This window comes from Colias croceus, chromosome 11 (genome assembly GCF_905220415.1).
Source record: "Colias croceus chromosome 11, ilColCroc2.1".
NCBI classification, from domain to species: Eukaryota; Metazoa; Arthropoda; class Insecta; order Lepidoptera; family Pieridae; genus Colias; species Colias croceus.
Window position 1 is genome coordinate 1,684,441 of NC_059547.1, and position 72,089 is coordinate 1,756,529.

The 72,089-nt window shown below is 33.4% G+C and overlaps 1 protein-coding gene across 1 annotated transcript; it reads right to left on the minus strand.

Moving 5' to 3' along the window:
• Positions 1 to 13,603: 13,603 nt before the first annotated feature.
• On the minus strand, positions 13,604 to 34,243 carry LOC123695643. The gene is made up of 6 exons (XM_045641549.1): positions 34,114 to 34,243; positions 33,357 to 33,529; positions 30,266 to 30,452; positions 29,589 to 29,728; positions 22,986 to 23,205; positions 13,604 to 13,784 (listed from the first exon to the last, which is right to left on the minus strand). Exons 1-6 carry the CDS (start codon positions 34,241 to 34,243, stop codon positions 13,693 to 13,695), a joined length of 942 nt encoding a protein of 313 aa, XP_045497505.1. The 3' UTR covers positions 13,604 to 13,692.
• Positions 34,244 to 72,089: the final 37,846 nt, after the last annotated feature.

A 72,089-nucleotide genomic window follows, 5' to 3' on the forward strand; every position in this document is an offset into this window, starting at 1 on the left:
TATAATTCCTCGTATATCTGCTCGCTCTGTGTGAACTCACCTTTTTAATTAAAATTAAAAAAAAAATACAATAAATATGGAACGGAACATAGCATCTATAGCATAAATTAAGTGTGCAACCTATTTTTATAGACGACGGTATTTGTAAGTAGGTTTATTGAGTATGGTAAATAGTATATAGGAAAGTGATGAGGAGGATGAAAGGACGCATTTTGAAATGGTCACTGCTTATTAGATCCCAGAAGAGTTTTCTTCGTTTTTTAGTTCTTGATGGTTACAAAAAGTCACCAATGCGCTATGAATTATAAGCCTCGTACACAAAGAGAAAACGGGTCTTCAAGCAGCCATAATTTTGCGACTAAAGCCAAGGTCATTAGTTCAAACATGACCCATAATTATAATCTATCCCATATGAAGTTAATCGTTGTTAAAATCTATTTGAAAATTATGTTTTAATGATGATGAATAATTGTTTAGTAAGTTGAACATGGCCGCATATCCCGAGGCAACTTTATTCGGTTATAAATTCGTAACTACTAATTTAGGTTTAAACTTTACTATACTAGTGGAACGCTATTTGAAATAATAATGATTAATAGAGTAAATGAGTGTTTTGTTTATATTAAGACTGCTACCTGAATTAAATGTAATAAATAAATAAAAATAAAATGGGTTGTATATTAGTGACGGTGCATTTACCACAAAATTAAAATATCTGTAATAGTAGTATTAGAGTTTCATATGTTAGATTTGGGTATTAAACGTACGTACATGTCTAAATTTAATAAGTAAAATATAAAGACTCTTTGTCTATATTGTACATCCTCAATGTTTATAGTTTCACTGTAGAATTTCCACTTTTCTCTTCAGTAAAATTACAAGACCTACCGCCGACCGCCTCCTTGGTATAGTGGTTGACGCGTGAGCGTAGAACCGAGGGGTCCTGGGTTCGATTCCCGGTGGGTACGAAGAAAAAAAAAATGTCTCGGTCTGGTAGGACACAGAAGGCTGATAAACAGATGTATGCATAATGCATCTGACCCTTACCCCACTACGGGGATATGGGACTTCACACAAAATTACAATATCAACTCAGTAATCTATAAATATACAACGATGTAAAAGCGATATCGAAACGATTTCATTCAAAATATCCTGAATATTCCCGTCAGATTCTCATATGAAGGTACAAGACGTGCCGTCTTATCCAGTTAGCCATAAATTTAAAAATGTATGTAGATACGCCTCGGACTGTTTTACTGCTCTCCAATACCCAGAACATTTGTTAAGATTTTTATAGTATTTTCTTGTGTGATTTGAATGGAGTATTACTTATTATTGAAATGATAATATTGGTTTACAAAAATATGAAAGTTTTGTTTTATGTGTCTTTTGATTTTTATTTGTATTCACCACCTACAAACGGTCCTATACCGTCCGTACCTACGGTCAAAGAAGTTTTTCGAAATACAAGTCTTAAATAACGTAGATTTTTACACCTCCATCAATTTTTATTTTTGCGTAAAAAACTTTTTCTAATGTTCTTTCATAATATTATCACACTATCCACTAATAAAAATATATCCTATTCTATTGAATTGAATATATCATATTCTACAGGATCAACAGCTGATCAGCAACTTTTGCTGGCAAACCAGCTTGTGCTTCACTTTATAGAGTTGTAAGGGATCACCACCGCGTACGAACACTCGCCATTTGTAGAGGAACTTAATAATAGGCATAACCAACCTTTGTTACTTACCTTTTATGTATACTCTATACTAATATTATAAAGCTGAAGAGTTTGTTTGTTTGTTTGTTTGAACGCGCTAATCTCAGGAACTACTTGTCTGATTTGAAAAATTCAAGTAATCAATACTTTAGAAATGCAATACTAGCATAAATTATATTATAGCTTTCCTCGATAAACTGACTATCCAACGCAAAAAGATTAGCAATTGAGAACACAAAATCCTGAGATTAACTCGGTCTAATAAACAAACTCTACAGCATTATCATATGTATTTTACTTTCCAAATGTTACTCTACTTCAACAACGATGGTCCTTCTTGTTACAGAAATAGAAATACTTAGTATATTAAAGCACATGCAGCCAAAGCACAGCTCCTAAAGGACGCAGAATTTGTAAAATTTCATGCAATACCGATTCCACTATTGTGAATCGTCCCATTATGTTCCAACTTTATGCAGGAATCTGAATATCCGTATATATTTTTACAGAATGTGGATGAAAAGTTTAACAGAAATGTATGTCATATATATTTTGTTACCGGTTTTATTCGTTTCTTGACCAGCTCTTATGTATAGTGGTTAAGGAGTGAAAGAAAGAAGGAGTCTTGGGTTCGATTTTCATTATAGTCAAAATTAAAAAGTCATTGTCTGGTCGTAGAAGGCTGATCAGCTACTTTTCCTTACAGAAAATTAATCTGTGAAAGCTTATTTCGAAGTATAATCTATATACATACCTTGTATTATGAAGCTCAACTGTTTGGTTGTCTGTTTGCTTGAACGCGTACCTCACTACTTACTACACTAGTTACTTCACTATTAGATCTAGTCCATATAATGAGAAAGGTTATATTTCATAACGCTAATAAGAGCGGAGCAATGCGGGGCACAGAATATACTTGTTACATATATCACGGTAGCATGTATTTAAACATGCCTATCAATAATTGTAATATAAGTTAATAAAGTCATGAATATTAAAGTTTTGTTCTACGAATATAGAATAAATAAATTATTGGGTCAATATAATCTTGATAGAAGTTCGCGAAGTATTTTGGCTGTTTCTAACTCTATTGTAGCCAAAGCTGTGAATAATACGCAGAGTATGCCAGAAAACCTCTTGAGTTTATCATAGATCGCATATCTAGTAGATAATTTATTAGTTATATTGACCATATAACATACTATGAATATACAAACTCAATCTATATATATTTTATTATCTTGGTATAATTTATAGCATTTTATTTAATTTGATACAATGCTTACTAAACAAGAAATTTTTATAGAACAGAAAAAAATCATCACGATCGATCATAGGGCGGGATTCGAACCCGCGTTTTCACCTTGCCGGTGCGACGCCTGAGCAATCGAGTTTCTCCTCTTTCTTGTATATCTTACTTTGATTCACAAATAATTATAATAAATTGTCAGCTGTACCTACTTGCATAAATTAATCCTGGAATCCAAATAGTTCTTGCATGACAATTTAAACTGCTAATTGATTTTTGTGCAAAAAGATACAGTAATAATTCTTAAGTATTATTGTAATTTCATGATAAAAGGTAAATTATAAAAATTCAAATAATATTTCTTCATAAAGTTTTATAGAAAATAATGCGAATTACTTGAAAATTAAACTTAAACCAGTACACAGGCTAACTTCGAAGATTCCCTACATGTAAAGTTACCAAATATATGAGAAAACTTTTAGCTTGTTGGGAATATACAAGGCTAGTTGTAAATGGAATATGCTTTCTGCAAATGTAAGTAAAGACAATACAATCCACCCTTGTAGTTTTTTTTTATATTATGCCTATAAACTAATCTATACCTACTTAATATTATAAAGCTGAAGAGTTCGTTTGTTTGTTGGAACGCGCTAATCTCGGGAACTACTGGTCTGATTTGAAAAATTATTGGTGTTATATAGCCAATTTATCGAGGAAGGCTATAGGCATCACGCTAAGACCGACAGAGCCGGAGCGGAGCCACACGGGTAAGACCGCGTGGCACTGCTAGTTCTTAATAATATCAATTAAATTACTAAAAAGGACACCTAGGAGTTATATGAACTGTGTCTAATTGTAGTTTGCTGGCAGAGTTTATGTATACGTGTATTATAATAAATATTCACTGGTTACCTTAAATTTAAAACATAGGTACCCACTTTAATAAAGATTTTTAATAAAAGAATCGCACTAAAATCAGTTCATTCATTTTTGATCTATGAGGTGACAGACAGACACTTAGACACTTAGATACAATAGTTATAAGAACATAGTTATGCCTAATATTCATTGAAGCTTAAAAATTACCTTAATCACGAAACTGTAGAACATAATAATTATGAAATTAATCAAAACGGCATTATTAGCTACTAAATGAGGTAATCCAATTAACCTCTAATTTGTATATGAAGGTAATTATAATCTATTGTCTTTAGACACAAATAAATGGATCAGAGTTATGACTCTAACTCTACTATGTAGTAGAGTTCTGACTCTAACTCTACTATGTAGTAGAGTTCTGACTCTAACTCTACTATGTAGTAGAGTTTTGACTCTAACTCTACTATGTAGAAGAGTTTTGACTCTAACTCCACTATGTAGTAGAGTTCTGACTCTAACTCTACTATGTAGTAGAATTCTGACTCTACTATGTAGTAGAGTTCTGACTCTAACTCTACTATGTAGTAGAGTAATGTGGTAGAGTATTTGTATCTAGAGTTATGAAGCCTAAAGTACTTAGTCTTCTTAGTTAGTGAGATAGTAGTTAAACAGTTTTTCCTTGATAGTTCTTACTTTTACTGTATACCTAAATTTCAGATAATAGTGGTAATTACAAAACTATAATTGAATTTCCTGGTCTTTCTAATTTAGCAATAAAAATACATAGCATGTGAGGGCCATAGTTAATTTAAATTCGCTTTTTCATGTAGAAATCATCATTTTTTTATTCTCTTATACAAAATATAGCAATTCTCGTTAAGGTAATTGGATTGGGGATTCATTGAATGAGTTAGTATACAAAACTAATTGAATTAAGTTGCATTTGTCCTCTTAAATACAAAACCTAGATAATTATATTAAAGCTACACGACCCAAAATCCCTTTACAATGCCCCAAAAAACTGCAACTTTCATATTCTTTAGTCCTCATAACTTTTCCTTTCACAGCATTAGCATTGTTAACTCGCATAATGAAACTCATTGTTTTATTTCAATTATTTTCCCTCGAAAAATTCCGTTAAAGAAGCCAGAGGAACAAAAGAGTTGGTTCAAATTAAAACCACAGAATTATATTTATGTTTATTATTCGCCGTGACGACATTCAATGACAATTTATACATTATAATATTTCAAATAATAATTGGTGATAATGCGTGAGCGACATTCATTTCATTAAGGGCCGATTTTTCAATCCTTGGTTAAAATTTATCCGTCCAATAAAGTATTTCACGAACATTTTAAAATGTCACCTGTAAACTGTCATATACGGACAATTAGAATACATTTTTGAAATGGTAGTTTAATACGTTATTCGACGAATAAGTTTAACCAAGGATTGAAAAATCGGCCCTAAATATAGTAATTAATCTATCAATTATTCCGTGGGATTTATACAATCGAAAAAATTACATTAGTGAAACTTTAAATACAACTGGCTTATGAATGACTCCCCGTTATGTATTCGCATTTGATACACACTAGAATTTAAAATAAACAAGGATCATTTGTAGTACCGAATACATAGGCAGAGAGTCATTCTTTGGCACATAATATCTACATACAGTAACACATACATAATTATAAGTTTACATTTTACTTCATAATTTCGTTTTCACATCGAATACAACACAATATCCTAAGTACAGCTTGATTTATCATAATATTATACATGTCAAAAACTAAACAATTGCAAAAGCTCTATATATACCGCATACACAACATTAAAGTATATCAATATTAAGCTGACTACTCATGTACCTGCCGCAAGGGCAATATTGGAATTGCACCCTTAATTGCCTCCTTAATTGTGATGTGTATAGACAAGCAGGGGCAATTTTTAATTTGGCCTCTTTGGCTTTTTAATTGCTCCAACTACCGTGCAACCGAGATTGTCCCACCCATTGGTATGTGAGTAGCCCGCTTAATAAAAGCCTGTGCTAATCATAAAACCGGCTTCTCACCTACCTGCCGCAGGGGCAATATTGGAATTGTACCCTTAATTGCCTCCTTAATTGTGATGTGAATAGACAAGCAGGGGCAATTTAGATAGCAAAATTGTCCCTGCGGTAGGTGAGTTGCCCGCTTGAAGTATATTAATATCATACAGAATTCATAAAGCCTGCGCTAATAATAATAAATACAGGCAATTAATTAAAATGTCAGCCCAAACATCACCACCACGCAATACAACAAACACATGTATCACAGAACAATTTGATAGTGCTAGAAATTGACAATCAACATCAATGGGACGCCACAATAAAACATTGGTTACGAATACACTTTTGGCTTTACTGACATATGGCTTGTTAACATTTTAAACCTTTGTTACACTTACATTTCCAATATAACGCTATTTTTAATAACAATAAAAAAAGCTAATTTTAAGTTAAGGACTTTATTGTAGTGTTATAATAATAGATGCGTCCACACAAGCGTCCATCTTCGCGAAGCAAGCGCGAAGCAGCAGCGCGTAGCAGGTCAGTATGGACGTGACTCGGCTGATTAGAATGGTGGCACATCCGTTTCATCATCAGCCCATATACGTTCCCACTGCTGGGACACGGGCCTCCTATGAGGGTACAGGCCATAATCCACCACGCTGGCCAAGTGCGTGTTGGCGGATGACACATGTCGTCGAACTTTTTAATTCTTCGACATGTCGGTTTCCTCACGATGTTTTCCTTCACCGTTCGAGCAGTGGTGATGTTACAACATGCGAAGATAAATTGAAAAATCAATTTATTTCCTGCGCGCTCGCCTGGTCTCGAACCCCGGACTTATCGATTCAAAGTCCGAGGTCTCACCACTGAGCCACCACTGCTCTACACATCCGTTTGCCTCGTAGTAATTGCTTTGCGAGGCTGCTCGTTCTGTGTGGTACCACCCTTTTCAATAATGGTGTGTTCAAATTGCTTCTTAATTTGATATTTTCAATTCATTTTTGTGCTTCTATCGTTATTAAAAATAACTTTCTATTCGAAAGTTAGATTTTAGAATAGTTAACGTTGTATGGTAGGTTCTGGAACGTTTCGAAGCCACGTGTCAATATGGATTTAGCCTTAGAGATGAGACGCGTCAAATCCTTGTTAATTTGCGTTGTCATTATTTCGGTTCTCATATTGCAAAAGGTAGAGAAAATAAGGTAATTTTCTTATTTCATCGAAAATCTAAGCAAACTAAGTGTCAAAAATTTATACAATGTAAAACATCTTGAGGTACATTTCAAGTCAAGAGCATTAAGGTTACAAATTAGATACCTTATATTTCCAAAACAAAACTGAACGAATTAAGCGAATTTAAATGAAATTATACAAAACAATATCTAAAACTTTTGATAAAGATATATAACTACTAAGTATAACTATTATAATAGTAAATAGAACCAATTTCGGTAAGGAAGTGAGCTGTCAGACCCTCATTCGTTTGGAAATGATGCTTCGTACTTATCAATATTTAAGTCTCTCCTCTATTTAAATTGTTTATTATTTACGGTTTCATAACAAAACAATTTTGTTTTCACTGAGGTGTATTACCTCAGTCATGTTGCCAATATCTACATATATATCAATACATAATTAAGTTTGTCTGTTTGTCTGTATGTATATCCGGGCTAATCTCGAAAAGTACTGCATGTATTTACTTCAAATTTGGTACAGAGATAGCTTTAGACCTGAGGAAGGACATACAATGGGTTTTATCCATTGACTACGTAGGCGAAGCCACTGTCGGACAGCTAGTAGGTACTATAGAAACTGAATTAAAAAAATGAATTTTAATTAATTATATTCTGAAGCAAAATTTTACCCCATTTGTAGCGTCTCATCTCGGAACAAATAAATAAAATATTCTTTTATACAACATTTATTTTATTTATATTTACTACCTAGTCGTAATCTATTTACATATTATTTAAATACACGAAAACTTTAGAATTTGGCACATGTATAAAACACTTGATTCATATTATACCAGAATCATAATACTCTATATATTTTTAGGTAGAATTGAGCAGAATTATATGCCGAGAAGACACCGATAGGATGTTGATATCGAAAACGTTTGCATAGCCTTGCTAAAATAGATAATATCATAATAATGTTATAACAAAATAATGTTTCAATTGCCTGCATTATTCGTACTGAATTTCCATTTATCAACGTTACGAATAATTATAGAACCCTTCTTAAAAACCAAATAAATGGAAGATAAATAAACGTTACTATATTAAAAGAAAGCACGCACCCCATTTAGTTTTCGCTAGCAAAAGAAATAAACACGACAAAATTCAACATTCTATTCACATAGGTTCAAAGAAATTCTGAGAATATAAAAGTGAACCATTTCGAAGGCTTATTTCGTCGAATATATTTATGGTTTATTCAAAAAATACAGGCAAATTGTAATCGTGTAAAACTTTCGAATGAAATAAGCTGGTCGCGTAACTAACTCTTGAAATTTATGACCATTGAAACAATTCAGACCTCGGGAAGTTTTTCAATTATAACAATTTTTTCTAATCAAGATGAAGTGGCTATTAAACATTCGCAATATGTTTATGTGTCGCTTTTTTACGATGTAATTTTTATCGAGTTTATCCGCCTTATTATTATAAGGGCCGATTTTTAAATCCTTGGTTAAAATTTATCCGTCCAATAAAGTATTACACGAACATATTAAAATGTCATTTATAAACTGTCAAATAGGGATAATTACAATACATTTTTGAAATGGTAGCTTAATACGTTATTCGATGAATAAGTTTTAACCAAAGATTGAAAAATCAGCCCTTACTGGATAAAATTTAACTATGTATTTAAATCGTCAATAATATTCAATGACTTAATTTCGTAAAATGTATTTCTTTCACCTGGGATATATTCCATACGTAGGTACTTATTTTTAAGAATATCTGTATAAGACATTTCTAGGTAAAAAGATTACAAAAGAAATAAGACATTGAACATTGAAGTACCAAAACTAATATAATAATAACTATAAAAGTGTATTTCGTACCTTCACTGAACCTAATACAATAATATTAAGGCGAAGTGCCTAATAGACACAGCTAGTATTAGTGTTGTACCGTTACTTTCAATTTACCGTAACCGATAAACAAGGAACGTAAAACAACCTTTTCTTTTAATAAGCTTAAATGTTATTGCTTGTGAAATTGTAAATCAAGCTGGCTAAGTAGGGTTTGCAGTTAAAAGGACACATTTATATATTGAGATAATAATAGTATCCATAAGAATTTATACAGTCATATTTACACTAATTTTATACGTTGTTATTTGGCACGAATAGACTTATTTTATTTTATTCAAACGAACTATGAAACTGTTATAAATATTTTATACTTGTTTAAAAATATTAATTTGTTTTGATACTGCCATTACTCACACTATTGAACAGGAGCAAATAATTACTAGAAGCCCCAGACGTATCATAAATCAGTATCGAAAAAAGTTCTTACACATTTTTAAAACAGCCAAAACATTTCCTCGAAAATTTCCACGAATAAAAATAAACGCAATACGAATTTAATATAAAGAGGAAAACCAGAAACTCCTACTTACATCACCCATGGGAGTTGTGCTACGAACCTGTGCTACGAAATTTCTCGTAGCAAGCGTAAAAAATAAGTACTAGCACATGTCAGCCTCAATTTAAAAGGCTTTCCTAGATAAAAATTAAACGTCCACAAGCTATTCCCAAATCCATTTCGAAATTAGTCCGAGTATGCAAACAGACGAGCATTGAGGCAATTTATATTAAAGTGCTTGAGCATCTACGAAATTCGTAGAGGTGATGTGAAATGTCACGTTATAACAGTGATTTTGGTGTGTCGCGCTGTGATTTATCACTGTTACTTTGTTTATTATGTGAAGCAAAACTAATCGTTGTTTTGTGAAAACTTATTTGATTGAAGCTGATATTATGACATGTATAACTTTGTATTGTATTCAGTTCATAAGGACGTGAAATTATTATGATTTCGTTGTATTTATTTTATTTATAAAGTTTGTATATAACTGTAAACAATCAAGACTATACTAGAAATACTTTTTTCCAGAAATCATTATTCATTACACACTTCCATTTACTATTTTGTTACATAGTTTGAGACGTTTGAAACAATAAAATTTATATTATGTATACCTGTTACTTATAAAGTAAACTGTAACAGTTATATCGCTGTGATTTTTCACTCATTCAGTTACGTTACTAACCTTTTGTAAATTCTCTATCCATTTGAAAATTGTATTCACAGTCACGTTCATTGAATAACAATAATGATTTTACTTTTATATAATAGCTAGCTTATAACACGCGTGTTTGTTTGCGAACTGTTCGAGTTGCCGCGTTAAAACCATTTTCTTTTTAAAATTCCATTACGTGTTTTATTTCTTATACGGTATTTCGTGTTACAAGAATGTCGATGTTCTGTTTGTCTTTTACCGATATATAAGCTTTTACTATGTATTTATAAAAATACATTTAAACTTGTTTTATACATTCAAATGATAAAAGAGAGGCAGTTATTGCCAATAAATATTAGTTTTCTATGAATCAAGTGATTTATTCTACCGATGAAATACAGTAATAAAATATAAGATGCAAAAATGTATTCTATGCTTATAAACTAACATACGTGAAACACATAAAATGACTAGGCCATGGTTCAATTGAGAAATAGGAAATCAGGCCGGCACGTGTTCAAAGTTGACCAAAATACAATATGAAATATAACTTTATTTATAATCCAGTCCATTCGTTAATAATTAAGCTATTGCATAGCTTCTATCGCGGGCCTTGAGCGCGGGGACCGAATCCAGATATTGCGTAACGAAAAACCTCACGCTCCCCACTCCGACAGGCACGGAGGTGTGGCTTGAAGGCATAGCATGCAATAGCTTTACCGCAGCAGTCCCCGAGTGACACACGTCTATTAGCTACTTGAATTTAAGGTCGTATATCTTGTCTGATCATTGATATAAACGTTATATTTTTAACCGCTTTCTGGAGCCGTGTTATGACCGCAATAACCATGGTTAATAATGGTATTATGTGAATTTGCCAGTCAGTTCAATCCACGGCGTAAACTGGCTGGGAATAAGAGGTCATAATACGACTCCTGCTCGACTTTTGCATAGCTTTCTAGCTAAAACAAAATGTTAAAAATTTCGTTGCAAATCAAACAAAACTTAATACAAATATATCAATTTATATTTTCATTTATTCTATATTACATTTAATTTAATTTTGACATTTATATCGTTCGTAACATATGTAAATATTATAAATAAGTGTTTATAAAACATTGAATTCAGTGCTTCCTATAATTATAATAATTTTATATTCCGTAGACAATAATATTTATATTCCATCCGTTGAAATTAAATTCACATAAATACATTAAAATACTACTTAAATTCTTAATACAAATTAACTATAATATTTAATACACAGCCCTTATTTTTATAAATATGAGATCAATGTTATTAAAGTTTATGATTAATTAGCTAATCTTTCCAATTTTGTATTATTTAAAAATTTCAGTACATAGTTACTAAATAATGCAAACAAAAAAATATGTGTAACAAAAATTGTTATTAGAAATAATGATTATTTAGCAGCCTTGTCTCTATTTTTACGAAAAATTAAAAGTCATCAAATAAACATATATCTATTTTATGCCAAGGAAATTATAAATAATGTTTGTACCAACCTCTAAGGCTTATCCAGATTAGAGCCCGTGGGCACGCGATTAAATCTCTTACATAGTATATTATAGAGACTCTAATCGCATACCTATCCGAGTATACCGATTAAATATAAATATATTAGCCAATGACCAATACTTATTTTGTAATACATTGCTGAATTTAAAGCGCATATCTCAATCCTCACAGTTTTCAATCAGCAATCTATAGCATAATTGCTTCTAATGAAAGTAAATCTTCTTTAATTATCTGTTATTGCAATTTCAAATACGACGGTATTAATAGTTATAAAAATATTAATATTGATTAAAAATAAATGGGAAAATAATTAAAAAATATTCGCTCTTGTGCATATCGATAACTAATTGAAGTGTTTCAAACAAATCAATTAAACTTTGGAATGAAAACTTATAAATCCGCTCACAATGAAAACTGAAGAGAGAATCAGTTAATTCAGTTCAATGTTTGTATAATAGATAGAGATATTAAAAAAAGAACACATGTGACAAAAGTGAAACTTCTTTGGCAAGATTCAAATATACCAAAATCGTCGTCACTCTATGACGGGTCGGTATTGCCATGACGCGACTTTGAAATTTTACTCTCAACGCGGGTAAAGAAGTTTCAGTTCAACAAAAAAAAATTTTGTTAATTCCATTGAGACATATGGCATCAAATATGCCTTCGTGTATGTTACGATATTGCACGAATAATACGGAAAAGTGCAAAGGAATAACTTTCATCGGCAGGTAAGTACCTAACTAGATAATAATTTTTAAAACTTAGTTAGAGCAAAAAAATGGCGCACAGATTTCGTTCGTGGTGTCTCCTCCATACGTAGTATTATTATCTCAATGGTTAATTCTACCATTGTCGTTATACTAACGTTTAATTTCTTCACCGATCCGAATGGTCATGAATTGAAAATTTAATTCTTAGTCTCAAACATTCGACTTTTAATTAAAGTTCATACCTTAGTCATTGAATATATTTTTGGCCTCAGATGAAATTAATTATAATTTTATATTCAAGTCACATAATTGTAGATATTCCGGTTTAATTTTGAGATTTACGTTTCTAATTTTTTTTTAATTGTCAAAATTGTTTGTAAATTTTAGATAATAATATCTTTATACACATTCTCTAGCTGTAATATTAGTACCCACAGTGTCTCATGTATATAATATACTGGCATAGGTGTCATTCAGTCAATCTATTGTAACTTTTGACGAGCTTAGACGAGCGCTTACATAGAATATAATTGTAGTGTAGACACTGAAAATCTTTCATTAGATAGATAAGCAAAAACTCTTTCTTAACAGATTGCCTGGTAGAAATTGCTGGGGAGCAATAAGCCCTGCACTGCCATGCACTTCGGGGAATGTGCAACGGAGCTGCATAATCTCATTCCACCCTCCCCTTTCCACCACAGAACATCTCGACGCGCGCTTGGCTTCCATCCCTTCATAGTTGATGTACCTTTTTTGCGCACAAAACGGTTTCAGAACTCTTTTATAAACCGAACAGCGAGGGACTGGAACGCCTTGCCCGCGTCTGTCTTTCCAGAAACCTATAATCCGGATCTGTTCAGGGTAAAAGTGAATAGGCTCTTTCTAGGCAGGCATGCTCATTCATAGTCTGCATCACTACTTACCATCAGGTAGGATGCAGTCAAATGCCTGGCTATCTTTAATAAAAAAAAAAAAAAAGCCCACCTATTGTAGAAACGAAGCCTTTTAATTAATAATTCCAGTAATATCTTTTTGTTTTACGTTTGTTAAATTAATTAATAAAGGTCCATTGTTTGACTAGTATTTTAAAAACTATAACATACATAAGTATTAAAAAAATATTATAAATCAAAATCAATGTTGTTTAACTAATTGTATTTAAGTATAATAATATTAAATAATCGATATGCACAAGCGGATGGAATATTCTACCTAAGCTAACTTTTTACAATACCGACACACCCTATCGCTTCGACTATATCTCTCTCAAGGCACTGTATTTAGAAAATATATGTTCTATGATACTCAGGGCTATCGCTGATACTGCTGTGGTGGTGATACTCGAACCTGTGGACAAAGATCATTATTATAGGTAAACCAGAATCTGATGGCAATTAGGGAAATCAAAATTTTGAGTGTGCAACCCTAGGGAAAATGGACTGAACGATCTTGATACTGCTTATTTTTTAGTTTGTTCTCAATATCATTAGTCACATTACATAAGTGGACAATACTGTACTTAATAATGAGATATCCACTTAATATTATGTAGGTACATACTTACATGTATAATATACATATTACTTTTACACAGGTAATACATATTATTATTTACACATACCTATATTTGTATGTTCATTATCATTATGCCATGTGAAAATATCGAGGTTATATCGATAGAAAACTAGACTGCTTAAAATTTTTTATAAAATAAAATAAAAGTAAAATAAAACTATGTTTATTTTCGTAAGTATTAACAGATACACACATTATAAAATTGACTTGGACAGCTTGGACTTGACGAATAGCCGTATTGGAAACTCCTGTAATAAGTTTTCATAAAATTATATTCCAATCAACAAACAATATTATAGTTACCTACATATAATATTTTATAATTAAAAGTATCAAAGCGGGTAAGTCCAATTTACCAATAAAATCTTCTAAATTGAAAATTAAGATGTGTTTGACCCTTCTTCATCAAATATTTTTCTATACACATTATAAACAACACCTCTTGCTTGTGATCACAGCGGCTTTTTCGACATTTTCGAAGATTTTTTAGACAAAATCCTAAAAATTATTTATCAACTGCAAAAAAGACAAATAATTTGACAACCAATTTGATAGTTGTCAAATAAGTTGCCACATGAAAATCTTTTATTTCATAATTATAAATATGCCATCAGATTCTGGTAGACCTATACAGTAGTAATAGTAAAGATACTGGCCTTCGAAACACAGTTTACCGATAGTTCAAGGTCAGGGTCTGCAGATTAAGCTGTACCAGTGTCTTGCAAATAAATTTTTTGTTTATTCAATTTTCAATATAGTACCTACAGAAATGATGATGATGCTTATTTATTGGCATATTTATGTAGGTATACATATAAGATGTTATATAATTGTATTATATTTATTTATTTCTCTCTCCATAATACACGGGTATCGCCGTAAGGATGATACCCGGTCCTTTGGAAGGCTTACGTGGGGACACAGGTCCAACACGCAGAGGACCTTTATAGTAGGGGAGCCCAAGAGGGGATTTTGGGATTTACTCGAGCGCGTCAGATTACTATTAGGCACGGTACCTTAGCTATTCATTAGTACCTCTAGTCAATATGAGCAGTTATGGTTGGTGGGTGCGCTCAGGGGCCCCGCTGGAAAATTTGAATAATCCATAATTCCCTAAGGTTGAGCTCGAATCGTCAGATTAGCGAAATGGGGACTTCTTATATTGTAATTAACCCCCCCAGATATTAATCTGACGCGCTCGAATAATATTACTTTAATTTTTTACCCTTTCTTCATAGCGATTAAATCGCCACTTTAATCGTCAGATTAACGTATACTTTTTTTCAGTGACGTCCTGGAGCATGCAAAATATCAATATCTAACGCGCTTGAGTATTTCCAAGCCATTTTTTTTCTTTTTTAAATTAAAAAAAATCAAAAAACCCTTCCCCACCGCTAAAAGTGAAAACATTATAGGACCTTTTTTTCTCGCTATGGTCTAATCTACCAATTCTAATAGGTTCCCGTGACGCTCGAGTAAATCCACATTTAGCATCCTGGGCTCCCCTATTAGAGAATTTAATGTGTTGTGGGACACCAGCCGCAGCCTGCCCATGGCTGCACTATAGAGATACAGCCCTGGGCAGTCCGCGGCCAATATAGGACTATTGCAGAAAAATGGAAATGAATAAAACTGGGTTATGGAAGGGGGTGTTAGATGGACTGGTATATTGGGTCTATGGGGGCTATGGACGTCTGCCTTTTCAATATTAAAAATTGAAAATTATGGCAGACGGTGACTCGCCAGTTCGGTCGATGGGCTCCCAAAAAGGTTACCGATAATGGCAACAAGGGGGCAACATCAGCTGAACGGCTGGGGGTGTAGAGAGGTGCGGCACCGGTTTCACCATCGCGAGCCCGCGGGCCCGGAGCGGGTTTCCCCGCTATTACGCCATTAGACACTTCCACCCCCGAGCATATAGCTCTAGCGGCTCCACTCTGGACGGCCAACAAAGGCAAGCCAGAGGTGGGGGATCCTGAACCTCGTCATTGTTCACTCCGAACTGCCACCGGGACAGCCCAGAGGTGAGGACAGGGACCTCCCCCGGGAGCGCTCGGTTCCCGCGGGGTCGCTACTCCCCAACACCTCGCCACAAGGTGCCCTGCGGGGTGACTGACTGCACGGTTGGGATATCTATTGTAGATATGCCAACCGGGGGCGATGGGGTCGTCACATCCCTTTATTATTATATTATTATTATTATTTTTTTAAGTATTGATGTAGTATGTATGTAATATTGATATTATTAAGTTTTGTATACATTACTATATATCTAATATTTTTTTTTGATTTTGTTTTCTTATCCCTGATTTTATTTATTTATTTTTTTTTCTCTTTATGATTGCGTCCTCGCGCTTAACCAGCATCGTACATGTCCTTTATTTTTCGGTTGCCTGGAAGAGATTGCTTTAAGCAATAAGGCCGCCAATTGTGCACTTACCATAATATTCATGTTTTCCATGTTAAACTTAAATTATATATGTTTTTTTTTTATTACTGGTATTGTACAATAAAGTGTATAAATAAATAAATAAATAAAAAAATGATGCCTTAGTTATTAATAATTAAGGGAGATTTTTCTTCATAAGGCCCTTTGCTTCATTTGCAAAGAAAACTAGTATGATAAAAGCAGCATTCTTTGCTCTACTAATTAAAAAGCTGTTGATATTGGTATTATGTAAATAAGTTAAAACTCTTGAGAAAACATCATCATCATCATCAGCCCATATACGTTCCCACTGCTGGGACACGGGCCTCCTATGCGGGTACAGGCCATAATCCACCACGCTGGCCAAGTGCGTGTTGGCAGATGACACATGTCGTCGAACTTTTTAATTCTTAGACATGTCGGTTTCCTCACGATGTTTTCCTTCACCGTTCGAGCAGTGGTGATGTTACAACATATGATGTTACAGATGTTACAGCAGATAAATTGAAAAATCAATTTATTTCCTGCGCGCTCGCCTGGTCTCGAACCCCGGACTTATCGATTCGAAGTCCGAGGTCTCACCACTGAGCCACCAAACATAGTTTTTAAGTGAAAACATAGTTTTTATTAAAATCACACACAGGTATTTCTAGTTCATTTATGCCTAAACTAGATATCCGCCCGCGGCTTCGCCCGCGTTCGCAAAGGAAAACCCGCATAGTTCCCGTTCCCGTGGGATTTCCGGGATAAAAACTATCCTATGTGTTAATCCAAGTTACCCTCTATATGTGTGCTAAATTTCATTGTAATCGGTTCAGTAGTTTTTACGTGAAAGAGTAACAAACATCCATACATCCATACATCCATACAAACTTTCGCCTTTATAATATATATTAGATACAGTATTATGATAAATCCCAATTGACAGAGATTATATTAAACATCTTCACTGCTGTACATGAGTATAATCCCCTCATATTAGACGATCAGTAATCAGCTATAATTGGTCTATAGTAAACTATAAACTTTGTAGTGCTCCAGGCCTTTGACTTAGTTTAATAGTCTCAAGGGCACTTTTGCCTAATCTTGTTATTCTGTGTTCAAAAGCAAGTTATCTGATTGACTACGTCCATGCTTACTTGACTCTGGAAGTAGACTGTCCTTGCAAAATTTCGGATTTGTGAAAACTGCATAGAATTAAGATCGATCTAAATAATATACGAGGAATCTTTTCCTAAGAGAGTGGTTATAAGTAGGGATCAAGATATTTCTAAATTCCATAAACCCCAAATAACCAACTTCAGTACTAATATTATACTTTGTAATTCTAAAACAGATTGTCAATTTTCATTCCGCTCGCTTTGTTTATTCTCAAATATTAAATAAAGATCCAAGAAAATTTGACCTTTACAAAATGAATTCATTCACCTCGATTAGCTCAAAACCTGAACATTAAACATCGTAATGAAATCTACAAAGTTGGCAAATAAGTTAGGCCGTGACAGCCTTGGCCCTCCTTTGCCGGCACAATTGGTCTATTTATCATCACGATAATTTCGTCAGAATTAAATCATTTCTGAGAAAGAATTCTACCTGACGTTAATGTTAACTATACCTTGGAAATGATTCAATTTGTGTTTATTAAAGGAACGCTTTTATAACAATCAAAAGATTGTGAGAGTGGCTTAAATATGTTGTATTGTTGTTTTTTAATATCGACGACGATTAACATTTTTGGAGAAATTCGAATGAAGTCTTTTTTCATCCACTGAATCTTTTAGTTTAATAAATGTGATAAAGGTTACTTCAGAACAATGAAAAATATTTTTTTATTTTATGATATGCCTAATTGAAAGATGGTTAAAAATAAATAAATAAATAAAAATTGTATATTATATGCAGACTGTCTGTAGATTTTCTAGATTTTAAACACTATGGATGCGACTATGTCTTTCTAGAAATCTGTTGCTGGCTTTATAAAAGCCACGTAATCCCTAAATATATGAAATTGAAAATTGTGAAGAACAAATTTTGCCTAACAATACAAAATGTATGCGCGCAAAGACGGGGAAGGAAGCTAGTGAGTAATATAGAGGCCTTTGTCCAAAGGGTAAACAAAATGCTGACAAAAAAGGCATGCATCTGAAGTAAAATCGATCAGTATGACTTGCATGTGCGGCAATCGGGTAACTTAGCCTTATGAATTTCCGTTCAGAGCAATAATTCACTGGACAATGTGAGTTTGTGAATCTTTATGATGTCCCCTGGTTCATTTCTTCATAAAATATCAATTATACTTTACTTAGCTAGTGAGAGCTTGAATAATTTAAATTTCTACTAGCTGTGCTGCGCGGTTTCACCCGCGGACGAACCGTCGTGAAAAATCAATTTCTATAGCTCATGTGTTATTCTGATGTATACTATACATCTCTCATATGTTATACCTTTATTCCAGCAAAGATTCATCCAAATCCGTTCAGTAGTTTTTACGTGAAAGAGTAAGAAACATCCATACATACATCTATAGCTATAATTACTAACTTTCGCGTTTATTTAGTTTGATATTCCAATATCCAACAAAAAGAGACGTGACATAGTTATGACGTGTTTAGAAAAGGTATATATATCAGTGGTTGTAGCTTATTAGTTTGTAAACGAACGGATTTTGTAATGTAATGAGGGAACAGGAATGTACCAAACATAAGCGGTCTACTAATTGGTTTAATCATGATAGGATTGATGGGAAGGATTGAGGCCGCTATCACAGCTTCCTTATTTGTTATGTTTATCAGTTACTAGTACAAAGATAGTAAATAAATATTTCAGGACAATTTTAACACACGGCACGATCTGATCCTATACTAAGCTTTCGTTTGTGTTATGGAAACTAGATGGCTGATAAACATACATATATGTGGGAATAGGATAAAATATTAAGATGTATTCCATGATTACTAGTTTTATTTTTAGTCTGTGTTTTTCTATTATTTAATCTGTGGACATGTTATCTGTAGACTGTAGATTTTTGGTTGTCTATGACTTGACTTTGTGTTTTTTTGGTACGATGTAATGGAGGATGGTTGAAATGTATTTTTGATATGTAACCGGTGTCTGGGAAATAAATCGATTGGGCGAATTTGGCTTTTCATTTACACCATCCCCACATAATTTGGGGGCTCGTCCGGGATACGGGATGGTGGAATAAAGAAAAAACAGACGAAGACTATGATGCCGGTGATTTAACCTGATTAAGAATTTACGAATTACGAACGAAGACTAAGATTTAAAGAAGCTTATGATTATACGATTACGACTTGAAGACTATAAAACTTTTTATTTACATTATTCAACATGCCGCCGAAACGAGTAAAAGATGATGATGATTGTGGTGAACCATCGCCGCGTATTTCCTTCAATGACTTAGAGAAATCAATGACGCCATTTTCGGGTGATGATGCCTATGGCATCGAAACATTCGTAAAAGATTTTGAAGATATTTCCTCTTTAATGCAATGGGGCGAAATAGAAAAACTCATATTTTCGAAGCGGCTTCTCGCGGGAACCGCCAAGCTATTTTTACGTTCACTAAGTGGGACCACCACGTGGGATACACTTAAGTCTGAGCTCCGTGAGGAATTTGGTAAGAAGTTGAACAGTGCAACTGTTCACAAGAGACTTTCAACTCGCCGGATGAAGATGAATGAGACTCATCAGCAATATTTTTTACATATGAAGGAACTTGCAGTACTTGGGAATGTTGAAGATGAAGCCCTGATGGAATATGTCATCGACGGTATTAAAGACAGTGAGTCCAACAAAAATATTTTATATGGCGCTTGTAACATTAAAGAATTCAGAAAGAAATTAGACATTTATTCAGAAATTAAGAAAAAATCATATTCACCTAATAAGATTCAAAGTAATTCAGTATCAAAGTCCATTGGCATGAAAATTCAAAAAACACTACGAGTAAAGAGATGTTTCAATTGTGGAGATTTAGATCATGAGTCGCCTAATTGTACTAAAGGCATTAAATGTTTTAAATGCAACTTGTTTGGCCATAAATCAACTGAATGTTCTAAAAGTATAAAAAAGAGTTTGGAAATTATGTCAACTAAAAATAATATTGATGTGAGACCTTTCAAGAAGCTGAAAATAAATAATATTGATGTAGAAGCCCTGATTGATACCGGAAGCGATGCTAATTTAATAATTATGTCTTATTTTAGGAAGATTCAAGGTGAAAATTTGTTATCTTATAGTTCAGGAACAACAGAAACTTTAACTGGAATAGCTGAAAAGGAAATTTATACAAAAGGATCTTTCACAGCAAAAATTGAAATTGATGATTGTTATTTTGAAACTTTATTTTATGTTGTTGATGATGGCGCTATCCCTGTCAACATTATATTAGGAAATCCTGTACTGAAAGAAGTAGAAATCAATTTTAAATCTGGAACTATCACTGCAACAAGAATATTACACCTTACAATGCTAGAGAATGAAAATGAAGATATCACAAATATTGAAAACAAAGAATATAAGAATAAAATACAGAATATTATAAAAGAATATAACCCCAAAAGATGTACTAAAGCATCAAATGTAAAACTTAAAATATTATTAACCGATGATGTACCAGTTTATCAGAATCCACGACGATTGTCACCTTTGGAGCTTAACATTGTTGACAAACAGATTAAAGAATGGCTTGATGAAGGAATAATAAAAACAAGTAAGTCTGATTATGCTAGTCCAATTGTGCTTGCAAAAAAGAAGAATGGAATGTTATGGAAGATTAAGGATGGAAATAAATTAATGGTTGTACCTAAGAAAATGCAAAATGAAATTATAAGAAAACATCATGAAAACGGACATTTTGGTTGTGTTAAGACTGAGGAATTAATAAATAGAAATTATTATATGGAGAATTTAAAAGAAAAGATTAAAACAAACATTGATAATTGCGTGGAATGTATACTTAATTCAAATAAAAGAGGAAAGAAGGAAGGATTTCTACATGTAATAGATAAAGGTGATTTACCATTGTCTACTTACCATATTGATCATCTACGACTGTTGACTCATCTGGGACAGATGATTCTGCAGGATGACCGTGTGGGAATAGGATAAAATATTAAGATGTATTCCATGATTACTAGTTTTATTTTTAGTCTGTGTTTTTCTATTATTTAATCTGTGGACATGTTATCTGTAGACTGTAGATTTTTGGTTGTCTATGACTTGACTTTGTGTTTTTTTGGTACGATGTAATGGAGGATGGTTGAAATGTATTTTTGATATGTAACCGGTGTCTGGGAAATAAATCGATTGGGCGAATTTGGCTTTTCATTTACACCATCCCCACATATATAATTTAAATAAATACTTATATAGATAATTAACACCCAGACAGAGCAAACATCTATGTCCATCACACAAATATTTGCCCCGGGTGGGATTCGAACCCACGACTTCTGACTTGGAAGGCAGGGCTACTACCAACCAAGCCGGTCAGTCAATGTATGAAATATACTTGAACAGGTGTTAAATAGGCTATCAGGGATATTTTAAAGCAGTTAAACCATTTATATATTTTTAAGTTCATTTGTGTCAATACCAGAAACAAGGGATTTATTATAGGGATATTATAAAAACAATTGTATATTAACAGCCAGTTATCGACTGTCAGGACCATGTTGGCTGGGCTGAAGATGACAGGTGATTAAAATCCGCTCACACAGTTGACTCGGCTATTTATATGCTCGTACTTTCCTAGTTTCGCGGAATAGTTGTTACTGAATATATTATTTTGATTTCGTCATAACTATGATAGTTTTCTCGGAAAATTATGAATATATTCATGGACCAATTATTCATGTCGTAATATTATATTAAAACAAAATTCTTTGAAATGTTTTGAATGTTTGGTTCTATACAGAGTGTAATCATTGTATACAAATTACTAGTTTTTGGAATAAGGATTAACGCTTACCGAATTTTCTGGAACAATAGTTTTACCCTAATCGATGTTTCACTTCACAATAAATTATTAAGCATGATATGATAAGCTTTTAAAAACACTTTGTTATTGATAATTAATAATTGATCAATGAATAATAACATTTGACATTACGATAACGATGAAGATATCGTTAATGGTGATAAAAAGACGATGAATATCGCGAATCTGATGATGATGAAAATGAAAATGATGGTAATGTGATGACAATGAAGGTGAAAATGGTGTATATTGTAATGAGATAATCATGAATGCAGTGATAGTGAAAACGATAAAGATAGTGTTGTAGCAAGACATTGGTAAAATGATGTCGATGACAAAGAAGTGAAAGGTGGTGAATAATGGTGAATGACAGTTACGTATAAAGATGTCAATGATGATGAAAGTGGAGGCGGTATTAACAATAATGGCGATAAAGGCAGTGATGTTGACAATGGAGTAGACGGTGATGGTGATTACGAAGAACATAATTGTAAATTACCATGTAATCATGGTATTAACTCTAATAATGATGATGATTTACCTGACGCAGTGAACATCGATAGATGCGGCGACCTAGCCACTACCAACGTCACATTAGTGGCTCTAGTAAAGCTCGGTCGGGTTGGCTGTGTGGCCTCACACGTGAGCCCTATCGCACCTCTAGCGGTGGTGACCCGAAACCGTAGTGGTCGCCAGCTAGAGCGTAGACCGTAGTCATCTGCTGTTGATACTTCAGTGTGGTCGTGCATCCATTGTTCTGTCTGGGAGGAGAAATATATAGTCATTAATAGCCATTCTGTTTTTTTATTTTGTGTTATGGATTATTAAATAGATTGCAATAGCTATAGTTTACTCTAAGGCTTATAAGTTAGGTTATGATGATGGTGATGAAGTAAAAAAATTGGTTGTCTGTAAAGTCGGTTTACTGACGATAGTTGAACGTGACAACGTCCGATTATGCTTCTTTGTCGCTCGTTCCGCGCTCTCGCTCGCACTTCAAGCCTTACATGGAACGCCTCAGATGAGTCAGAGCGAGGTAACGCCGCATGAGTCATGTTTTTTCGTGCGTGCAGCCGGCTTTATCGAATTATAAGACGTTGTCACGTCAAAATAGAGATAAGAATTGTAGTTGCCTTTTTTGTGTCAGAACATTGGTAATGCAATTTATCATAAAGTGGATGACTGGAATAGAAAATATGACCTCAAATGGGCATAAAACGCAGAAAATTATATTTCAATAATTATAGAGTACCTATAGGAATATTTGTTGATGTTGATGAGGGATTATATATGATCAAACGAACTTCAGAGTGAAGTTCGATCATTATTATATGAATCGCTTCATTCGAAGATATTATTTACTATGTAGTCCCCTTTTTCAATGCTAGCAACCACGCACGCCTTTAGATTTTTTTTTTTTTTTTAATTGAGGGTATTACGACCTGACAAGTATTTGCTTGCTTTGTACGATATTCATTATTTTTAGAGCCTCTTACAAAACTTTGGGTTAGGGTGTGGTGGGTGTTAATATCTTCGAATGAAGCGATTCATATAATAATGATCGAACTTCACTCTGAAGTTCGTTTGATCATATATTATATTTCATCGCTTCATTCTTCAGATATTATTTACTATGTAGATGTTAAGAGATAGAAGTTTTGTAAGAACCATTTTGGGTGCAAGTTTAAAAAACGTAAATATTATTAATTTTGTTTTATAAATTAACAAAAATTTAATTAAATACTATTTCTTTAAATCGATTATGCAAATTCGTTCGCATTTATTACATTAAGTTTATAGAACCTTGCAAAGGTTTTGGAATGTTTTGTCCAACCAGCAGTTTTACACACGTATATTATTATCAACGCATATACACCACTAGCACAGGCAGCAGAAGTTGAAGCGTGTCTTGCGCTATGTGAACTAAATATTGAAATGCTTACACCACTTTCCGATAACACGTTTTTGATCCAACGACTGATTGTTTGAGTTGCGGCAGGTTTATTCGGTTTTGTAAAAGTAAGTAATAACCTATTTTCCTCATCCTTCCTAAAATGTTTCAGACAGTACAGTAGTGGGCAAATAAGTGGTTATATTTTGTTTGAAATATGGAAGTATAAGAAGAGGTTGATCTCTACCTGGAGCCGAAGTTTTTACGAGGTCTGTACTGAAAATTTTAGCTCCACTGTCTGAGAAATAAATATTATTAATATTTGTAGGAGATAACGTCTGCACGCGCTGTGCTGTACACAGCGCTAATAAAATTACTATATATTTTTTTTTTTTTTTATTCAATTGTTCCAAATTTACGTTTCTATTAGGAAACCAGCTTGAGATATGGTTCAAAACTAATTGTGGGTATAGAATAATTGTATTTAGGCATTCATCTGACCCGATATTATTTCCTAATATTATAAATAGGCAGACGTGTGAGTTCAAAGTACCATACGAAGCCCCTTTGTTAAATTCTTTAAAAATGATATGACAGCCGTTACTGTACTCTCAAAATTGGAAATATTCCAATTTAGACAAAACTGCCACCATAAATGATATGTTACGTTATATTGCTTCTTAGTGTTACTGGAAAGCGATGCCAACATTAGTTCTATAGCTTCCGATGGGGTGTTTCTCCATAGGAAGGCTTCACGGAAAGCCTCGCTGCAGCCAGCGTAAAATGTGGGTGCAGTGGGCGCGACAGGTGACTGGGATAAGAATGCGTTAGATTCGTATCTGTTTTCAAATATGTATATTGTATATTATGTTTGATGATACTCTCTGACGAGAGGCTGCGAAGGCCACCACGGAAAAACTTGTATCCCACACGCTTCATCATTAACTATTTTTTATAAAAATCTCAAAATAAAAGTAAATGGGGAAATGCGTAAAAATTTATATTATTCTAATTTATAGAGCAGCAGGGTCGGGATGCCACGACACTTACTTTCTACATTTAGCATAAGTACCTAGTTCTCTTCCAAATTCTTTAATACGTTTCATTGCATAAACTCCATTCGATATCAGGATTTATTCTTCTTGGCGACGCGAACCACCATGTTTCGATGCTCGCATCATTGCCACAGTTGCTTTGTTAGTTTGTTAAGGTGGGGAAATTCTATGCCGCCCATTCTATTTATGTTACTAACAGCAGTTTTGTTATCAATTCGTAATAATATTGCACAATTAGAGTAGGTATTTGCAAATGTTTTTAAAGTTAAAAGGGCAGCTCTAAATAATTTACGAGATAGATTTTTTCACATTCTTTCCATGAACCATGCACTCGTTTATACTCACTCGCAAAAAATACCTCAACCTGTCCTTGAGGCATTTGAAAAATTCTCTAATGTAAATTTTGGAGATTTCATAAAATTTGTTTTATATATTATGTTGTGACCACCAATTTAATTCACCCAGAATATAACTTGATAACTGAACTTTGGAATCATAATTATTGTTATATTGATTTAAAAATAAATATTTTTGACGTTCTAATATCTTAGTTTATAGCCACCTGTATTTAATAGCAGGATAAGCAGCAGCTTGGTAGCAACCAAGACACCTATTAGGTGTGAAAACTCTCGGGTTGTACAAATAGGTAATTTTGGAAATTTATTAACTAAATGTGCAATGTTATTACGCTTATCATCAGGCAAAGAAAGTTAGGTTACATGAATCATATATAAACCCAAGGAATTTAAATTTTGACTTGGAATCAATGAATGCTTTGCATTGCTTTATTGTCTCGTTTAAATTATTTAGGCATTCTAATATATAATTTTTACCTGTACATAAAATATCGTCGAGGTAAATGACAGACTTAAAACCTCGGCTTAAGAATGCTATAAATTCCTTCATTAATTTAATAAACACTCTTAGCGTAATAGGAAAGACTTAAAATCTTATAAGTTACACTATTACCTTTGTTATTTATAAAATGAAAACGGAAAAAATTGCGAAATACCGGCTCAATTGGCATTAAAAGGTAAGCTTCTTTAAGGTCTATTGTAGCCCATGAAACCATTTTCGGGGATAATGTTTCGATGCCGTACTATGATTTTCGATTTTAAAGTGATATTTTGATATAAATTTATTAAGATTAAGTATGAATTTTTTACCGCCGTTTGATTTATGTGCTAAGAATATATTTGAGATATATTTTCCCTTTACTGGGTTACAAACATGAATATCTCCCAAGTCTATAAGGTTATTTATTGCCACAGACATGTCAGCTTTCTCTTGCCCCGACCAAAATTGTGTACGTACTGAATTTTGAAAAAATTTCATTAGAAAATGGTAAATCCACACCGTCTTTAACCCATTTAAGAACGGTTGTATTATTAGTAATTTTACGTCAACAATTGTAAAATAACGTAATTCTTAATTGTTATTTTGGTGCACAATACTCGAGCTGGTCATCTTTGGCTACGAAGAGGGGGTTGGTCTTTGTATGTTCCTCTTGTAACCTCCTCGCTCCCCCCCCCTGTTTGACTGAAAGCGAGAAGGTGTCTGCCAGTTTCCCTGGAAACTACTTACTAAGAGAGCGAGATGTGTGTGCTGCATGAGCATGTAACCTTCGAAGCTTTTATTTTATTAGATAAATTGTCTCCAAACAATGCATTAGTTATACCTTTCAGAATGATCGACAACTTGCAAAAAAGTTTGTCGATGATGTAGGTCCGAGAATATGCGACATATACACTTATAAACTTATTGGCCTCCATCTTATTTTTGTTACTACGCAAGTTTAAGCCCCTATTAACGCCTGTTATAACGGCCCCCAATTGTTGCTGTGAATTCGCCATTTTCTTATCCCAGAATTTACCGGATTCAGGGGTAGCAGCCTGAATCTCCGGATTTTATGTAGGAGCCTGGAGTAATACGCGATTTTCGGGAATCTAACAAGTTTTAGAAAACTTTCTCTTGATTCCTTTATTAACCCTTTCTTAAGGCTCGGCAACCATATTTTGGCGAGACTTTCGTGAATTTTTTCACCATATTCTGGAATCACATCATTAGCTTCACCCAATGCTGCTAAGATATCAGGTTCTAAGTCGACAGGCTCCGATTGAGGGGCCGTGGTATCAACCGTTACTGGTTCATTTGCTTGAAGCGCAGCTAGATCAGCCGTATTGTTCATAATTCCCGGCAAAGAATTTATCGATGGATCAGTTACTAGGATATCTGGATCCGGTAACAAAAAGTTTTGTTATCGAGGGTACTTATAAAATTATGATTTAGGGTTATTTTATTTTTTACATAAGTTGATATTCAACTAACAAACCATCGTGCTATTATCTCGAATAGCCTCCTGGTAAAGTGAAGTCCCGTGTCCCACTACGGGCACGTAAGGGGCAGATGCATTATGCATACATTTGTTTCACTGATCGATTTTTTTTTTTTTTTTTTAGGGACAAGTAGGTGATCAGCCTTCTGTGTCCTACCAGACCGAGACATTTTTTTTTTTTTTCTTAGTCTCCACCGGGAATCGAAGCCAGGACCCCTCGGTTCAACGCTCACGCGTCAACCACTGTACCAGGGAGGCGGTCCTAGTAAGCTGGTAATAATTATTAAATAAGTAATTATATACCAATAAAGATTTATAATTTTCCAATAAAAATACCATTGTGATATCATCGCGGATATCCTCCCGGCTTTTATTTTTATTTTTTATTCTATTAAAAATTTTCGATTTTAACCTTCGTGATGCTATCTCGAACATCCTCCCGGTATAAAAATGTATATATTATATACATTAATGATATTTAAGTATGTAGTATGTACTCGAAAGTAAAAAATTACATAACCTTTGTGATGCCATCGCGGACATCCTCCCGGCATAAGTTGAGTAATATGTAAATATTATTTCACTTCTAGAAATCGTGAGCTATTAAATTACCTTTGTGATGTTATCTCGAACATCCTCCCGGTATAAATATGTATATCAATACATTAATGATACTTAAGTATGTACTCTAAAGTAAAAAATTACATAACTTTTGTGATGCCATCGCGGACATCCTCCCGGCATAAGTTGAGTAATATATAAATATTATTTCACTTCTAGAAATCATGAGCTATCAAATTACCTTCGTGATGCCATCTCGGACAACCTCCAGGTATAAACGAAAAATATTTGAATATTTTTCAACGCTTCAATTTCGTAAGTTATAAGAAACTTTCATTTGTCGTATTACGGATCGAAACAAAGACACTTAAAAACTCCAAAGTACTTAACTACTTGTGTCGTCTTCGGATTCTGAAGATGATATTATAGGTTTAATGCGACGATGTTTTTTCTTCAACTTCCTAATCTTCATACGATAATAATCAATTTTCTCCTTTGAATTTCTCTCCAACATGACGAAACTTGCACTTATTTAAGACGTCCGTACGTTGCGGCGCACGAAAAAGGAATGAATATCGTACAAAGCAAGCAAATACTTGTCAGGTCGTAATACCCTCAATTAAAAAAAAAAAAAAAATCTAAAGGCGTGCGTGGTTGCTAGCATTGAAAAAGGGGACTACATAGTAAATAATATCTGAAGAATGAAGCGATGAAATATAATAAAAGTCGACTTCTTTATTCTTAAAAAAAAAAATTATATAAATAGTTCTTTTTATTCTTTACTTCAATAATAATGTTCAAGTAATAATAAACATTAAACCAACACATTTACCACAATCCCTCCGCATTGTTTGTAAATATACTGAAATACGTTTTTTAATGTTGAAAGGTTGCGGCTTTATGAACATCGAGTGCATTAATTTTAATATGAAATACATTTAATACTAAAAGCACGCACATATAAAAACGGAGGTTTTTTATTGTCATTCCAACAAAAGATGGAATAGTAGGCGATCATCGGCAGTCATGAGCATTCACAATACCTAGAGAAATTGCCAGCCTTTTTTTGTCGTTCACCGCTTCTTTTCTTGCCTTAGAATATGCCTTTAGTTTTCCTAGTTAAAACATCAATGATATCCATCATTGATGATCATTCCAATTTCACACAAATTTCAACTAAATGCTAAGTTCAATAACATAGTACCGTCTAAAGAGCAGAATAGTCGATGAGATTCACACAATTTTTCGACCGTAAGCTATCTACGTATATGGGTATACAAAATATGTTAAAATATGACTTACTTTTTCAGGCCGTCCATCGATATACCACATGATATTCGCAGGCGGCATTGCTGGTACAGTTGAGCAATTTAGCAGAACATCCTCTCCTACTTGAACGCTGCCAGGTAGCCCCATGATCACAGGATCTTGCTTCAACGTCACTGTTTTAAAAAAACTACTGGTTAATACGGGTGTTTAAAGAAATATATGTTAGTTTTATAGTTAGAAAATAATTAGCATTTTAAACGTACATTCCACTTTTATTGACCAAGCAATTAAAATGGGTATTTTTTCGTACTGCATGATGAATAATGACAAGCTTACTTAAGAGGAAAGAATATCCAAGCAAAAATGGCCCTACTATTCCCATAATACATCGGAAAAGTTAAACTTAAAATAGGTATGTACGTCAAGCCATACAAAAAGAGAGATAATAATAGTAAGACTCTAGTCTCTAACACAATAATCCATACTAATGTTATAAATGCGAAAGTAACTCAAGTGCGAAGTAAAAGAATCAATTTGCATGAAATTTGGTATAGAGATATTCTGATACCCGAGTAAGGACATAGGATTGGTTTTATCCCGGAAATCCCACAGGAACGGGAACTATGCGGGTTTTTCTTTGACTGCGCGGGCGATGCCGCGGGTGGATAGCTAGTAAGAAAATATTATAATAACTATAATATAATACATACCAGCTACAGTTAGATACTTCGTCTGATTGACAACCGCGAACCTCGGGCCTTCAGTGGAGACCTCGCAGGTAAACGATATCCTGGTATTGTACCGCTTTGGTACAGGAACACTTATAGAGCATTTGTTCTCATCACAGGTACCACGGGTGACTCCACCAGCTGTCGTGTTGAATGTCCTGGTTGAAGGCTGGAAGAGGAGAAGACTTAGAGTGCTATTCCAATAATATGCGAAGATAAGTAGCGAGGTGTGTTTGTAAAGAACCAATCATATCGCTTCATTTAGTTTGAAGTGTGAAGCGTTCAGCGTTTGATGCGATACTAATGGTTATTTACAAATACTCGACATCCTCGCAAATTATTAGTGGAAAAGCATTATAATAGTTACCTTTGAAACATTTAAGATTGCTTGTGTTTATGCAATCCTGGTAGGATTAATTATAATTGCTATTAGTACTCTGTGTAACAAAGGTCATGGCAAACTTTAGTTAGAGACAAAGGAAACCAAACCACACAAATTCTTTTGGAAACATTGTGGCATACGTATATAGCAAAACTTTGCCAAGTAAACAACGAGACAAACGAACTACCCCAATTTTTTGGACGTTAACATGTACAAAAAATGTGCAAAAAATATATAACATCAAGCTTTGAATTGATAAACTCCATATTTGAATTCAGTAAGTAAACAGAGTTAGAGTCGACATCATGATTTCATTTTTGCATGTTTTATTCTAGCGTGCATATTGAGTAGCAATTTTAAAAGTATTTTGATCAGGGTTTATCCCAACGGAGTCTCGGGCTATAATGAAAATAATGTGAATAAACTTAAATAAACTGATAGTTTCAGACTTAATATTAATGGAATTAACTAATATTTATGAAGTTAGATCGAATATTATAAAATTTACCTATTCGTGGAGCATTCATCGATCTAGAATTTTGACCCCGCTTGTTTTCTATGTCACTATTAAACAATATTTAAACATTCTGTATGAAATAAATAATTGTTCAACCTATATTATTATAGTACGCTATTGTAAAATTTAGTTGTTTAGCAGATGTTAACTTTGAACCTTGGACTATCGGTCTATATTCAATGGGTAGATTCAAATGATTTATTGTTACATTACATTGTACATAAAAATTGTTTGATACAATATTCATATAAATTCGTTTAGTCATTATTACGTAACAAACATTCCTCCCACCTTTACCTATGTGTTACTTTTTTCCTTTTTCATTATTTCCGTACACACCTAGATTCCTATCTTACATTACAAATAAATTTCAGGCTGCATGCGTTTCATTACGTTGCCGACAGATTGGCTTCATTAACGTCAGAAACAATATTCTCAGCTGAACGGGGACAAAGGTAGGAGGGAAAAAATGTCATTTGAAAACCGTTCGACTCGCTAGTTATCGGCATAACTGAATTTTCAGTTTCATTGGCGCGTAGGAAACCCGTAAAGAGGTGCCATGCCATAAAATATTCTGCTGACGTAAATTGGAGGAACATGAATGTATAATATATTGGAGGGTATTGGGAATGTTTCGTTAATGTGCATATATAATTAAATATATATCATTATTGTTGTATATTTCCTTTCATATGTGTTATAAGGAAGGTTTAAATGTAAAAAAAATTACAATGTTATGAGCATTGAGTAATTTGTTCTAAGTTCTTTTCTGTAGATAAGATCTTAGATCTCTGATTTGGATAAAAAACCCAGCTGAATAATAATTATGATATGATAAGTTTGAAGTTTGAGTTTTGTGTATCTTGTCTCGCTTCGAATAAAGAATACCAGTTTATCTAATAAAAGTGTTACACAGGTTTTTGAAGAGTAAGTCTATTTTTGTTTTCGAAATATTCTAGTTGTATAAGTACAAACTTTTAAATAGAGATGAAAAGGTTACACCAACAGTATGCTAAAATTGTGTGCAATAATTTTTATAACATATCATTTTAACAAGTAACCATCCAAAAATGCGCTACATGAATGAACTTCCAACCTCATACTTCATATAAAAGTGTTTATATTTTGTAAGGCTTAATAGCGTTTTGTTAGCAGGCCTGTTGCGCAGACTGTAGGCTGTCAACTAGCACTTAAGTGTTAAGTTTAACCTGAATATCAAGGATGCTTTTATAATGTATAGCCTCTGTAGAGACCTCTGTTTAGAGCTCCTTGCAATGTTTATGCGTAATTATGCAAAGAGAATGTAAATTAGTATTTTCTGTGTAAGATTTCTGATAATATACATTAATTAGGATTAGAAGGTAGTTTAAGATTTTTCAAAGTATATATAGACCTTCAGAAATTAAAAGATTTTAAACGCGATTTATTCATTATATTATTTTCCCGACGTTTCGAACACTTTACAGCGAGCGTGGTCACGGGGAGACTAAAAAAAAATTTTTTTTTGGCAATATTATCAAATTGTAGTGTTTTCGTTTCCTCTGTAAAAGTGTTGAAAAAAATATAGATATAAGTACTAACAAACCTACTGTCCAGGCGTGATTATAAATTCTTTAAATTCTAAATGTATAATACTCGCGTAAAATCAAACACAAGAAAATACTAGACCTATAACTATAGACCTCGTTACGTTGTTACTCTAAGCTATATTTTTACTCTCCGCTTCGAAGACCTTATGAAAAGACTAAGAGCAGAGTTTTGTGCTGTTATAAGATACCTTATATTTATTTCACGGGAATGAGATAATTTCAAGTAATGGAGAGTTCCATAAATTATATAGTTCTGCAGCCTTCAGATGGAAATTATTGTAATAAAAAACGACGTGTGTCACTCGGGGTCTGCCGCGGTAAAGCTATTGCATGCTATGCCTTCAAGCCACACCTCCGCCCGTCGGAGTGGGGAGCGTGAGGTTTTTTCGTTACGGAATTTCTCGATTCGGTCCCCGCGCTCAAGGCCCGCGATAGAAGATACGCAAAAGCTTAATAAACATAAATCATCAAATATAATGATGACTATGTTGTTACGGTACTAGTTGATGACTTTATGAAACATGAAGGTTCGGCACAGTATACACTATACACATAGACGGTATACTATTATACTATGGTACTAACCTGCTGTCCAGGCGTAAAGCGAAATATTTCGTTGTTATCTCTATACCACTTTACGGAGTGCAAGTCGGGGTCCCCTCGCTCCTTCACATAGTGGCAGGCGAGGTACGCGTCCCTTCGAGGATCGCCATACTGCGGGACCTCCAGGTGCGTTATATTGTGAGCAGTGGCTATCACTGGAAAGAAAGAACTTGTTAATATTGATGGGAAAGTAATAACAAGTTTATTTATTTATTTGTGAAACTTTATTGTACAAGTACCAGTAATAAAAACATAATTTAATAAGAAAACAAGAATATGGTAAGTGCACAAAAGGCGGCCTTATTGCTTAAAGCAATCTCTTCCAGACAACCATAAAAATAAAGGACATGTACGATGCTGGTTAAACGCGAAGGCGCAATCATAAAGAAAATAAATAAAATCAAGGTTGTAAAAAAAATTCAAAAACTATGGGAAATAAACCTTAATAGGTATACAGGGACAAGTTTAGTGGTGTTGTATATATAGTATGGATAATATTATAATTCATTTTCTAATACATAACGTAGATATATAAACAAATAATTCATATGCACATGTTAAAATCAGGTTTATTAGAACTAATATTACATTATTTGTACGACAAATAATAATTGTCCATAATACATCATTATACATTTATTTGACAGCAAATTTCCCAGAAACATATTCAACAACACCACACAACTTCAAAAACTTTACAAATATCCTCGACAATTGTATCAAAATTCACATCTAATACCATTTCCGTGCGGAAATTTGGAAATGAAAATAACGTGTGTCGGAACACGGAAGCCTGTCACATATTCCGCGAATTTCCAATGATACATCCCGTCAGAGGCAGCTTCGTTAGCGTTGGGAGCTTGTGACATGTAATGACGAGCGGATTTTTACATTTACACAGGTAAATTGTGTGTGTGTGTGTTAGTTTTGTGTGGTAGTTTTTTTACGTGAGAACTAATCCTCCTCATTAAATGAGCTATCTAACACCGAAAGAATTTTTCAAATCGGACCAGCAGTTCCTGAGATTAGCGCGTTCAAACAAACAATTAAACAAACTGTTTAGCTTTATATTATTAGTATAGAAGTATAGATATAGGGTTAAAATAGATGGCAGGGTTATTGTTATAATGTAAAATGTTACAATCAACATAGGTATCTTCATCATAAGGTACACGATTTACATATTTTCAAAATTTTTTGGCTGATATTTTTTAACTTATATGTTAAACTGCCTATTAAATATTTTTTTTTATATAGGTACAATACTGTTAAAATAAACGTTTCATATCGCCCTCATAAACTTCACACCTTCAATTTAAACCCTTTATAAATCCAGACGTCTTTTAAAAGTAGGTATATATTTGATTAGTCAAATTATACGACAATTTACTACTATTTCGATTCTCAGTGAAGTGTTCAATATAATAAAAAAAGACGTGTGGCACTCGGGGACTGCCACGGTAAAGCTATTGCATGCTATACCTTCAAGCCACACCTCCGTGCCCGTCGGAGTGGGGAGCGTGAGGTTTTTTCGTTACGGAATTTCTGGATTCGGTCCCCGCGCTCAAGGCCCGCGATAGAAGCTATGCAATAGCTTTAAAAGTTTGATATGAGACGGTTTTAATCACTTATTTGATTAGATACTTTGATTTTAACTGATAGTAGTTTAAAAAGTATATATGAAGTATTATTAAGAAGTCTCGCATAGAATATAAATTTGAGATAACTCTGAATTTGTTCTTAAACGTATTTTCTCCTTACACCTACAGTATATTTTCTTGTGATTGAACAAAAGTATTATATTTTGATAAACAATTGTAAATGAAATTAACAAGTGATAACTGCGTTAAAAACAACCGACTTCAAACTTGCACTTGCAAAATTTACAAATACCTACAGACAAAAATGCTCATAAAATAAAAACTACTGGGCCTATCCGAATAAAATTTTTATGGGACCAATTCGACACCATCCCGCATCGAACAAAAAAAGAATCACGTAAATCGGTTCAGAAACCTCGGAGTAATCGGTGTACATACATAAAAAAAAAAAAAAAAAAAAATACCGGCCGAATTGATAACCTCCTCCTTTTTTTTGAAGTCGGTTAATAAAAGACTCTACAACGATGTTTTGGTTACAATTTTAACGCAATAACGCAGTTCCCACTTCCCATAAACTGAGTCGTGAGAAGAAAGATTTGATTGCTTGTAAGTTTATTATTTAACTGAATAATTAATACTATCCATATTAATATTATAAATGCGAAAGTAACTCTGTCTGTCTGTCTGTTACTCAATCATGCCATAACTACTGAACCAATTTGCATGAAATTTGGTATAGAGATATTTTGATACCCGAGAAAGGATATAGGATAGGTTTTATCCCGGAAATCCCACTGGAACGGGAACTATGCAGGTTTTTCTTTGACTGCGTGGGCGATCCCGCGGGTGGAAAGCTATAAGCAATAAATTTATAATTTTGAAAACTCGACGGTTTCAAGGAAGACCAACGAGAAAAACGTCAAAGAAGATGGTGAAAACATGGTCCTAGGACTCCTAGGCCCTAGCCTAGGAATATATTAATAATATATTGAAATAGATTTCATTTTTCAGTTTTTATGCCGAATAAAAAAATCCCAAACAACATAATATAATATTATTCGTTTAAATATTTTAACTATTTAAAAGATTTTCAATTCAAAATAAAACACAAAAAATATCATACGTGTAAAACATATTATGTGTAAATCATTTCATCAAAAACTCAACGAATTCACAGTTGCATATTGTTCGATACAAATTTCATTAATAGAGAATGTTTGGTAACAATTTTATCATCTATTGTATATAAATAAGCTTTAAAATTTGAATTTTGTTTCGTGGTCAATATATTTCATTTTGCAGACAAAATTGCGATATACTATTAGTGTTAATGATATCGTGGATACATTAGTTATTCATTTTAACAGGATAACATTTTAACCATGATATTATATTCTTACTTACTGCTTACTTTCTTTTATGCCTTAAAAATTTAATATTTAATAATCCTTACTAATATTATAAATGCGAAAGTAACGCTGTCTTTCTGTCTGTTTCTCAATCACGCCTAAACTACTGTACCAATTTTCATGAAATTTGGTATGGAGATATTTTGATACCCGAGAAAGGACATAGGCTACTTTTTATCCCGGGACGTAATCCCAGAAATCCCACGGGAAGGGAACTATGCGGGTTTATCTTTGACTGCGCGGGCGAAGCCGCGGGCGGAAAGCTAGTATAATATAAATCCGAAAGTAACTATATATTATGTCTGCTATGCTTTCGCATCTAAACCACGAAACTGATTTTGTACCGACAGAAATAGAATTAAACTTTTCAAATTGACTAGGAACCTATTAAACTAGAAAAACAACCGATACCGTAAACTGCACGAGCGAAGCCGCGGGTGAAAAACTCTAGTAGATGCAAATTCAAATTTATTTATCTGAACCAACAATTATTTATATTTAACTAGATTTCTGCGCGCGGTTCGCCCGCATATTCCTACATACCAAATTTCATTGTAATCGCTTCAGTAATATTTACGTGAAAGAGTAACAAATACCTATACATCCATCCTCACTAACTTTCTCATTTATAATATTATTATTAGCAGGATTAATGGACCAGCGAGGGGCTGAACGGCTGGTTTAGAGTCGGGGAGATTCAACCGGCCCGACGGCCAGGGCTAGGTGTGGCCCAGCGGCCGCTGTGTGCGGCGTGGGATGGCGACCAGAGGTCGTGGCTTGGTGGACCCCGTGTCCACTAGGCAAAGGTGGCGCTGAACGGCAGTCGGGGTTGGGAGGCCTCGACTGACCCGACGGCAGAGGTCCTGTTTGTGGCCCTGAGAGGAGCCGGCTTTTATGCGGCGGTGGATGGCGGCCAGAGGTCGCGGCGCGGCGGGCTCGCTGGCTTAGCAAGCTACCCTGTGCAGCGGAGGGCGGGATCCCGACGCGTCATTTTGATGACGCGCGGAGACTCCTGCAGAGTGGTGTGGGGCGGCGGCCACTGTAAAACGGCTGTCTGCCAACTCGTAATCCGGTCCGTGGGGCCGGACCGAGGGCCGCCACCTCTGGTGAGGTGGGGGCTGCGAGGTAATCTCTATAAAAGTGCGCCGGAGGGTCCCCCGACGTGTATTTCACACATCGGAGGACCTTCCGGCGTGCACCCTCCGGCCGGACGGTGTTGGGGTCGGGGGTTCGGGGGAACGCGGATGATGGAGCGGGGAAAGATCCATTGTCTGCGCGTTGGTGGCGTAAGCCTTCGTTCCAGCAGCCGCCAGCGAGGGGGGATCTAGTGGTGGGCCTGGAAACGGGCATCTGCTGGGCGGGACACGCGGTAGAGTCGTAACCGTTCCCGCAGTTCCGTCCAAAGCAGCGCGATGGAACAGAGTGGGGTTTTAGTCGGTAAAATCCGACATAACCACGGCTCCATCCCCGGGAGCCGGGGGTATCTAAGAAGATTTCCCCACTATAAAAGAAAAAAAAAAGGATTAATATACTCGGTTAAATATACAGTCTACTCAAATATTAAAATCCATATCATACCTGACACCTTCACACATAAACTCGATTTAAAAAATTCACTTTAATAATTTTAACCCACCTTATTATCCCAAGGCTCATAAGGCATAATTCACACTTCATCCACGTCCACCGGACCTTAAGCCATTTACACACGGCCCCAGCGAGCTTAGTGAACATTTATTAAACGACGTTGCTGAGAAAATATCTTAGTAATAGAGGAAAATCTTCGCCATGTATTTTGAGCTTAACTCGTGTAGATAAGCCTTAATTAAGACTTCGGGTGTTTGTTTGCTGAGCACAGGTTATTATTTCGGTCAATTTTATATTAAACTAGCTGCTCTGCGCGGTTTCACCCCACCACACTGGTTGGTCGTAGCATGATGATATATAGCCTTCCTCGATAATTGAGCTATCTAACACCGAAAGAATTTTTCAAATCGGACCAGTAGTTCCTGAGATTAGCGCGTTCAAACAAACAAACAAGCTTTATAATATTATTTATAGTACAGATTAGCAAATTCTTAATGTTTTAGTATAGTGGTTGTGGATAAATTTGATTTATACTATATATTGTATAGTTAAAAGAATGGAAATAACTAAAGCTCATAATTTTGCAATATTAGTTAAGTTATGTATTGAATAAGATTAAACGTATTAAACGTAATTTGAGCTCTAGTACAAAATGGATGAAATGACAAGTTTGGTTTATTTTATTGATACTTGAATAATCGAATTTTCTTCATTTAACTTCAGTTCATGATATTTATAGAACAAACACATAAACGGAAAAATGTTTAATTGATAAAAATAAAAAAACAGAGAACAAAACGAAGTCTTTAGAATATTTTACATTAAATTGAACCCATTCGCTTGCAACAGCAAAAAATCCATTAGTTGAATGTAACTTGAGTTTTAAAGTAATTTATTATTAAGTTTATTTTGTTTACGATATAATGTTTACAAATTGTTTATCGAAAGCTGTTGTAATTAAAATTGATCATTGCAAATAATTACGAGAAATGTATTCAATCATTTTTAAATAACGTGGTTCAACGAAATATCGTTTGATTCATACAGTCATGAACTGAAATTTCAACTTTCATTTTAAATGTATACGAAAATTAAAATAAGTATTTTGAATTTGATATTTTCGGTTTTATGACATTCAAATGCTTTATAAATTTATAAAGAATATAAAAAAAATTACGAGGAGGGATTCGAACCCGCTTCCTTCACGCCCATCCGCAATTTAGCCATCTGTGATCCCACCAGACTCCAGAGCATTTATTCTATCCTTTCAGTTATGTGTCTAAGGGACACACCGCAATGAGTATTTTGCAATACTTACATAATATCTAAGTACCAATTTTGTAGTGGAATAAAAATGAGACCCGTAAGTGAGGTATCCTAACCACCTGTATACTGAATTAAGAAACAAAACGTATTTGATTTTTTGCGAAGCTTACAGCAAAACATCTACATTATTTTTATCACTACAATCACTACATAGTATAAAACAAAGTCGCTTTCTCTGTCCCTATGTCCCTATGTATGCTTAAATCTTTAACCTCCTGGGGCCTGCGGTCATATATATATTACATAAACAATAAAAAAATATTCCAACGCCATCTTCTGCGTATATGCGGGAATAATACCTCAAATCGATGTAGTGGTATGTCATCCGCTATACTAAACGGTTTTTGGTTTTATAAGTGACACTGATTTGAAGTATTCTCATTTCGAAGTTGACGGTGGCTGTGCGACGGCAAACACGTGGTCAGTAATCTTACATTTTTAGTGGAACCATTAGTATATTGCAGTATATCTTTGTATATCTAATTATAATAGATATTATTTCTGCAACCGCAATAGTTATTTTGTAAGATAAATCTAAAACTTGTGAAAAATATGAATGTTTTCTCTTATGTCATACTGGTAAGACATTTGGTCTCAATTCTTGCCAAATTGGTATTGGTTACAAGGGCCCCATGTATTACCTATATGACATTATTTAGTTTATGTTACAGATTTTATTATAATTTTCAAGGATTATAAGATACTGAGGTCTACCAACACCTGGATGAGTCAAATATTGACCTATATGATAGACCTATGGAGTTTCTTGCCGGTTCTTCTCCATAGATACTGCTTTCCGAATCGGTGGTAAATGTTAATACTGTTATGACGATTCAAAAGTGCTTTTAGAAAAGTCTAATTGAATAAATAAATGTTTGAGATGAAGATAATCCCCCAAATGATACCGACGAAGCCGCCCAAACACCAGAAAATGAGTCTTCTTCCATTCGTCCAATGAGTATGAGTCACGTCAGTACAGAATCGTCACTATGTATGTCATCTTCAGTTGTTGGCAGACCATTTCGGGGACGCACATGACGTGGACCAAGCATTAGAGGAGGCTGACCAAGAGGATGGATTAGAAATAAGACCTAGGGGTGGACGTTACAATATAAATACACCGCCGCGCCGGTGCAAAATACTTGAACTGGTTATTTCTCACCCTTAAAAATACCTATCTTTGAACCAAGTTACAAAAAATAGATACAGAACAATAGATAGAATAATAAATATTATATAAATATATAATAACTAAAAAAACATGTAGTTTTTCTTCATTTTCATAAACTTATTACACTTGGAACTGGGACCCCCTGTAATATATAAATGACATAAAGAAAATCCAAGTTTTCCACGAAAGATTTTTTTTTCCATTTTTTTGAATATCTATAATTGCATTAGAACAGATGCAGCTAATTTTTATTAAAAAAGAAAGAAAAAAAAATCCTGGGTCTCAGGAGGTTAAAACTACGCATCGGATTTTGATGCGGTTTTTTTAATAGATACCTAGAGTGATTCAAGAGGAAGGTTTTAGTATATAATTTATTAGGTTTTAGACAAAGCGGGCGAAGCCGCGGGCGGAAAGCTAGTATAGTATAAAACAAAGTCGCTTTCTCTGTCCCTATGTCCCTTTGTATGCTTAAATCTTTAAAACTACGCTACGGATTTTGATGCGGTTTTTTTTAATAGATAGAGTGATTCAAGAGGAAGGTTTTAGTATATAATTTATTAAGTTTTAGACAAAGCAGGCGAAGCCGCGGGCTGTAAGCTAGTATATAATAATAGCTAAGTACTACGTTCCCGTCCATGATTCTTTGATTATATGCTAGACTAATAAAAATAATCGTCTCTTTCTTAACCACATTTTTACAAGAAAACGTAGAATAAACTTTTATGATTTATACTATTTATTTATAAATGTAAATTCAATAAAATTCAAATCCGGGATTTGCCTAGGTATTTTCAAAGTAACAGGCGCACATAAAACAAAGCAGTTATTAAAAGGCCGCACAGATTCGTACCTAGATTAAACAAATGTACAAAACCACGGCTATATTAGTTTTGGCGCCAAGTTTTTAATCAACAGAGTTAGCTAACAAAACAAACTCAACTCGTTAATATACAGTTGCTATGTATTAAATTGCGAACTCTGTTAACTTCGAAATTCGTGTCTTGTTGGATTTATGAGTTTGCAGTTAGTATCTATTCTGACGTATCTTGGGACTTGGCTTATAGGAATATGTAAGGCTATTCGATACAATGCTAATGAAGTTTTGGTAGACTGGTTTCTGCATTTTTTATTGTATTTTAAGACTTATTACAATACCGAAGAGATAATTCCTTCAAATGTCAGAATGTTTTGAGTTTTCATGGCCAATTTTATTTTGCTCTTCCGTCCATTAATCTTCAAAGCAAAGCAAGCAAATCCCTGTGTATTTAAAATCAAAATTTTGTCATAACATAAATTTAATTAATTTTTACACAACAATTAGTATGGATGAAAAATTGTCGAAGCTACATATTCAGCTATATTACATGAACATAATATGAGTCATTAAAGGTATTTTAAGTTAGGGAAATGAGCAGATTTATCTTAGAACGTAATCTAGCGTTCCTATAACAGCCTTGTAGATTATATCTCTAAGAACTATGTGGGATAACCTTGTATTTAATATAATATATGATGATATTTTATATGTATGATGTTGCAGGAATAGTTCGCTGGAAAAGTTAATATTTTCAAAGAAATGTTGTAGGTATGTTGATGTGATGTTAAAAGATCAATTAGGTTCTGCAGTTTTGTTGTCGTATCGGGTCTATTCTGTAAATTACTATCTATATGAAGTCGACTTTAAATCATCATAGAAAAATATAAAAGTGGCTACTCTCCTGGCAGGTTGGCGTCGGTGGCCGAAATTCGGTTAATATTTCGCAAAGCCGCGATGCATCGCATTGCAGTGTTTATCTGCACCGTTTATGTATGTAAACTTATAAAACATATTATAATACATGTACCTTTTAAACTCTGAACTCGATATCAATAAAGATATTATAGTAAATAATCCTTAATCCTTTAGGCTATCATAATATTTTCGCATCTAATATATAAAAATCAATGCCACTTTTCGTTGTAATTCCATAACTCGAGAACGGCTGAACCGATTTCGATAATTCTTTTTTTATTATATTCCTTGAAGTACGAGGATGGTTCTTATGTAGAGAAAACGTTAATATGTACCACGGGCGAAGCCGGGGCGGACCGCTAGTATATTATATATTATATACTCCCCATAAATCCAAATTTTACCACAAATCCTACCATGTCCAGTCCATACTCCTTTGGAATGCTCTACCAATAGAAATCAGACGTGCGAAATCACTGAATATTTTTAAAAATTTAATACTCAATCATTTCTCCTCCCAGATAAATAGTTAGTATTTTTACTGTATTTGTTTATCTCTATTTATTTTATTGTAAATTATAATATTATGTATTATTTGTATTAATATATAAGTATATAGATTTATAATTATATTTATATATATGTATATATATATATCATACATAGGTATATGTATTTATAAATCATATTCATTATGTATATATTTATAAGTAGTTATTTGGTTTAAATCTATTATAATTAAATTTTCATAATCTACTGCACCACCTATTGTTTTTCCCCTTTTTTAATTCAAAATCCTACCCATAGGTTGCCTGGTAGAAATCGCTGAGTAGCGATAAGGCCGCCTTTTTGGCATAAATTGTAATATTGTCTTTTTTTTTGTTTTATTGTCTGCTTTTTTTTTATCTGGTGCTAAATAAAGTGTATTTATTTATTATTTATTTATACTTACTAGCTTCCGCCCGCGGCTTCGCCCGCGTGGTGTTTTGATAAAAGGTAGCCTATGTTCTTTCTCAGGGTCTAAAGATTGTCTTACCAAATTTTATCCAAAATCGTTTGAGAGGTTTAAACGGGAAAGCGTAACAGACAGACAGACATACAGAGTTACTTTCGCATTTATATAATATTATAAGTAGGGATATACTTATGCGAAAGTAACTCTAATTGTTCTCTCTGTCGGTATGTTGTCTGTCTCTTCTTCACGCCATATACAACTGAGCCGATTTTTATGTATTTGGTAGGTTACTATTGTTTAAGACTTGAGAAAGGACATAGGATAGGTTGTATCCCGGCATTCCCACGGGAACGAGAACTATGCAGATTTTTCTTTGATTACGCGGGCGAAGCGGGCAGAAAACGAGCAGGTAGATGAAGGTAAATGAAGATGAACAACATTCCAGGAATTGTGTGTTTCTTTATTATAACAATATTCCAATAAAAATATTTAAAGTACATAGTTTATTATTAACTTATTTCACTTAGTCACATATCGATAAAATTTTAACAAGCCAGTTTCGTAACGATTTGCTCCCACTTAATTTTTATGAAAATATATTAATATTCCAATAAATTATTAAACATATATATTGTTTAATAATTAATTGAATATTTATTAATTTTCCCTTCGTACAATAGACTTCTGCTGCGAATTAATAAGTTACCCCTCATATTCGCAAATTGAAATCACAAATGAAATATTTATGAAGCTTAAATAAAATTAATTATTAAATAATCTCTGGGAATTGTTTGATCCATATAAAATTAATCCAATTTGATAATAATTCGTTATTTACGATTAAATCAGGTTTACAAATTATCTTATATATAAAAATGAATCCCAAAATGTGTTGGTAAGCGCATAACTTGAGAACGGCTTAACCGATTTCGTTAATTCTTTTTTTATAATATTCCTTGAAGTTCGAGGATGGTTCTTATGTAGAGAAAACGTGAGTATGTACCACGGGCGAAGCCGGGGCGGACCGCTAGTTATGAAATAAATATGCATTTCAGTTTCAAATCAACTTACTTACTACTTGGTTGCCTGGAAGAGATTGCATCTTAGCAATAAGGCCGCCTATTGTAAACTTGCCGTGTTAATTTTTTCATTTCGGTATTTTATGTATTCCTGGTATTATACAATAAAGTATCAGGAATCCATACTAATATTAGAAATGCGAAAGTAACTCTGTCTGTCTGTATGTTACTCAATCACGCCTTAACTACTGAACCAATTTGCATGAAATTGGGTATAGAGATATTTTGATACCCGAAAAAGGACATAGGATAGGTTTTATCCCGGAAATCCCACGGGTACGTGAACTATGCGGGTTTTTCTTTGACTGCGCGGGCGATGCCGCGGGTGGAAAGCTAGTATTCCTCAAAAATATAATTTTTATATTGTGAAATTAAAACCTACCTAAACAAAACCAAATTCACACTTTTTATGCTATGTTTTTAAATCGATAGTTTCAAATAAGAGAGGTCAGGCATAAAATAACAATAAAATTTATATCCTCACTAAACCATATCTCTCTTTATGACTTCCATTCGTGACTGTAATATTATAAAAGTGTGTGTGTTTAGATTTCAAACGGATGAACAATAAAATACATAACTTTTCATGCATAGTTGATGTGTTGATAATTTAATAGGGTAAAAATTTCAATGGTAGATCACTACATAGTATAAAACAAAGTCGCTTTTTCTGTCCCTATGTGTGCTTAAATCTTTAAAACTTCCCAACGGATTTTGATACATTTTTTTTAAAGATAGAGTGGTTTATAAGAAGGTTTTAGTATGTATATAGGTAATTTGTTAAGTTTTGTGTAAAGCGGGCGAAGCCGCGCGCGGTGAGCTAGTGTGTGATAATTAGATGTTTTGCAATCGTATTTTTTAATAAACTTCATTAGTGATACTATTAAATAAAATAATATATCTATTATATATTTAACACATTAAAAGTACTCTTAATACGTCTTCAAAATAGAAAATGTTACTAAAAAAACAGTATGACCACATGACCTTAATAAAATACTATTTTTAAGAGGATTTCGCAAATAGATCAAGAAATTAATGTCGTTTTCATGTATCGCAAATATTTTCTAAAATACAAAAAAAAATTGCGTGTAGGTACTAGTGTATACACGTAAGAAGTGAAACTTCTTTATGGCCTTATTTTTCAAAAAATAATTTACTATATTATGCAACTTTAAATACGTCGAATCACGCGTGGTAGGGATAAGAAAAAGATGGCGCGTAACGGAAAAATGTGACACGTAACGAAAAAATGTTACACTAAATTTTTTCCAACTCCGATAAAGAAGTTTCACTTCAAAAATGTCGAATTACTTATAAATCAGGTATCCAGTAACAGAAAGAAACACTAATTATACGAATGTCTACAAGCTATTAAAAATATTTCACAACAATCATAATAGAATAAAAGATTCATAAAGACTTTGAAAAGTATCTCCAATGTTCTTAAGTTCCTTTCAGTGAGACCTCAGGGAAGGTACAGTCAAAGGAATTAAATAGTAAAAGACCAATTCGTTTGAAACAGTTTCCGTCTTTTTACAATGAGCATTTTGAGTCATTAATGTATTTTATTGAGGTATGGTATGCTTGGAATAATATATGATAGTATCTGTAGTAAACTAGCTGTTAGCCGCGGCTTCGCCTGCGTATAGAAAGGAGGAGTTATGATAAAGAGATGTTAAAAACCAGCGTTGTGCGATGGTCTCAAGTAAATAATAAAGAAACTTCTAATGTGTTTCCATGGTTGTGTTAGAGAATCAATAAATTATATTATTTCATTTTTGAAGTGAAACTTATTTATCGGGGTTGGACAAAAATTTAGTGTAACATTTTTGCGTTACGCCGTAGGCGTGACATTTTTGCGTTTCGCGCCAACTTTTTCTTATCCCTAAGAGCTAGCGCGCAAGAGCAACTTTTGTCTCCGCAACTATTTGGTCTCTCCCATCAACTCTATGGGCTAGTAAGAAACTGCGCGCACGTAGCGACGCAACTCCCCATACAGTTGATGGGAGAGACTAAATAGTTGCCGAGACAAAAGTTGCTTTTGCGCGCTAGCTCTAAGTTTCACTTCTTACGTGTGTACTCTAGTACACGCACACATTTTTTTATTTATTTAGGTACTTAGTTGAGTTTCAGTTTTTATTCTTTCATTTGTACCTACATAAGATAAGTCATTCTATATTTAAAAGCCGTCAAGTCTTCCGTCAATAGGCAATTCATGTTATTCTAGGTTTCCGCCCGCGGCTTCGCCCGCGCAGTCAAAGAAATACCCGCATAACGTTCCCGTGGGATTTCTAGGATTGCGTCATTTTCCCGGCATAAAAAGTAGCCTATGTCCTTTCTCAGATATATCAAAATATCTCCATACCAAATTTCATGAAAATTTGTTCAGTAGTTTAGGCGTGATTGAGTAACAGACAGACAGACAGAGTTACTTTCGCATTTATAATATTAGTATGGATAGTATGGATAAGAAATCGAAATATTTAACTCAATAAATTGTATTTAATTGAATGATATATTGAATAGTTTGTTAGGTAATAGGTTTAGATACGGCCATGTTCTGATTTCGATAAAAGTAGGTAATCGGGCCGTCAAGAGTGGAATGTGATTGCAAACTTATTTTATAAGCTAGATCTGTATAAATTTAATTATGTACATTTTAAAGATGGACGTTGTTGACTTTATTGAAACAAACTTTGATGCAAATGTTTAAATTGCTGTAAATGAGCTTCGTCAAATTAATTATGAAATGAAATATGTGTATAAACACAGTGAATACTTACTAAATAAATAAGTAAGTTTACACTAAAGCCAGAAAATATTAATTGCTATGCCTTAATAAAATATTATCAGATATTCCCCACGCAATCTAAGGCGCTCGCTGTTAAGTTTGCGTCGGGATATGTAATATAAAGATTAAATCTATAGATACTAATATTATTATAAAGCTGAAGAGTTTGTTTGTTTGTTTGAACGCGCTAATCTCGAGAACTGCTGGTCCGATTTGAAAAATTCTTTCGGTGTTAGATAGCTCATTTATCGAGGAAGACTATAGGCTATATATATATCATCACGCTACGACTAACAGGAGTGGAGCTACGAGGGTGAAACCGCGCGTAGTAGCTAGTCTCTTATATAATCTATTAAATACGTTAATTTATAAGATACTCTAACAATATATATGCTATTCTGACAGAAATAAATAATTACTATCAGGCATATCAAGAAATCGCAATAGTTTTCAGCCTCAAGCGTGGCTTTACAATGAAACTTAAACGACTTCCCAAATGTAACAACTTGAGTGTGAACAACTTACTATTGTTAATTGTTCACTAAATAGCCACTTAAATTATGTAAACGCCTTTGAATTTTGGAGGGAATATTAAAACTGAGTAGAACTTTCTTTGAAAATCAAATAGGTATAAATTTCTCGTGTTTGTAGTTAAGCCCTTCCGAAACAGCTTGATCGATTTTGATGAAATATTGTGGTTAAGTCTAAGAATTTGAATTTGAATACCCCATAGTGATAACAACAAGGCAAAATAAGGTTTGCCGGGACAGCTAGGACTTAAATAATAATCACTACATAGTATAAAACAAAGTCGCCTTCCGCTGTCGGTCTGTCTGTCCTTGTAAAAATTACGCAATGGAATTTCATAGGATTTTTAATCGATAGATCGAGAATGGTTTTGGTTTATAATTATTTGCAAAATTTTAGACATATCGCGCGAAGCCGTGAGAAATGTAGTATGTATATATGAAATGAGATGAATGTTTATTTCGAATTGCTCTTCTTTGAACCTACCATTGTTTTATATAAAGAATTTATGGTCAATTTATATTATGGATATATATGTATTTTGAGTCAAGCTGTTGATCTTTTTTAACCGACTTCAAAAAAGGAGGAGGTTATCAATTCGGCCGGTATGTTTTTTTTTATGTATTTACACCGATTACTCCGAGGTTTCTGAACCGATTTTTCAATGATTAAAGTGTAATTACCAGTGAAGAAATACAACCATTCCAATATTCCTTAAAAAAACAAAATGAAAACCTTCTGATTATTACTTACAATACGTAATACATTGTTTAAGCACATTCATATAAAATATTTTGGTTGGCAATTTAAAGCTATCTGTATGAAATATTCGTGCGATATTTTCGAAGTCAGAGTCGCAAGTTATATACCGTGCCCCTGGGGTAAATACGTGACTATAGCACAGAATACATAATAGTAGCTAAACGCTACAGAACGGACACTCTCCGCCTCCCGCCAAAATTAAACACTTACCTCACCCCGCACGATCAGACATAAAATGGTCCATATTTTTCTACAGGGACGATACGCAACGAAGATTGACAACATTAATCAAATTGACTTAAAGTAATTTTATTATTTTGGATTTGTGATTATCGTTTTTCGTAGAAAATGGTTAGATATTGTGCTGTTTACGGATGTATTTCATCAGAAAAACGCGAATTTTTTTTACGCTAGTCAAAAATGTGCCAACCATAAAGCGTTAACACACACATTTGCATTCTCTACAGTGTGACTGTCAAAACGATAATTTTGTATGGAGTGTCCGGGGTGTGCTATAGCCTCAACTTTTGTACTGAAAATGTTGATATAATTCTCTTACATTTGTTTTGGGCATGTCCGTTTGGAAATGAAAGGGCGAAGTCGGTTTTGGCGCGTGTTTTAAATTCTTTGATGTATTGCGTGTATGTAAATATGATTTGAATTATTTACTCGTTTCTTTCATTTTTCTACTTCTATAATAAGTACTTATTACTTTGTGTGTAAGTCGACATAACAGAAAATAATATAATACCTATGATATATAGTTTTCATCAATAACTACAGCTTTTTGAAAGTATAGGTCGGTATTTAGTTCATCGCAATATAGATTGCAGTGGAAAATTGAAAAGGATTGTCAAACAGATGGCAACCAACACGGTTTTTTTTATATTTATTTCCGAATAATGTATAATTAGAATAGTGTTTAACTCAATCAATCAAATTTAATCAAGGCACTTTTAAACTTCCGATTTTTTTGGTTCTAAATAGCAGAACTGAACTGAAAAAGAAGGCAACAAACAGATAATCACAGATTTTAACATTTTTGTTTGAAATATTAAATAAACACACATCCATACTAATATTAAGTATAAATGCGAAAGTAACTCTGTCTGTCTGTTACTCAATCACGCCAATACAACTGAACCAATTTTCATGAAATTTGGTATGGAGCGATATTTTGATACCCGAGAAAGGACATAGGCTACTTTTTATCCCGGGAAAATGACGCAATCCCGGAAATCCCACGGGAACGGGAAATATGCGAGTTTTTCTTTGACTACGCAGGCGAGGCCCCGGGCGGAAACCTAGTATTAAATAAACACACACATTATATACAAAACAAAAACATATCATGTCGACAAAATTTCAGCTACTACGGATTCACCCATTTTCTTTCCAAAAATATAATAAATTCCATTGTCATTTCGTTCAAGAAAAATTTTTAAAAAATATAAACACAAATGATATCGTTTTTCACTTGAAATATGTTCTCAGAATTACAAGTTTTATTTAAGGTTCGAATACATATTTTAGGAGTTTGAAGACTTTCTGGGAGTGACATCAACCGTGACTAGACTTTTAAATTAATAAAGCAATATTCTGTGCAAAATCTTACGTTTAATCCCTAATTTATTAACTAGGTTTCCGCCCGCGGCTACGCCCGCGCACTCAAAGAAAAACCCGCATAGTTTTCCCGTGGGATTTCCGGAATAAAACCTATCCTATGCCTGGGGTAAAAAGAAGCCTATGTCCTTTCTCGGGTATCAAAATATCTCCATACTAAATTTCATAAAAATTGGTTCAGTAGTTTAGGCGTGATTGAGTAACAGACAGACAGAGTTACTTTCGCATTTATAATATTATAGTATGGATTCTATGTAACTATTAAAAAGTAATGTTTTTCTTAATGTATTAATTATACAAGACATTCGTATAAACGAATACATTTAAAATATTATGGTTTTGTTTCGTATTATTTGTGCCAATTGTTGGCTTGGATAAATTATTATCAAACAATAATTATTATCTTAGTCAACATGCTTGTTTATTTTATTTAATATTAAAAAGTTTACTTCATGAAATTAGGTAGGCTAAATTATGATCAAAAAAGTAGCAATGTTCTTAAATAAATTATAATTACAAAATGTAGATTTTACAACCTAAAAGAAAACGATGGATGCCTTTTCCTTATTTTAAATTAATAATTAATTATACTAGTAACTGAACCATTTCATCAAATACTTTACAAATTGCTATAAGTCATTACTTATTTGAAAGATTAAGAAAAATCAACTCGCCTTTAATAATTCTGAAAGTATTAAATTTAGGTATTTAATTAGTATTATAGAAAAACAAACTTAAACACTTCCAAACAAAGGGATAAAATTACGTATTTACAAATATAACTTTTTAAAACATGAGCAAGCGACAATAGAGTACGCGCTAGCAACAGAAAGCACAAAGGACTACGGAAGGAAGATGTTTTTAATCTATAAGGTGTTTTTCCTTAGAAAAATTTTCAAATTATTTCCCTTTGTTTCGCATCCATTGAGAGAAAATTGCTCTGTGTAGTTGCATCGTAATTTGTGTGAATATTAATAGAAAATAGAGAATGTTTTATATTTTCGCGCGCTTTTATAATGACTCTTTTTTTAGCGACAACGTCTGTACAAATAGATTTTACTAGCTTCCTGCCCGCGGCTTCGCCCGCGTTATGAAAGAAAAACCAGCATCGTTCCCGTGGAATTTCCGGGATGAAACCTAGTTATCCTCTATATGTGTGCTAAATTTCATTGTAATCGGTTCAATAGTATTTGCGTGAAAGATTAACAAACACACACACACATCCTCACACTTAGGTAAACACATAGGTTTTATCCTGGAAATCCCACAGGAACGGGAACTTTGCGGGTTTTTCTTTGAAAACGCGGGCGGAAAGCTAGTTATCTCTATGTCTATACAAAACTTGAGTTGCTCAAAATCAAGTAATTAACATGAAGCATTATTAATGAGCAAAGTTAGAGAGATGTATGTGTAAAATAAAAGAAGGCTAATAACTAAGGAAAGTTTCAATATTAAGTTAGAAAAGTTGAGATTGGACAGATGGGTTCAATTGAATGAGTGTGAATCGGATTTACTCTTATTTTATAGAAGCATTGAGTTTTTTTGATAATGACTTCTCAGAACTAATCTGTAACTTTACTATTTGTAGGCTTTATCTATGCTTATATTATAAAGCTGAAGAGTTTGTTTGTTTGAACGTGCTTAATATTAGGAACTACTGGTACGATTTAAAAATGTTTTCAGTTTTATAATTATTAATTATCATTACGCTAAAACCTACAGGAGCGGAGCCACACGGGTGCAACCGCGAAGCGCAGCTAGTATTGAGATTTAACATAGCGTTTCATCTAGAATATAATAAATAATGATTTTTACCAAACTATATTTATTACGAAAAATTTAATACGGGAAACCATATTTAACGAGGTTCCACTACTTATATATCTCTTAACGATATCTGATCCAACAAAATTATGTTTAAAACATCAATTACTCTACAAATTTTTATATCAAACTAAGCGTTAATTTCCGCTTATTGATCCCGTAGCAACGGATCACATTTCTCAAGAAATATTCGCTGAAAAAACAACAATATTCCGCGAGATAAAATTCCGTAGCATCTTTGCAACGTTAGGAACAAAAATAAAATTTATAGTTTGCAAAACAAACTCAGTAATATCGCAGACAGGCGTAATAATTAAAAACTTGGGTACGGAAAACCGCGGCTTTTGTGAACATGTATGTATGTATGAATGCAGAGTCGAAAAAAGGTAACAAAAATAGTGTGTTGTTCTATTCAATGTATGAATGAATGAGACGGGATTATAATAATTATACTGTGGTTCCTTTTTGGATACGGTTAATTGTTATGTACATTTGTGGGGTTTGTGGTTATCCTAATTGTAATATTTTAGATATGAAAGTGTACACGTAACACTATTGGTATGTACCTACATAAAGTTTTTGAGTGGAAACTACATTGTATAAAACTTATATATAAGTGAAAGGGAGTGAGGATGGAAAAATGAATATGTATGCATTTGTTATACGTCCTCTCAAAACAAACTGAATGAAATTTAGTATAGTATAGCCTTGATTTACAGATACTTTTCAAACTATATATTATTCGAATACTCAACTGAAGCAGGGGGCGAGTCAGATACTAATAATTGCAGAAAAACAATATTAGAAAATGTATGTGCACGCGATCTCAAAACAGCGGTCGAATATACCTATCTTTAGAAACGTATAAAAGCGAAGTAAGAAGATTAAGAAGATAATCGTAGTAACACCAGTTAACACTAAACAGATTTACCCAAAAATAATTCTCAAAACAAATGAAATTAAGAGTGTACGCTTTTTATCCGTTTCATCGCAACCTACGCTTTCCATTTGTGCATCAAACATTCATATTACTTCGGATAAGGAATTAACGTCTTGAATATTATATAAATGGAGGTATAATCGTTGAGGAAAATCTTCGTAAGTGCTTTTACTTTACGCATGTCAAGCCTGGTTGTAGAGCCTTGTACGATTTTCGGCTTAAAAAGTGAAAATATATTATTAATAGCTTACTTAGCAGATGTTACTCTACTTACGAGGTACTGTATTTTAAAATGTATTTTCTGACTCATTAAAATATACACATACATTTTCAACCATATAGGAGAAGTTTTATTATACAAGAGCCAAGAATTGTATATACTCGTACATAGGTATTATAAAGAGGTAAAGTGAGTAAACATTATTATACTATTCACATGTGGATTAACATGCAATATTGTTTCATTAATTTAGTCTCGAGTCTCTTGTGTCACTACAAACAATAAAAATATGAGTAAAGTTTAAATGGATATTAAAAAAATACGATACTAAAAATATGGTACTCTATACTCAGTTAAATTTCAATATTATGTCAAAGAAAACGTAAACATTTCATAATTACTTTTACAGTATTAATTCTGCTTTTATCAAATGACAAAAAGTCACATTGAAGAGTTCCAGAGATAAACTCAAACAACAAAAGCTTAGAGCTAATAAAGTTCTTGGAACTAAGAAAAATCTCAACCCATTCAACCCATATATTTGTGATGCTAACTTCTAAAGGCTATAAGCGGTATATATACTATATATATGATTGTGTGACTGTTCTGTGTTCTTTTAGTTCATTTGTCAGGTCCCTGTAAGAATCATCTGAGAATTTTTTTTTACAAGTTAGTTAACCAACTTATAATATAGTTTATGAGGTAGAATTGATTACTAAAATGTATGGTAATTACGTTGCTTAAAAATGTATTTATTTTAAAAAGGATTGCGCACTTGGTATATAAATTTTTTAGCAAGTATAGATTCAGTAAACTAATAATATATAACAATATTATTATTAGGTTGGACACGACAGCACGTTTAATTAATTACAAATGAACAACTTTAATTTACATGAATTTGAGATTTTTTTGAAACGATTTGAAACGCACTATATTTATTTACGAAACGAGTTTATCTCTTCGTCAAAAGCGTCACATCCGAAACTGGACATTCATGAATAAAACCATATTTTAATTATTCATTTATATCATAAACTATTCACATAACTTTACCAAGTAATTTAATATTATGTAACGCAAATTGTTACAAGTCTAAATGGAACATGGAGATATTGAAAAACTTCTCATTCCCTTGGGTTAAGAAAAATTACGGGAATTTTAACTTTAATGTTGTTGTTTCAAATGTTGTTCAGTCTGCCTTATATTTGAGTACCTGTATTTTATAATATTTTTTAAGCTATTGCATAGCTTCTATCGCGGGCCTTGAGCGCGGGGACCGAATCGAAAAATTCCGTAAGGAAAAAACCTCACGCTCCCCACTCCGACGGGCTCGGAGGTGTGGCTTGAAGGCATGCTATGCAATAGCTTTACCGCGGCAATCCCCGAGTGCCACACGTTTTTTTTAAGCTATTGCATAGCTTCTATCGCGGGCCTTGAGCGCGGTGACCGAATCCAGAAATTCCGTAACGAAAAACCTCACGCTCCCCACTCCCACATATGAGAATATGTATGCAAAGTTAGTATCTTCCAATGACAATAGAGCTAACAGACCACGGCTTAGAGGCAGCAACCTAAAACGTATCCCTGCAACCGAGTACACTTAAATCTACAGATTCACACAACACTCCCTCATACACACACACACACACACGTCTTAATCCTCAAAAACACCGTGCTAACAATATCTATACATACTAATATTATAAAGCTGAAGAGTTTATTTGTTTGAACGCGGTAATCTCAGAAACTGGTCTGATTTGAAAAATTATTTCGGTGTTAGATAACCCATTTATCGAGGAAGGCTATAAGCTATACAGGGTTAGTTTTCAATGACCGGCCAAATTTTCAGAAATAGTTCAGAATCGATAACATTTTCGATCTAATGAAAAAAAACGTTTTTTTTTTTAATTAATATATTTCATTCCTGTCCACCACTAAAAAGCGAACGTTACAAAAGCACAATTCAGTTCAACAACCTAGATAGGTAGAAGTTGCACACACACATAAATTTGTGCGATGCGCGCACGCACACAAGTGCATTGATTATCGCGTGTTTACGATTTAGGAAATTTTTAAGACATTTTCAAATGAATGCTATTATTTATTTATTTTTTTATTCGACAATAATATTTCAAATGTACCTTTGGTTTAATATTTAGATCCTAATTTTAAATTTTGGCTGGTCATTGAAAACTAACCCTGCATATCATTACGCTAAGACCAACAGGAGCGGAGCAATGCGGGTGAAACCGCGGGGCACAGCTAGTAATAAATACAATAGAACGGTCACCCCTATATAATATGTTCAATTTATTTTTATTGCGGGTATCACGAAGATCGATAGGGCAACCCAAATAAATGTGCCCTCAAATTGGATAACCCGTGGTTTCACTTGAGACAGTGAGAGAAGTGGGCTAAATCAGAGTTAATGTACACATTTTTCTCAGGAAATAAACGTGTTATTATCTTAATATATATAAATCTCGTGTCACAATGTTTGTCCTCAATGGACTCCTAAACCACTTAACCGATTATAATAAAATTCGCACACCATGTCCAGTTCGATCCAACTTGAGAGATAGGATAGTTTAAACATGTAGGTACCACGGGCGAAGCCGGGGCGAACCACTAGTAAGAATATATAGTTTCTTCCGTCCGTCACGTACTTACGCTTGAGGATGTCACGCAGCGGTCATTTCCGTAATATATTTCCTCTATTTCAAAGTATTGCGTTTCAGTAGGTAAATTTCATTATAGAACAGTGAAAATCACTACATAGTATAAAACAAAGTGGCTTTCTCTGTCCCTATATCCCTATGTATTTTTAATAGTGTGATTCAAGAGGAAGGTTTTAGTATATAATTTATTAGATTTTAGACAAAGCGGGCGAAGCCGCGAGCGGAAAGCTAGTAGAATATAACCTTCTCCAGAAATTTGTCAAAACTCAAACTCAAACTCAAACATTTATTTATTCAATGAGACTACTTTTAGTAGCACTTTCGAATCGTCATTACATAAGTATTTTTAACATTTACCACCGATTCGGAAAGCAGTATCTATGGAGAAGAACCGGCAAGAAACCACGGTGTCTAACTGTATTTATAAGTAAATTGATATTCGTTCACAATTTACATACACTGTAAAATGAACATGATAGACTTTACCTCTGACATTTATAAATTCAATTCACCAAAACATAATATAATATTTAAATACTAAAAAGAACCCAAACTTGCTACGAGTAAAGCAATACTACGCTCGTAACAGTAATGAATGTGATGTGTCCTCAAAAGGTATAAGAGATGTAATAAGAAAGAACTCAGCCCCTGTACCATGATAATATTATCTTAGCCGTATTAATTCTAGTGTGGAAAAAGGACAGCGCTATATAGGTCGTCTAACGCCATCACTTTCCCTGGAAATAATACTGCTATAAAACCTCATGGTAACTGAACTCCGTAAAAAAGACGACTGTAAATACGGTGTCATTATAACGTTGATCTTTTGCAAGGGTGTGGACATGACCTAATTTTTACAGAAGCATACTCGACGCCCACTTATGAAATCTTCTAAAATTATTAATTTCCACAAATTATTTTCAAGGAGTTTTAATTATTTGTTATTGTTTATTCCGTGTTTATTATTACAAAATAATTGGAGTGTATTGAGGTAGGAATGCTATCCGATTTTGTAAGCGTAATTAAAATAGTCTTATTCATATTCAATACTAGCGGTCCGCCCCGGCTTCGCCCGTGGTACATATTTCGCAATAAAAGGTATGTTCTTTCTCAGGGTCTAAAGATCGCCTGTGCCAAATTTCATCAAAATCGGTCCAGTAGTTTATGAGCCTATTCATTACAATCAAACAAACAAACGAAGTTTTCCTCTTTATAATAAGTGTAGATAAATATGAACTCAACTCGATAATTGCATGCTACAAATAAGATATCAGAAAAATCACATTTACTTACATATCCAGCTCGTTAAAAAGGCTGATTCGTTAAGAATCGTCTCACGACCTATATTTTACCAAATCGCTTCAGTTACGTGAAGAAATTTCTAGAAGCCATTTATTACCAGAGGTGAGTTTACAAAGAGCTCTTATCGACTGATTTTAAAGGCCACGTCAGCCTTTTGCTGCTCCCGAATGGAGTTAAAATGCTCTAAGTTGAATGGAAACGTCTGTCTGTATTGGGAATAGTGAATATTATTTTATATACTTTTGTCGCTTTGTAAGGAAGGTGTTGAATACGTCCTATATTCGCTTTAATGTGAAATATATAATTAACTAGCTTTCCACCGCAGCTTTGCCCGCGCATTCAAAGAAAAACCCGCATAGTTCCCGTTCCCGTGGGATTTCCGCGATAAAACCTATCCTATTTCCCGGGGTAAAAAGTAGCCTATGTCCTTTCTCGGGTATAAAAATATCTCTTTACCAAATTTCATGCAAATTGGTTCAGTAGTTAAGGCGTGATTGAGTAACAGACAGACAGACAGAGTTACTTTCGCATTTATAATATTAGTATGGATATAGCTATACAGTGCCTATAACACAGAACCGAAACGGTTTTTAAAGTTAGTTGAACGGCTATGCTACTGAAATTAAAAACACAGTAAAAATTTGGAATTACTTAATAAAAAAAAATATTTTTTTTATCGTAAACAAAAAATGTTTTACAGAAAATAAACATTCCATAAACATTAGCTGATCAATCATAGTTTCTTACAATTTAACTACCAAATCATAGAACAATATATTAACATACGTATGACAAGTGTATCACGTGTTATACATAATTAGTATCATCGAACAAAAAGTAATATAAATGTAAAATAAACGAGACCTAAAATCCCTAGTAAAAAATGAAATACCAATTAAGAACATCATTCAAATCCCTTACTTTTGTAATTTACATGTCCCCAAGTAATACCTAGATTATATCGCATTCATTTCATTCATAAAACATCATTAAATTTTATCATTCAGTATAAAAAATGTTAAAAGCAGCCTTCTTTTCATTCCGCTGAATAAAATGAGAAATTAGGTCCATTCCTTTGGAAATCAGAAGAGAGTAATAAAGACGAAAACTTCAATAGTAAGTAGTAACTGAGCCAGTTCCGTGAGACTTTTACTAGTCTAGATTGTCCTTGATTCGAAAGGTATATTCAACGTTTAACATTTTCTCAAGGATAAAAGTTCGTTTTTATGTCTATTTGATCAGTACGTATCTACGGTAAAATTTTACAGACCTTTAAGTTTTTGTGGAGCAACGGAAACTTACGGTTACAAGAATTAAAAAACCCGACTGCTAATTTATGTAGGCTATGTCACGACCATAATTATTCTGATGATAAGGTACAACGACACAACGACAAAAAAATACCTATACATACATACAGTTGAAAAACATAACCTTCTTTCGTAGTCGGGTTAAAATGTATATCTCACTAGATTGTGAGTGTAGTAAATTTGTAGTACAAGTAATTTTGCTCGTCGAAATAAAAATCACCTTCGAATTGGAAGGTTGCAAAATTATAACTCGTTTCAGAGAGATTGCACCTTCTTTCTACAGTTTGATTTGGTGTGGAGAGTAATCATACATTTCCCTTATTTCTCCTATATTTTTAGAACTGCCTTTTTCCTATTGGTACAGACTATAGAGCATTTAAATTAAACCAAGGAGATGTTATTACTTATTACGGTACAATTCATTTTATGTTGAAATCAAAATCAACATTTATAAAAAACTAACTTCTCCGCGTGGTTTCACCCCCATTGCTCCACTCCTGTTGGTCGTAGTGTGATGATACATAGCATATAACCTTCCTCGATAAATGGGCTATCTAACGCCGAAAGAATTTTTCAAATCGGACTAGTAGTTCCCGAGATTACCGCGTTCAAACAAACAAACAAACTCTTCAGCTTTATAATGTCAGTAAGAAAGAAAGAAGAAAGAAAGAAAGAAATATTTCAGTTATAGTACTACCAATATTTTAACCAATTAATAGGGATACTAGGGGTCTATAAATTAATCTAAATTTGAACACTCAAAACTTAGATTACATTCAGTTCCCACTAACACAGCCACATACTAAAATGCTTTTGTCACTCATTTTTATCCGCGTGAAAATATATGTGGACATTTTTAATTCAATTCACAGTAATTGAACAATGTACCCCGGTGTAAAAGCCTCACCTTTACATTATAATTTACACATGGCCGGCAACGTGGAAAATGTTGGATAAATGCACACTTGCTTTTTATAATAAAACTAGCTTACCGCCCGCGGCTTCGCCCGCTTTGTCTAAAACCTTGTAAATTGTATACTAAAACCTTCCTCTTGAATCACTCTATCTGTTAAAAAAGACCGCATCAAAATCCGTTGCGTAGTTTTAAAGATTTAAGCATTCAAAGGGACATAGGGACACAGAAAGCGACTTTGTTTTATACTATGTAGTGAAATACTTAATAGATTTTTTCCTGAATTATCTTTATGTTATACGATTTCTAAATTCTACGATTTCTATACGAAGCAAAATCTGTAGATGTTTGGATAAAAGTAAATTGATTGATTACTAAATGCGCGTGACTTCACCCGCTTTGTAGAAAACTTGAAAAATTCCTAACTAAAATCTTCTACAAGAACCACCTATTAAAAAAAACTGCTTCATAATCCGTTACGTAGTTTTAAAAATTAGAAGATACAGGGACGGACAGACAGCGTCAGCAACTTTAATTCAGAGCTCGAATAAGTGATTGAATAGCCAGGAAGGAAAGGTCGATTCGAGCCCAATGACCCTCTAAAGCGAATAGCTTCAACATACAAAAGTAGGTATAGTTGTCTATACATTTAGAAATTACCTCTATTACGTCTATACATTTAGAAATACATTTCACTACATAGTATAAAAAAATTGCTTTCTCTGTCCCTATGTCCCTTTGTATGCTTAAATCTTTAAAACTACGCAACGGATTTTGATGCAGTTTTTTAAATAGATAGAGAGATTCAAGAGGAAGGTTTTCATATTATATAATTAATTTGGTTTGAGACAGAGCGGGCGAAGCCGCGGGTGAAGCTAGTAGATGATAAAATGTAAAGTACTCTTTATTCAATACAAACCAATTCACTATTAATGAAATTAAAAATGCTTTGATCATTATAGAAATATACACCTATACAAAATTACATTGAACTCTTTGTTATATTAATTGCAATTATTCTCGAGGGCACCATAATTGCACCATCCCAATACTTTTCAAACATAATTAATGCTTATTTTGATAATTTGCAAACGCTATTTATTCAAACTGTAATACAAATTTTTAACTACAAATTAATTCAGACAAATGCTCGAAGAGATAATTTGTTTTCATAATGTAAATAGAATAATCCAGAAAGGGAAGTGGAAAAATTTAATTTTGCTCGATCATTGGGTAAATACAAACCATTTAGGTAATTACTTATGAAATGTTTTTAATGTATATAAATTTAAAGTACTCGGAAAGATTTGATTTAGCCTCATTTTTAACTATTGAACATTTCTCTGGAGTGAGGTAACATTAAGAGGTAAATAAAATGCTAACTTTCTTTTAGAGTGACTTTATATTCTATGGAATTTCTTAAACTCAAACATTTATTTATTCAATTAGACTTCTTCTAGAAGTATATTTTTTTACATTTACTACCGATTTGGAAAGCAGTATCTATGGAGAAGAACCGGCAACAACTTCTTAAGTGACAATTAAACCTGTTTGAGGTAAATCTTAAGTCATCATTAAAGGTCTGAGGCAGGTGTAGGTACTTGTTATAAATAAGGAGTAAAAATATTTTGTCGTGAACATCTTTATGTGAAGATTTACAATAACATAATACATTTATAAAGTAAAGATATAACAGCAGATGACCTTAGCACCAGTATTGAAAGGAACTGCGATTAAAGAGATGTTTTTCAAGACAGGGGGAAAACCATGATGTCTTTATGCAGTATTAATTCCAGTCTGCAAAAATGACAGAGCTATATAGATCGTATAGCACTTTCACTGTCCAACACTGGTAATAATACTGCTTTAAGACATCATAATAACCCCCCTGGACGAGCCAAACGAAACGTCTGATGAACATATTCAAATAATTACTTTTGCTGATATGAAGTCAAAAGTTGCGTCAATTTTGACACTGCAACAATGTTGCATCATAGTATCTACTTCTAATCAGTTTGTGTTATATAGGAATACGTAATTATATTTTTCATAGATTTTATGGTATTTAGCGCAACTACGTTTTAATATCATATACTTTCACGAAAGCAAGGATGGAACAAATAAATTATTATAGATGTTTTTATTCTTCTAGATAAATGTTCATGTTTAAATAAATAAAATCTGTCACTTTAGATTTATCAGTCTTTATTACATTTTCCCAGTCCCTTTTATTTCACACAATACTTATATTTTGTAGGTGAGAATGAATTTGTTGGCTTTCCCTTTCACAACGTTGAAATATAGCAAATATTTCAATTAATTTTTTGCACATTCAAAGATAGAGTACCTATTTTCTTCGAGAGACTGAAATTCACAACATTTTGTTCAAACACGATTATTTTTCTGACCTCTATAAACTCATACAATTGCCTATTTATTATTGACGGAAATTGTAGTAAAGAAAACTTTCCCGTCTTCTTTCGATCATATCATCTTGTATTAAGAAGTTTACAAGAACATGAACATGATCATCTTGTATTAAGAAGTTTACTAGAACATGATTCAGTATAAAAATAACACAGCCCTTTTTTATTTTTTCGCAATTCTATTAGTTTGCCAACTCAGTAACTCACCTGTACCTAGGTTAAATTATTTTCGTATAATTGTTGATTTTAATTTCAACTTGAAATAATACAAAACAAAATACCAAGGACTCACTACATGCTACCAACAGAAAATCAGAAAAGTAGGGGTAATTCAAGAAGAACTAAAACGATTGAGGTAATTTCAACACAGAGCTTATTAGTAGTGATCAACATAAAACCTCCTTCCTCCATTAAAAATCCTCACTTCTTACACATTAGCATTACCAGGGAGAACTATAAAGCACGAACATTGCAGTCCTAATAAATATTCTCGTTAATTAAAATGCTAATTAAAGTATGCGGCGATCGTACCAAGTATGCTTATGTGCGGATGTAAAAATACCGGAATTTACCCGACTGCAAAAAGTAGGGTTATGAATTTTAAATGCGTTTTTATAAGGGCTTTTCATTATGAAACTAGCGGTTTACTGGGACACGGTCCGTTAATTCTACGTTTCGTTGTTCTCAAATAAAGTTTATTTCATTTCTTAGTTTTAATCCAAGGCATGGTTTTCTTGTGTGATAATTTTTCGATTCATTTTATTCCTCTCTAGGTTTTAGGCATTTGACTTAAAATTGAATAATTTTCTGAATTTTACTTTACACGACAATAACTCATTTTAAACAAAGACTTCTAAATGAATGAATTCAGTTTTAAAGACTTACTTGATTTCATCAAATTCATGGCCATTTTCAACTTCTGGATGTATTCCGTTAAACTCGTTTGTCGATCGATTAAAGTGACAAATAATAATTTGTGAAAATATAAAACAAAACGTGTTAAATAGGCTATTTTCATGACTTTATCAGAAAATTGTGAGACTGACCCGTAGCGGATTTCATAAAATAAATCCGTAATGGGTGATTTTATACAAAATATAAAAAGGTTAATTCACCCCATAACAGACGTATTTTTTATTTCAACAAACAAGTCGTCTCAAACCCCTATACTCCGAAATAGTTTACAGTACTATGGTAAAAGACTAAATCTTGTGGAGGATAGCTGAAATCTCAACTAGCACGTACGATACGACTTGAAAAACAACAGCTAACTTTTATCTTATATATCGAGTTTAAATTGAAGTGGAAACCTCCTCTCAATAGATGAATTTAAAACTTTAGAAGTTCCAAATAAAATGTTGTCTTTCTGGAGTTTCTAACGAAATAACGTAAAGTATATAAGTTGATTATGTAGCACCTAATCCTCCGCGGTGTGGGTTTACAAAATAAGTAAAATGTAAGCTTTCGGTTGATTTTAAGGATAATATTAGCGCTTAGCGCCTACTTCAATCTGATTAAACTCGATATCTGGAACGAACTTGAAATTCAATATCATTATCGTGTTTGGAACTTTTTGTATTAACGAATTTTTATTAAATTCTCAATTAGTTTGGTAAGGTAAGGTAATGGAATTTTGTCAAAAGCTATGTTCGTCATAAATGAAATTGTACATTTTATAATACGTTATAAAATATTTGATTAGTTTTTAAATGATAATGATAATAACTTTTATTATAATTTCTAATGTTTTGCTTTATGATATTATGTCAAATGATTTAATTCCTTTTCCTATGAAATTTCCTAGAAGGTTGTAAAGCACTATTTTAATATAATCAGGGCAAATTAAAAAGTATTCTCTTTCAAGGTAATGATTGATTAAATGCTCCGAAATTGACCTACAAAATGCCTACAAAGGAAACCCATCAGCTGATTCAAGCTAACCATCTACGAATCTATTTGCTGACTAACAAGCTAGCTTAACCTGGCCTTTCGACTCGACCTCACCTCTATTTGAAAGCAAACAGTTCGGATTATTATAAATCTTCAGGAGCATCCTGAATTTGGACTAAATGCAAATGTAACCAGTTAGAGATAGGTAAATGGTGTTCAGGAGATAACTTCAAACGTGCACGACCAGATTCAGAAAGACGAATATACTTTGACTCGGGAATAGCAAATGTATTAGAAGAGAATATATTAACTAACTAGCTGTGCCCCGTGGTTTTACTCGCATTGCTCCGCTCCTATTAGTCTTAGCGAGATGATACATCGCTTTCCTCGATAGGGCTATCTAACACCGAAATAATTTTTCAAATCGGTCCTGTAGTTTCCGAGATTAGCGCATTCAAACAAACAAACAAACTCTTCAGCTTTATAATATTAGTAAAGATAACTACAAGAGATGAGATAGATCATCTTACTAACATATTATTAACGTAGGTAATGATGGACGTTTGTTATATACAAAAACAGGCGATGGATTTGTACAGACATTTGGCACAAATATAGATTATAGGTAGTCACTTATATTATATTCTTGATTAGTACAATCATTTTTCCGGTTACTAAGCGAGTATAATACATTGTATTATACAAATTATTATTATACCTAAATACCTATTTACCCAACGAACTATAATTATCTGAAAACATACATACATTTTCCATGCTATATTTTAGAGAATTTCAAACATTGCTAACTGTTAATTTAAAGTTTTGTTTTCCAACAAATATATTTTTACAGCTCGTAAAGAAAAGATCGCTTCGTCGGCAATGACCTGTAATCACACTTAATCCGGGAAATCGAACACCATTTGTCCTTTTTTATAACACGCTATATTTCCTTCCTTCTTAGTTCTCTATAATAGCAGTTTTCTTTTAAAATTTCGTTATACAATGATATGTTTTAATGAAAAAGCTTTGTTAAAGGATTCTTTATTACTGGGTACTTCATATATAATATTTAATCCTTTAATCCTTTATTGACTTCGTAAAGCCTAATTAAAATTAGATGACACTAGCTTTACGCCCGCGGCTTCGCCCTCGTTCTGAAAGAAAAATGTATAGTTCCCGTTCCCGTGGGATTTCCGGGATGAAACCTACCCTATGTGTTAATCCAAGTTACCTTCTATATGTGTGCTAAATTTCATTTTAATCGGTTGAGTAGTATTTGCGTGAAAAAGTAACAAATACACACACATCCTCATAAACTTTCGCATTTATAATATTAGTAGGAAGTAGGACTTTTGAGGCTTAATTCGTCTCGTATTTGATATTTTAAAGCCCTATATCCCAGTGTAGAAACATAGTAATGTACTAAGTTACTAGCGGATCTATTTTCTATTTTATCTATAAAGGTGACTATCTCCTACCTCTAATACTCTTTAAAATGGTGGTCCTGTTAATACTGAAGAAGTACAAGTTCTCTGAATAAAACGTTTAAATTGCTTTCGTTGCTCAATCCACCTTTTCTATCGGAAATTAGATTTAAAAGGACACTACTAATGTGAAGGTTTATAATATAGGTAGATGGTAGAAGCTATATAAATAAATAAAAAGCCTGTTTATTTCCTGCAGATAGGTTGACATTTTTACAAAGTAACGCTTACGCGGTAAGAAAAATAAGTGTATACAAAACTTGATTGTTATTAGTAATTGTAATTTTGTTGTATTCGAATGCTAATATTAATTATTTAGTTATTGTAAATAAATAAAAGAAATTAATTTAACGTAATGAACTAAAGTAATCAATCTGCATGAACCCCTGTCTGGGTAAAGGCCTCCTCCAAAGCTGACCACCCGTCTCTATCTTGCGCTATTTGGTACCACAGAGGGCCGGCTGTTCTCTTGATGTCGTCGTCCCAGCGTGTTAGCGGTCTACCCTCTGTACCTTTTGCCTAGCGGGCCATTCCACGTTGTCGTTCTCGCTGTCCATCTTTGATCAGTAAGTCTGGCGACGTGTCCTGCCCACCTCCACTTCAGTTTTTGTGCGTGACTCAAAGCATTAGTTGCTTTGGTAATCGACCTTATTTTATTGTGCCTAATTTTAACTAATCTCTTTATCTTCAACATACTACGTTCTATCCCTCTTTGACAGCTATTTATTTTATTCTTTATTTTTGAAGTGAATTTCCATGTTACAGGTAGAAGCTATAAAGACCATAAAAGACGGTATTTGGAAATAAATGTAAATAGTATTCCAAGAACTATTGATGTTCTATTATTCTTAACTTCTTCTTATTTACCTGTGTCTATAAAATCCAGACACATGATTAATATCTGATTTTCAACCGTCTTGGAAAAAGGAGGTTCAACTGTTTTTGTGTTTGTAACCTCATTGCTTTCGACTGGGTGAACCGATTTTGATGATTCTTTTTTTATTTGAAAATCAGTTCCTTCCGGTTAGACCCTTTAAAATTATGTCCAGTTCTGACTATTAGACGACGGTTCAGCTTTTTGTTAATTTATGTTTATTACCAGAGACATCTTCCTAATGAACCTCTTTATTAGATATTGTCTTCTAGTGTCAATATGATAAATGGACTAGTAGCCATCGAATCAGCTTTTATTAAAATAAATGAAAAACGTAGATAATAATGTTCGCAGTAAATAAAAAAAAAATCCAAGCTCGAGAACAAACTTGCAACTTTTCATGAACGGTTTTGAATAATTGCTATTATATTCGTCGCAAAGTTTATCTTTAATTTTATCTTTGATATATATTTCTATTAACTTTTATGTGTGTGTTATAATATAATTGAGTAAGATAAAACACGCAACAATACCTCGTAGAGAAATTAAAATCCATTTCAAATAAAAAATAACAGTGTTTTATAATAAGTTATCTTCCGCGCTCCCTGTATTTTAATACAATTTCTTGATACTTTTCTTTTATATATTAAAACTAAACATCTTAGACATTTTAAAATAAGCACGACTGCCTCCAACTTCAACATTCACACAATTTTTATTTTTCTTTCATTTTTAATTTCCCAATAAACTCACCAACGAAAAGTCCAAAAACCAGTAACACGGTCATGTTGTACACACACAAGATCACATTATACACACACAAAGCTGGCACTCATGTGAAAAGTTTCGTACGCTCACACTAGAGGCACACAACCGTCGCGCAAGAAGGTCGGATGCCGACTGCGGGCGCCCCTCCCGTGGCGTTATCGCGATCGTATAATTAGATAAATGTCACTGTTTTTTTTAATGCGTTTTATATGCGGATAGATTAGGCTATGGATTCGATTGTTTTTTTATTAGGGCTGTCAAATCATAGACGATATGGATGTTTTATGCGTGATGGTGTTCTAATTTCAGATTATGGAACTATTTTTTTAATAAAGCTTTTATAAGCTTTACCTGTATTGTATAAACAGTTATAAAATAATTTAATGATGTACCTAACTAAAACATTAAAAATTATCTAGAAATCAAAGTTTTCTCAGAAAAGTCTAGGTACAAAAAAAGCTTCAAATCTTCAAATCGTTTTTGTAGATGTCTAGAAATAATTTGACGTTATCGAACCTAAAATAATTAATCTCAAGTTCTTTGAATTCATTCTTATTCTTTCATCTGAGATTAAGCTATCACTAATTTTGTCATCTTGCTATCAAATAATTTACTGCAAAATAAATGTAATAAATTAACTTAGTAACTTCTTTATTTAGCTTGAACACGTTCAATAGGTATATTTATTTCAAAATAATTATTCACTAAGAAATTCAGACTTTCAGGATTGAACTATCAAATTGAACATCTGCACTGAACAAAATAGGATAATTTTATTATTGTATTTTGTTATATTCAGACATGTTTTCACCATTTTATTGATTGAAACATTTTTTTTAAATATATAACGTTCAGTATATTAAAATGCATACTTATGCAACTATCTTCAGTAACCCTTTCAAGGTCTAACTTGATTAGATCCAATTGTGATAAACTGATAACATGGGGCTTACATAAAAAAAGAACTAAAAATGATCTTAGAAGATAGCAGATGACTATCTTTAATGCAAGCATAATTCATTATAAAAGTGTATTTTACTTATTTTACTGTATCTAACATCTGATCTACTTATTGAAATAACTATTTTTATGTTTTTCGAATCAATAAAAATACTACTAATAACAACTCTTCTATTTATAAATACACTTCTTTAATATACAAGTAGGTACCTAAAGAAAGCGAATATTATTACCACAGAATACACAGACGTTTAAAATCTTATATCAATTTAACTGTTTTTACACATAAAAGAAGGTCTGTTTGTACTAGCTCTAATAATTTCAAATTTCAATACTGTTACTGGCAGCATCGTTTAGTATTTAAAAAAATAAATCATGCCGTTCTAAATTCCCGCCGTGCATGCGGTTCCATATTTCAAATTTCGCGCGCTCCGACCTCTACTATCTATGGCCATTCATTATGGCGCTAGTTCGATGGCGCAATTAAAGTTTACAAATGTTCACGTGCACTCTTGCTTATTCCATGTTTGTATTATTTGATTGAAATTTGTGATTTATTTTATTGTCATTCTATTGAGTGGTTGGGTTGATTTATGGAGTGATATTTGTAGTGTTGATCAGTAATTAATTAACTTCGTACCTAACATAATATTTAAAATATTCGATATTTAGTTTTTCCATATTCAATTAATGCTTTATAAATGAATTTTTTTGTAAAGATTAGAAAAACATCGACCACGAGGCGAATCCGCGCGTCACGGCAAGGCGAAATACACGGGTTTGAATCCCGCCTCGTGATCAATTCTTCTTTTCTTTAAAAAATCTCATCTAATTAAGGTATTTTTTAGTCAATCAATTAAATACCTAATGAAAGATTTTGTTTCACGCCTTCCACGCCTTATGATTAATTAATATAATATCTATAGCTTATAGGTACCTACAAAATAAGTTAATTGTATGTAACCTTTTCCACGTTACTTTATTTAGGTATTTCATTAAAATTATTTCAGCATAGCTAAAGTTAATGATTTTATTAAGGTAATTTAGTTGCTACGTGCATGAAGCGTAACCGAATTTGTTAAAGCCACAATTGCAGTTGTTTTATGTTTTAATTTTTAAAATTATTTTTATGTGTAAAGCTATATTCTCTCTTCATTACCGTGCTTCTTTTGTTTTATCTTATTTGCACTGAAATTCTTAGGCTGGTTGCAGAGCTTGACCGACCATCAGTGCGTACGTCAGTCGCGTTTGTCATATGTATGGAAATTCATAAAACCGTTCATAGCTAGACCGACCATACGCACGCGTATTGTCATGCGCATTAGTGTCATAGTCATACAATTGTTGATGCGTATCGTCAGGACCGACGGTACGCACTGACGGTTGGCCAAGCTCTGCAACCAGCCTTATATTAACGAATAAAAATCGATTGAAAAATATAATTAAAGTTGCCTACGCCGTTCGTAGCTTGATGCTACGAGAAGGTTAATCTTATAAAGAGTAATTTTTATGGATCGAATTTGTAATTGTAGCATTTATTAACTTATTTTATGATTGTTGCTTGGTATTTTCAAACACCTGCAAAATATTCGAAAAAAAAATAGCGTAATATTTTTGGATCGAAATTGTAATTGTAGCATTTACAAATTTTTTGATTATTGCTTGTATTTTCAAACACATGTAAAATATTCGAAAAAAAAGCTTATATGACACTATTACACAATTCTACATAATTCTAATAATAAGAATAGTAGGGAATATAAATTACGATATATTGACGATATCCGTAAGGCTGCTGGTAAAAACTGGAGACAACGAGCGAACGACGTGGCTCAGTGGCGTTCCATGACTGAGGCCTATGTCCAGCAGTGGACAAATATAGGCTGACAATGACGATGATGATGATGACGTTACTGCGATAGAACGCATCCTTCCGCATACGTGTAAAAAGCGAATATTATTTGAATCCATTTCCACCAGTGCTAAGCTATATTTTATCAATGAATATTATTTTATTTATTTATTATACTCACTACAGCTGACAATTTTGTCTAATTATACACAATTTTACATTTATGAAAACAGATGTTGCGGTAAAATGCCAACCAAATTGTATACACACTTAAGAAAAACTTGTCTACTTAAGAAAAAAATGTAATAAAAATCACATTAAAGGTGGATATCAAACGCATCCATAGCCACGTAGCATAGCATATCTGGTGGAAAAGCACCTTAATGTATAGTATGGCACATGCAAGCCCGCATGGCATGGTCAAATTGAGACAGTCATTGTGTAATCAAGGCAATTGTTACTGCAAGTATTGTCCTCTCAAAGGGTTAGCTTTAATCCAATATGTATTGTTTCACTTCAGTTTAGTGGAAAGACATAATATATGTGATGTTCGTTTTATTATATCGATTGAACGTGCATCTTAAATTTAATTGTTCTCTGATTCTGGTTGGTTATTTGTATTTATTTATTTTTAGGAGTGTATTTTAAGCTAGTAAATGTTATAAGGGTGCTTGAACATGAAAAGTTTTAACTTATGTATCGAATAAATGTGTATTTTTTATTAAGCTATTGCATAGCTACTATCGCGGGCCTTGAGCGCGGGGACCGAATCGAGAAATTCCGTAACGAAAAAACCTCACGCTCCCCACTCCGACGGGCTCGGAGGTGTGGCTTGAAGGCATGCTATGCAATAGCTTTACCACGGCAGTCCCCGAGTGCCACACGTCTTTTTTTTTGTAACACATTATTGCATGCTGAAACAATAATCCCACCAAAAACATTTTCATGTAAAATGTTGCCAAGACGAGCCCATATGACTCGCACTGTCAAAAAGTTATCAGATCTCATGTAGAGCGAAGCTTCTAACACTACACGCCCTAACTCTACAAGGCCTAACTTCACAAACTCTACACCTTAGTCAAAATATGTGGCTTGGCCATTTCGCTACATTCACATCGGCGTAAGGTGAAAAATTAATTCACTGTGCATTACTTTTGTGTTATACAATAGTTCTTGTAGTAACGAACGGCCAAGCCACATATTTTGACTAAGGTGTAGAGTTTGTGAAGTTAGGCCTTGTAGAGTTAGGGCGTGTAGTGTTAGAAGCTTCGCTCTACATGAGATCTGATAACTTTTTGACAGTGCGAGTCATATGGGCTCGTCTTGGCAACATTTTACATGAAAATGTTTTTGGTGGGATTTCATTTCTTTTTGTAAGTTGTTTGTTACAAAATTTTATAAGTATGTCGATTAAAGTTTTAATTTTTTTTTAACAAGGAGTACCTATACATATATATATCTAGGGGAACCAAGTTTTAGATTATTAGATTAGACCTCTAGCGTCATCAAAATTTAATTTAAAATTACAGGTCTCATACAAACTCCCATCCCCTAGTTTAAGGGGTTGGGGGATGAAAGTTACAAGTTTTATAATTTTTTTGTTGTTTGTGTGCTAATACTAGCTTACATACAAAATTTCAGCTTTCTAGGACATTAGGAAATACCTTAAGAATTTTGATGATCATCAGTGAGTCAGTGACGAAATTAGCGTTTTTTAGATATAAATAAAATCTGAAGTATAAAAGCTAATGTAATTAAAACTTAATATGTTCAATAAGTCCGCTATTGACAATATATCCCGAAAAATTTGTTGATCTAGCATAATCCAAACCCAAGTTATGAGGGTTCAAAAAAACGTCGAAGCGCTTCGAGAAAAGGTAGGTAGTGCCCGTGCTTGTTCGCTTGGCTCGTCTTGGCGGGGGCACTACCGTGCCCCCAAATATGATGAATCGGATATAATTAGAGATTTTTATAATATCAAATTTCTTGGTTCATTTGTTAGGGAGCTAAGACGCTACACATACACAAACATAAAGATACCCGAAGTTTAGCTATTAAATATTAGATTTGTGTACCTAGGTATTAAGCGTCGTGTTAGCTAAATAATTTACACATAGCATATATCATCATCACGGCATCATGTGTAGCCTAATCTTCGTAATTAGTAGCAGATAAGTAGTAGTAGGTAAACTCAAACTCAAACATTCATTTATTCAATTAGACTACTATTTAGTAGCACTTTCGAATCGTCATTACATAATAAGGTATTTTAACATTTACCACCGATTCGGAAAGCAGTGATCTATGGAGAAGAATCGGCAAGAAACTCCATAGTTGCTCTTTTAAAATCATGTAAATATTACAATATATGAAACTTATATCTAACTACATAATATATCATAATATGCCAATGAACTGTCTTGTGGTTTTTACGCGACAACCCTCCATGGGTTTTTATCGTCCATATATTCCTGAATATTGTAGTACGCTCTCTGAACTAATACATTTTTTATATAAGTTTTAAATTTAGAACTACTAAACTCTTTAATATTGTGAGGAATTCTATTGTAAAAGCGTATACCTTGACCCATAAATGAATTTTTAACTTTAGCTAATCGGAAAAATGGCATTTCAATTCTATTCCTGTTCCTTGTGCCATAATCGTGTCTATCTCCTACTCTTGTGTGTAAGTCGGAGCTTT

What these genes read in the sequence shown, in the direction of transcription:
- LOC123695643 (XM_045641549.1), bottom strand. Translation starts at nt 34,243, where the DNA reads ATGTCACAAGCTCCCAACGCTAACGAAGCTGCCTCTGACGGGATGTAT. An exon ending in CAAATTTCCGCACGGAAATG is followed by an intron (nt 33,530 to 34,113) that starts GTATTAGATGTG and finishes CTTTCTTTCCAG; the next exon opens with TGATAGCCACTGCTCACAAT. An exon ending in ATCGATGTTCACTGCGTCAG is followed by an intron (nt 13,785 to 22,985) that starts GTAAATCATCAT and finishes CTTTGTCCACAG; the next exon opens with GTTCGAGTATCACCACCACA.